General features: G+C 44.1%; 2 non-coding genes across 2 annotated transcripts; one reads left to right on the top strand and one right to left on the bottom strand.

The window, feature by feature from the left end:
* Positions 1–44034: 44034 nt before the first annotated feature.
* Trnas-cga lies at positions 44035–44109 on the bottom strand. Its single transcript has one exon. It is a non-coding gene; the product is annotated as a tRNA-Ser (tRNA).
* A 206-nt stretch (positions 44110–44315) lies between these two features.
* Trnas-cga lies at positions 44316–44390 on the top strand. The gene has a single exon. It is a non-coding gene; the product is annotated as a tRNA-Ser (tRNA).
* Positions 44391–72089: the final 27699 nt, after the last annotated feature.

Below are 72089 nucleotides of genomic sequence, written 5' to 3'. Positions count from 1 at the left end.
CCGTTCCACAGGACTACATCCAGCATCTCTACGATCGTCTCCATGGGAGAATAGCAGCCTGCATTGCTGCGAAAGGTGGATATACACTGTACTAGTGCCGACATTGTGCATGCTCTGTTGCCTGTGTCTATGTGCCTGTGGTTCTGTCAGTGTGATCATGTGATGTATCTGACCCCAGGAATGTGTCAATAAAGTTTCCCCTTCCTGGGACAATGAATTCACGGTGTTCTTATTTCAATTTCCAGGAGTGTATTTTTGTCATCATAAATTTTGCAATATATTAACATTTCGTTCGATATTGTATTTATGTGAACCGTTATTTTGTGTATTCCGTTAAGTATTTACGATGATTTTTCATACATCTGCGTATAGAGTTTCATACGTATGTGAATGAAATGTGTGTACCTATTAAAAAAATTATAAACAATAAAAAATGAAACAAAATTAAATAAATTAAGAATATAAAACAAAATAACAAGATAATAAAATGAAAAAATTGGAAATGAAAAAATAAAAAATCCTCACATGGGAGTTACATCTCGACGCGATCGTCAGGCTTGTATGTACTGAGCACACGGTAGACTAGACTCGACAGATTCGACCACGTCAGGCAGGTAATTGTAGAGGAGTCAGAGAAACGATGCTCCACTTACGCAACATAGTTCGAAAAGAAAAAAAAAAAGCTTATTTGGCACCAGATCAGTAGGCGCTCGAGTCAACAATGCCGAGCTGTGCCAGTCTATTGTAAAAATTATGGTACAGTGAAAATTGGGAACAATGGAACTAGAATGAAAAATGCTTCTATCATAGCACAAGAAGAAGGTGAATATTTCCTTGCCGGGGTTAGGGATGTAAGAGAAGGTAACTAGCGTCTCGACTTATTTAGCAGCTACAAAATCATTTAAATCAAAACATCATGACATACAGCTTTCTCACGGGTTAACCCTACTTTCCCAGCACAATGAGCTGTCTTATCTGCAAGGTGTTGACACACATGCAATGTACAATTTATATATTTAAGTCCCTGATCCTGTACCCAAAATCCAGAAGATTTATCAGGTATTGTAAACGATATATAGTACCATATGGCTAACGAGCATACATGAAATAACTAAAATTTTTTTCTGAGAGTGACAATATTTTTTTTTGGGGGGGGGGGGGGGGGAGGAGGGCGTTTGTTCCAGGAGGGCGTTTGTTCCAGGAGGGAACGCTAAATAAATTTTTTCCTTTCTGGTTGGAGGTGTTGACTTGTCCCCCAAACCCACCTATGATAAATGTACAGCGACCAGTGTAACAAGAAATAGACATGAATTTATGTGCTCCTAGATAGTAGGCTCTATCTATAATAGGAAGTGTACGAGACTGGAGGTGTATCTGCAACAAGGAAGTATCCCAGAACGAGGATGCGTGCGTCGTAAACTTTAATGACACGTTGTGTCATATTGCACAACATGAAAAATGCCGTTTTGGATGACATGCCATCTGATATCATGTTATATGACATTTTACTTTACTTAGTACAGTGTGTTATATTACATGACATGGGTACTAGTATTAAGAAGGAAAAAGTGCGAATATATCAAGATATTTTGATTTAAATGTCTTTGAAGCTGCCATGCATGTTGAAGAAGTAGTTCCTTTCTTTAACATACCTAACTCTGTGGAGGCATTTGGTCTCTTACTTGTCCTACGATGACAGGGGTAATATATATATATATATATATATATATATATATATATATATATATATATACAACTGGCCATTAAAATTGCTACACCACGAAGATAACGTGCTAAAGACGCTAAATTTAACCGACAGGAAGAAGATGCTGTGATATGCAAATGATTAGCTTTTCAGAGCATTCACACAAGGTTGGCACCGGTGGCGACACCTACAACGTGCTGACATGAGGAAAGTTTCCAACCGATTTCTCATACACAGACAGCAGTTGACCGGCGTTGCCTGGTGAAATGTTGTTGTGATGTCTCGTGTAAGGAGGAGAAATGCGTACCATCACGTTTCCGACTTTGATAAAGGTGGGATTGTAGCCTATCGCGATTTCGGTTTACCGTATCGCGACATTGCTGCTCGCGTTGGTCGAGATCTAATGACTGTTAGGAGAATATGGAATGGTGGGTTCAGGATGGTAACGCGGAACGCCGTGCTGGATCCCAACAGCCTAGTGTCACTAGCAGTCGAGATGACAGGCATCATCCGCATGGCTGTAACGGGTCGTGCAGCCACGTCTCGATCCCTGAGTGAACAGTTGGGGACGTTTGCAAGCCAACAATCATCTGCACCAACAGTTCGACGACGTTTCCAGCAGCATGGACTATCAGCTCGGAGACCACAGCTGCGGTTACCCATTACGCTGCATCATAGACAGGAGCGCCTGCGATGGTATACTCAACGACGAACCTGGGGGCACGAATGGCAAAACGTCATTTTTTCGGATTAATCCAGGTTCTGTTTACAGCATCATGATGGTCGCATCCGTGTCTGGCGATATCGCGGTGAACGCACATTGGAAGCGTGTCATCGTCATACTGGCGTATCACCCGGCGTGATGGCATGGGGTGCCATTGGTTACACGTCTCGGTCACCTCTTGCTCGCATTGACGGCACTTTGAACTGTGGACGTTACATTTCAGATGTGTTACGACCCGTGGCTCTACCCTTCATTCGATCCCTGCGAAACCCTACATTTCAGCAGGATAATGCACGACCGCATGTTGCAGGTCCTGTACGGGCCTTTCTGGATACAGAAAGTGTTCGACTGCTGCCCTGGCCAGCACATTCTCCAGATATCTCATCAACTGGAAACGTCTGGTCAATGGTGGCCGAGCAACTGGCTCGTCACAATAGGCCAGTCACTACTCTTGATGAACTATGGTATCGTGTTGAAGCTGCATGGGCAACTGTACCTGTACACGATATCCAAGCTCTGTTTGAGTCAATGCCCAGGCGTATCAAGGCCGTTATTACGGCCAGAGGAGGTTGTTCTGGGTGCTGATTTCTCATGATCTATGCACCCAAATGGCGTGAAAATATAATCACTTGTCAGTTCTAGTATAATATATTTGTCCAATGAATACCCGTTTATCATCTGCATTATTTTAATGGCCTATATATATATATATATACTGGCCATTAAAATAATGCATATATATATATATATATATATATATATATATATATATATATATATATATGTGTGTGTGTGTGTGTGTGTGTGTGTGTGTGTGTGTGTGTGTGTGTCTGTGTGTGTTTGTGTGTGTATGGATTCCGTGACAGTGTCGATCCAATGTTCGACGCCTGGGGAGATACAATAATAAAATCCGATGTTATGTACGATAAACGTATTTAAAACTATTAAAATATGCCGTGTAAACATAAGCTCGAGATATAAAAGTTACTCAAATGCAACGAACCTCTTAACAGTCCCGGCTCCGCCGGAACTTGGATGCAGAAAGTCAGGCGGCGGCCTTGAGGGCTGCAGAGGCAGTAGAACAGTCATAATAGGATCATCGCCTGTAAGACGCTGGGCGTCACGTATCTGTTACAACTTCTGAGACGCCTGAAGACTCAAAACTACAGTGTCCTTTAAATTCTGTAAGACAAACACAGAATCACTGTACCTTTATACATGGAATGTGGCAGGCTTCTTAGGAGGATGCAAGTGATTACGATTTATAAATTGCCTATGTTAATCATACTGTATATAAGTCATCTTTTGGTGATGGGAAAAAATACAAGCACTGTAACGAGTTGAAATGGAAGGAGGAAACGGTTAGTGTGTGTCACTCCTGTGGCAAAATCTTATTCTAGTACTAGGTGAGCCAAAGGAACCCCTAAAAGCTATGCTCCTCTGCGAATATAATGAATTGAGGCATTTTTAAATATAATGAATTACTTCGTATTCGACACAGCAAATAAAAAAAAACACATGCATTATATACCTCAGATGGAAACCCAGTTCTAAGCAAAGAAGGGAAAGCAGAAAGGTGGAAGGAGTATATAGAGGGTCTATACAAGGGTGATGTACTTGAGGACAATATTATGGAAATGAAAGAGGATGTAGATGAAGATAAAATGGGAGATACGATACTGCGTGAAGAGTTTGACAGAGCACTGAAAGACCTGAGTCGAAACAATGCCCCTGGAGTAGACAACATTCCACTAGAACTACTGACAGCCTTGGGAGATCCAGTCCTGACAAAACTCTACCATCTGGTGAGCAAGATGTATGAGACAGGCGAAATACCCTCAGACTTCAAGAAGAATATAATAATTCCAATCCCAAAGAAAGCAGGTGTTGACAGATGTGAAAATTAGCGAACTATCAGTTTAATAAGTCACAGCTGCAAAGTACTAACGCGAATTCTTTACAGACGCATGGAAAAACTAGAAGAAGCCGACCTCGGGGAAGATCAGTTTGGATTCCGTAGCGATATTGGAGCACGTGAGGTAATACTGACCTTACGACGTATCTTAGAAGAAAGATTAAGGAAAGGCAAACCTACGTTTCTAGCATTTGTAGACTTAGAGAAAGCTTTTGACAATGTTGACTGGAATACTCTGTTTCAAATTCTGAAGGTGGTATAGATAAAATACAGGGAGCGAAAGGCTATTTACAATTTGTACAGAAACCAAATTGCAGTTATAAGAGTCGAGGGGCATGAAAGGGAAACAGTGGTTGGGAAGGGAGTGAGACAGGGTTGTAGCCTATCGCCGATGTTATTCAATCTGTATATTGAGCAAGCAATAAAGGAAGCAAAAGAAAAATCCGGAGTAGGAATTAAAATCCATGGAGAAGAAATAAAATTTTGGAGGTTTGCCGATGACATTGTAATTCTGTCAGAGACAGCAAAAGACCTGGAAGAGCAGCTGAACGGAATGGACAGTGTCTTGAAAGGAGGATATAAGATGAACATCAACAAAAGCAAAACGAGGATAATGGAATGTAGTCGAATTAAGTCGGGTGATGCTGAAGGAATTAGATTAGGAAATGAGACACTTAAAGTAGTAAAGGAGTTTTGCTATTTGGGGAGCAAAATAACTGACTATGGTCGAAGTAGAGAGGATATAAAATGTATACTGGCAATGGCGAGGAAAGCATTTCTGAAGCAGAGAAATTTGTTAACATCAAGTATAGATTTAAGTGTCAGGAAGTCGTTTCTGAAAGTATTTGAATGGAGTGTAGCCATGTATGGAAGTGAAACATGGACGACATATAGTTTGGACAAGAAGAGAATAGAAGCTTTCGAAATGTGTTACTACAGAAGAATGCTGAAGATTAGATGGGTATATCACATAACTAATGAGGAGGTATTGAATAGAATTGGGGAGAAGAGGAGTTTATGGCGCAGCTTGACAAGAAGAAGGGACCGGTTGGTAGGACATGTTCTGAGGCATCAAGGGATGACATTTTTAGCATCGGAGGGCAGCGTGGAGGGTAAAAATCGTAGAGGGAGACCAAGTGATGAATACACGAAGCAGATTCAGAAGGATGTAGGCTGCAGTAAGTAATGGGAGATGAAGGAGCTTGCACAGGATAGAGTAGCATGGAGAGCTGCATCAAGCCAGTCTCAGGACTGAAACTACAACAACAACAACAACAACAACATATACCTACATACGTGAACAGCACACATTTGTATACATACGTCTTTACCCCACTTACAGGACGATTTGAACTGTCATTAGCGATCCGTTTTATGCAACCCACACTACATCTGTATTGAGAGATGCATTCAGACAGGCGATAGCCACGTAATCAGTGTATGTTCCCTCTCTCACCTTTGGACGACTTCATCAAATGGAATGATAGTGTCGAAAATACAATATGGAAATAATTAGATTGATTTTTCGGCGCGTCGGACAAGCGCAATAAACTGAGCTATGCCTGTAACGGGTAAACAATCTTTTCGTATTAGTTCCGCATTAACGAAATAGCCTTTCTCTTATTGTAGATTGATGCTTACTAATTAATAATACTACGTCCGATCGCCACCTGTATTCACCTACAAAATCTTGACCATGTCCATCATTCATTTTGTAATCTGATCTTCGTAATAGCTCCGAAGTAGACAGGTGGGTTTCTTGGATTTTTATATATTACAGGACTACTTGGAATAATAAGTCAATTTTTGATTTGTGAAGTACCACTGTACTATTTCTTCTACACACATCACAAATACAGACTTTTTACTTGTTCTCACAACCAAAATGGCGGCCGCCGAATTCGCTCTAAAATAACGTGCGTCTACCTTCGTTGCTTAACAAGGAACAGGAAAAACATACGTTTTTTAACATTTGAAAATCGAAAATACATTACGGAAGGCGCAGTCTCTACGCTCGGCCACCGCTTCCCCTTTTCTCTTTGTCTTTGAAGAAAACGAAAATATAAAGGCAGGAAATGCAAAAGGTACATCACACTATTCAGCTTTGAGTGTATCTGCAAGCGTATGATCTTTCCTACTTGGTTCAGAAACGTTGGCTTATAAAATGTGTTATCCCATTGAAGACAAAAAACAAACAGGACTTACCAAAATGGGAAGTGAGGACGTAACAACTTGCCGGTTTATCACCCAAAGGAGAAACTGAAACAAAGGGTGATTTAGCTCGCCCTACCGATGTAGTTTTATGCTACCCCACAAGACAGAACAAAGTAGTGGGACAGTTTGACCAAGATATACTTTCCTTCTGCCACGCGAAGCACACTGTCAAAATGTCACAGAATAACTGATAAAGTATACGAAGACATCTTAGACCTATTGTACAAAATTTTTTATGAGACTTCTTTACCACATTAACGCAGCGAGTTATATATTAATATTTTCATTTGGTTATGTAACAGAAAATTATGATTTTCATGCATCCTATTTTAATATCTTCTGTTAATTTCGTTCTTTCCGATGGTTAAAGAACATTATAAAGCAACATTCCTGAACAATTTGCGAAAGATTAAGTTCTCTAAACGGAATAAACTTACAGAGAATCCAGAACCTTTATGAATACACAGATAATTACACAAAGAAAGACTGGAGACACTTGGATAAACTTGACAGAAATAAGATGTATCTTGGCCCAAAAATACCATTTAACCCATGGCCAGTCATTTGTATTTTTTACAGTACGATTCCGTTTGCGGACAGTCGCCCATAGCTCTGCGAGAGAACTTACATCGATTACGTGGGTATCCCCTATCTGGATCCGGTTCCTCAAACCGGATGTAGTGCTGCTTGCATAAAAAGGATTGTTAGGGACAGTGAAATCCCCCTGTACACACAGACATTTATAAATTACTAGAAACTTACCCACCATCCCTCATCATAACAAAACTACTGATATGTAAGTGCAGCCATGAGTGACAGGTAGCTACATTATAAAATACGTTGCATGATGGTGTTGGAACAAATTTTCATGTAACAATGCAATGCGAGATGTCGCTCGTCATATGACAAACAGCAGGACAGCACGAATCACGTTTCTGTTTCAGTTCCAGATATGAGCTCTTCTGAAGATGTTATTGTGAGTTACGGTTATTAAAGCTCATATGATGAAAAAAAAAGGAACTGCTGTGTGCACCCGTGAATTGCTGTAGATATAAAACTGTTCAGATGTGGTGTACTCTCTTTACTGTAATGACTAGTTACTCGTCAGGAGCAGTAGCAGGTCGAAAATTACTGCCCTGATTAGTCAAAGTAGCTGATGGTATTTGCTCCAAAAAGTAGAAACTGTCGGGACTCGTTCTGTAGAATTCGTGGAATTTGAGTTAGTATCGGGAGAGCTTACGAACGATTGGTGTAACTGACAGCAAGAAGTGATAGGATGATATGGAATCTGTTAAGACATTAGGGTGTAACTACCCTGGTACTAGAGGAAGCTGTAGAGGGTAAAAACTGTAGAGGAAGGCAGAAATTTGAATACATCTAGCAAATAATCGAGGACAATGGTCGCAAGTGCTACTCTGAGGTGAAGAGGTTGGCACAGAAGAGGAATTCGTGGCGGTCTGCATCGAACCAGTCAGAAGACTGATGACATGACGTCAAAAACGACACCGTGAAAAACAACACCGTGCAAAACGACACCGTGAAAAGTTTATTTTTTAGTAAGGCCAACTAATTCGGTACTTCAACCAATGTGTTACATATACAGAGTGTCATAATTTTTAACATTTTTATGCAGCGACAGCAACTGATATTGTTATTATTATTCACGTTTGGGCCCTACTGAACCACGCGAAGTACAATCACGGGGCATTCAGTTATTTTCTTTTAGACTTTCTCTCTGCCCAAATTGTTTTCATTCTCTCGGAATGAGCTCTTTTCCTTTCATCAGACCATGTGGTTCCAGTTTTCTTTGGTTTTTCAGCTTGACCAACTACCCAGTCATGAATTTTTTGCCTAAATAATTTTCTGTCTTGAATTTCATCTTGTTTTATATCTGACTGTTTCATGTCCTCTTTTATAGCAGCAATCCATTTTATTGTCTCAAATTTAGCTTTACTTCGATTTTCGTAGAATTCCACTACTTGTTTAGTTAGTCTGGTAGCATCCATTCTTTTAATATGCCCATAAAATTTTAATCTGCGTTTTTTCATATCCGAATATATGCTGGTGTATTGTTGAATTTCACTATTTGCTCTTAGCCTGTATGTTCCTTCTTCAGTATATTTTGGACCTAGAATTTTTCTGATTACTTTTCTTTCTCTCTTTTGGATTTCTTGAATGTCCTTTTTTCTGTTTAAAATTAGCGTTTCAGCCCCATAAAGGCACTCTGGTTTTATGACCGTGTTGTAATGTCTCAATTTAGAGTACCTCGAGAGACATTTTTTGTTGTAGATGTCTTTTGTAAGTCTAAAAGCTGTCTCCATCTTTTGACAACGATATTGTTTATATAAGAATACACAGCCTACAGTTGCAGGTTAACTTTATCGTTTACCTAGGTTTCAACGTTAGTAATAACGTCTTCTTCAGAACATAAAACATTATTTAAATGTTTTCCTAAAGCTAGCCATGTACTAAGTCACTTTATAAAACTTGATGCGAGTCTGTAGTCACACGACGAGGCCCATACAACGGGCTTAAAGTGAATTTGCTACAGCGTGTTTTAATAGAAGTGACATAACCATATGGTTATGCATCAAGTTTTATAAAGTGACTTAGGACATGACTAGCTTTAGGCAAATATTTGAATAATGTTTTATGTACTGAAGAAGACGTTATTACTAACGTTGAAACCTAGGTAAACGATAAAGTTAACCTGCAACTGTAGGCTGTATATTATATGTATATATACAGAAACAGTATGAGAAGCTTGTAAGGGTGTTGCAGTAGAGGTAGTGCTGAGAAATAATTGTTAAGATAAAAATTCGATACGTTCTCAATTTCCGAGTTAATTGGCATTGAAGTTAGTAAATCAGGCCGTCGCGAGTGCTATTTCAAGCGGCTCGCCACAGATGGTTTTGTTTCCTGAGATCAAAATAGAGTGCAATACAAAAATTGGACATGGGGCAGTAGTAAGAACCCAACCCGTGCCAAAGGTTGAGCAGTCTCGTGCGCTGTCATCTGCACTATGATTACAGCTGACAGTAATGGTATCTGGCAGGCTGCACGCGGAGAGATCTGATTGACTAACTGCAATTCTAAATAACTCGAAAACGGCACAAAGTATCTTGTTTTTTTCTTAACAATTATGACACACACAGTGGTTACGGTTACTACAAGCCACACCACAAGTTAGGAAACGGGGCCAAATTTCTAGTAGTTTACTGTCGAGTTGAGATTTTCACAAATGTTTTATTCGTATCTTACAAAAACTAGCAGTACGGCAATAAACAGCCTTTTAAAACACGCCGCTAACGGCAATCAAGTAATTTATAGGAATACAAAAGTTTTTAAAAAAATTTAAGAACATCAGTAAACAGGCTACTAAAGTAAATACAGAACTTTGTTAATAAAGTACGGTGAGGTAGTGAAGCTACCAACACCGCCATTAAAAAAAAATTAAACAGGACTTAGCAAACACACGATTAATGGCAATAAAAGGAATTTACAAACTTGGAGGAATTTAAAATTTTTTTAAACAAAAGTGTCCTGGAATATCATTAGAACATAACAAATATGACGGACCCGTGTAAGGTGGCCACAAATCACCCACTCAGGGATGCTCAGGCTAGACAGAACACTGACCAATTTAAATATGCCCGTAAACACAATTGGCACTTCAGGTTGGTCACTGCACCGACTTTTAGCCAGTGAAAACTTGTAATAAGATGGCTTAACTTGTTGACAGAATTAGAGCTAACCTCGTGCAAGGAAACATTACACCACACAGTCCTGAATGAGCGACCACATTATCAACCAACAAGAAGCACGAATTTACTCATAACCCACGACAGAATAGCGAAACATTTAAACTGTCCAAACTACACCTTCCATCGGACAGTGACGAGAAGAGGAGGAAAGATCACTGTCTTCAATTACACCGGTGCCAGGGACAGGAAACCCGGTCGCCGGAGGCCACAAGGCAGAAGAGACGCTGGTTACACAAAATTATTACTTAATGATTAAACCTTCCACGAACTTAACTTGCAATTATGCTCGAACAGGCAGTACACGACCTCCGATGGCAAGGATCCACACATCCGACCGCGCACGCGTCGCCAGCGTACCCGACACGCCACGGTCACGCGACAACACGCTCTGTCACCGGAGTTCACGTCTTCTGTGCAACGTTGATGGGTAGTGACCGCTCCTACATGTTAGGTGTCTCCTTTTTAAACTCCAGTGTTGAAACGGAGGACTGAAAGAAGCTTGTTAACGTCCCACCAAGGCGAAATGAACAGCAACTACTCGTGGGGCGATTCTGTATACAACCAACACGCGGGGAGCTCTTCCGTCAACTCGACCCGCTCGTTACACACAACCGACATACATCACGTGGCGACTCGGTACAACAGACCACACCTGGTCCGCGCTGGAGAGCCACACTGCCCTCCCGTGTCCACCACACTCTCTGCGCGCAACGCCCCTACTTCCGCGCCACCACACAAGGTTACAACCTGTCGAAGACTTCACTTCGTCCGTAGCAGTTTTCCGGAAGCAAAAGCGCAGATATCGATAGCAGAGGGAAAAGACAACCAAGCAACCACTTAATGACAGACAACATATCAAACAAACATGTCAGGGGAAGAAAAGGAAAACCAATGCAATCTAAACACAAGGTGTAACACGAGTCGATACACGGCTCAAATTATTCTCAACGTCATCTACATTATCTTCGTAAGCTTCTCAGACTGTATCTTGTCACCCTGTATACACAGTTTATAACTGTGGTAGTTGACATATTGTGTTAAACTTATAAAGTAATAGTATGCCTCTTAATGAATAAATAATTACAGCATCTAAAATTTTTAAATTCGGTCAGTAGCTATATGAAACTTTGAATATCATACCTTTACTTTGCCCCTGGAATACAGTAGATATGCAGTCTGCTGCAGGGTCCGTGCACGATTTTAGCCATTTAGTAATATGCACACATCAACAAAAGTTTTGCATCAGCCCCATTCGCAGAACTCCTGAAGATATACGTTGACTGTGGATATTGTATCACAGAGACAGTTTCTTTGACTGTTCAGAGATGTCACTAAGCCCGCCCAACGATGTAAACAACCATGCATGAGCAACGCCTATTAAACGGAGGGGGTCCGACAGCCGATCAGTTCCAGTCATTCCACCACGAAGGAGGTACACGGCTCGTGTTGTCGCGGTTCGATCGCGTCCGCATTGTTACTTTGTGACAGAAACTGCTCTCAACAAGGGAAGTGTCCAGGCGTCTCGGAGTGAAGCAAAGCGATGTTGTGCGGATGTGGGGGAGATACAGAGAGACGTGAACTGTCTATGACATTCCTCGCTCAGGCCGCCCAAGGGCTACTACTGCAGTGGATGACCGCTACCTACGGATTATTGCTCGGAGGAACCCTGACAGTAACGCCACCATGTTCAATAACGTTCCGTGCAGCCACAGGACGCCGTGTTACGACTCAAACTGTGCAATAGGCTGCATGCTTCGCAACTTCACTCCCGACGTCCATGGCGAGGTCCATCTTTGCAACCAGGACACCACCATGCAGCGCGGTACAGATGGGCCCAACAACATGCCGAATCGACCGCTCAGGACTGGCATCACGTCCTCTTCACCGATGAGTGTCACATATGCCTTCAATCAGACAATCGCCGGAGGCGTGTTTGGAGGGAACCGCCTTAGACACACTGTCAAGCAAGTGCAGCAACGTGGAGGTTCCCCGCTGTTTTGGGGTGGCATTTTGTGGGGTCGACGTACGTCACTGGTGGTCATGGAAGGCGCCGTAACGGTTGTACGATACTTGAATGCCATCCTCCGACCGATAGTGCAACCATATCGGAAGCATATTGGCGAGGGATTCGTGTTCATGGACGGCAGTTCACGCCCCCATCGTGCACATCTTGTGAGTGACTTCCTTCAGGATTACAACATCGCTCGACTAGAGAGGCCAGCATCTTCTGACATGAATCTTATCGAACATGCCTGGGATCGATTGAAAAGGGCTGTTTATGGACGACGTGACCCACCAGTCACTCTGAAGGATCTACGCGGAATCGTCGTGGAGGATTGGGACAATCTGGACCAACAGCGCCTTGATGAACTTGTGGATAGTATATCACGACAAATACGGACATTCATCAATGTAAGAGGACGAGCTACTGGGTTTTAGAGGTACCCGTGTGTACAGCAATCTGAACCACCACCTCAGAGGGTTTCGTTCTATGGTGGTACAACATGTAATGTGTCATTTTCATGAGCAATAAAAAGGGCGGATGTGATGTTTATGATGATCTCTATTCCAATTTTCTGTACAGGTTTCGGAACTCTCGGAACCGAGGTGATGCAAAACTTTGATGTGTGTAGATTCCAGATGGACGTAATCATTAAGTGTCTCATTTTATTTGTCAGTGTCTTGCGTAGTCAAAAGAAAATAAACACGGTCCATTCTCGCCTTTCTTTCGCATCAGAAAGTAATTATAAGCGTTGTAGGTTAAAAACCTAAGAATTTTTTTGTGTCGTTAGTGCTTTGCACAGTTATTACACACGTACCATATAGCGTCAACAACGCCACTGTAATCAATGAATGGTGACTTCATTCCATCGGTTCTTTATTTTATTGTTGGAATGCTTATTACAACAAGACGCACGGAACACATTACAAACAGATGTGTAACAAACTAGCGGCAGCTGGAAATTATTACCCCCTATTCCGCCCGCTTTGCAAAACAAAGTCAGTCAGACTATTTTTACTGCACATTCTGGCCTCATAGGTGACATGCGCAACAAGTTCTGAGATTTAGGAGTGTGTTTTCGACGCGAGAAATTGCTTCATGCAGCGTCAGTATCTCGGCGCCCGAAGTAAATTGGATTTACGAAGCACACAGGCGCTAAGCCCTGTCTGGCACGCCTACTTCTGTCCGCAAAGAGAGCCGCCTTCACCCGTACATCAAACTAGTTTACTTTCACTTTGCACTCTTCTGTCCTACACTTATTTTACAATTCACACCATGGCGTCCACATGCATTACAGCCGTCAGCACACAGGACGAGTTGGTTAATGCTGACGTGTCGCTCTACAAGTTTTGTGACGCCGCTTCCTCCAATTTCACGTTGAGGGGACATTTCACTGCGCGAAACCGAGAAAGACAGTCCGTGGCGCGTTGCAGGTTTACAAAGTAGCCGTCTCTTAGGAAGGAGGGGTTGCGACCAACTGTATCAGACGAGTTTAATAGTTTTTGAGTGCGTGTTTGAACGCATGCAAGCTCTCAGTAGCACAGGACAAAGTTAAGACCTTTGTAAGTATTGTATTGTATGTTAACCGGGGACCTAGAAACGACGGAGAGGCTGCGTCCCCGCCGCAGCCGCAGTGGTCCAAAACCCCACGACGACTACCGCAGTCCACTTTTTTTCACCTCTCCGCCGCCTCACACCGAATCACTCTTTCAGGGTTATTGTGCGGTTCGGCCCCCGATGTTTCAAACAAGCGTTCACTTCATAGTGCTGTGGAATGTGGGAAAAAACCGCAAATTTGGCATTCATAAAAAGAATAACAACACCGAAAATGCAACAGGAGCTTATTATGTAAGAAATTGTCCACGCAACCTGCCACTGATGATGCCTTGCAGAAAATAAAGGCGAAACGCGTATGGCACTAAAATTCTGTTTTATTCAGTTGCTGTCAGACGGTCCATAAGTAAAAATTATCAGTATACCGTAAAATAAGTAACTGTCTATCGTTGTCATAGCCCTTGGCTATGTAAAAGGACTGACTGAGTGTCATTTATTGTTGTGGAATAAGGCTTACGAAGTCATTTATTGTTGTGGGATAAAATCACTAACTGTTTACTGTCGACATGACCTTTCGCTATTTAAAACGGCTGACGGTCTGAATACCTTTGATATGGTGCGCGCCGCTATCCTGTGATCTTGTTCAGAGCGCGCACTGTAATCGATTATAGTTCGCTGTCCTGGTGCGGTTGGCGCTCCGGGTTGCGTTTTGCTATGACGTCGCTGGCGTGTGTTTGCGGTGGCCGGCGGAAGGCGAGAGCGTAGTCGGTTTTTCCGGGAACTGCACGGAACATGAAGTTCGCTCTGCCTGACCTGCTGGTGACTAGCGCTAAGGTTGTTGTGCCTCGCAATGTGAGCAGAGTGGTCTGGGGCGGAGGCGACTCGCCGCTGTGCTGGCCATGCGGTGGTGATTAACTGGAGTCGGCGTACTTGTTCTGCCAGCCTGTCTGATGTGGAGGTCCGGTGGGGTCCTGTGATACTCTGGCCCGGAGACAACTAGTTGCTGAATTTTGCGGTCGTCTGCCAGGTTAGGGTGTGGGTTTGGTTGGCTCTTCACATTTTCCCCTGGAAGCTCCAGCAGCGGTTTCTGAACTTTCCGATGTGGGACGGTGTTGTTGGAACTTTTTGCTGTGTGTGTGGCTCGTTACGATATCTGTTGGTACTAATTTATTTACTCAACTGGAGTCCTGCCCGGAGTTGCGTTCATGTAGGGTACATTTGGCAGTCGATGTGTTAGGTAAAGTCTGCCTAAGAAGGGCGGTTTTGTACAGTATATACATAGTGGATCACTGCTGCTTGGTATATGTGGTCTTCTGGGACCTGAACAACACGATCTAGTCAATTTGGTTGTGTAACAGCATTTAGTGGTATGTTCTGTAATTTTTTTACTGAGTTATTATTAACTTGGTGGAATAGTCGCGTTTGGTGTCGTTAAGGCACTTATAAGACTGTGGTTTGACTATTCATGTGCGCTTGGCTTTTATTGTTTCGTTTTAGGAAGCGAGAATTGTTTGAGATTTGTGTGTGTTGGCTTCCGGCACTTATTAAGAGCGCCCGAGTTACGGCGTCGTGGTTATTATGTGCTGTCGGGATGTTATACTGTATTTTTGAATTTTATCTTGTGTTGATATTATCTGTCTTGTGTCACAGAACATAACCAAGGTGCGTAAGTGATGGGCAGTTGTGGGAGGCATGTCGGGGAGCTCTCAGCGGTTTATTTCGGGGGCCGTTTCTAGTGGGAAGGCTCCCAAGTGTTGAGGGCTCGCTCGTCTGTGATGGCGTTGGGAGTTGCCCTCGCCCTTTGGTTGTATCAAATTATTATCCTGTTATTATATTTATTGGTAGTGTGTTGCGCTTCTTTCATTTTATGGTGCCAAGCGCCATTATCTTTCTCAAAGTTTTTTATATAAATCATTTTAAATAGTAATGCCAAGTTAAGTTGTTATTGGATTTTGTCTTTTGGATAAACTCTAAAAGCACTATTGTAAAAGGTTCTTTGATTTTATGGTGGCAAGCCACCGTAATTGTTTTTTTAAAGCTCACTCTTTAACCCTTTGTTAAGCTTTGTAAGTTATATGAATTTGTTGTTATTTAAAAGAGTTTAGTATCGGCAATTTAATAAACTGTGTACAGAGTCTGCTGTTTGAATATTATTGGGTGGAACTCCTTGGATAGTTGTCCTGTAAGAAAACACATTTCAATCTTATTATTACGAGTAATTGGTTTGACGTACGATACTTCTAGTGTCAATTTCATTGTCTCGAATGTAGGAGAAAAATTGCTTATTGTTTGACACTGCTTCTAACGAACTAGAAAGGGAATTTTTTAACTGTAATGTGTTTTAAAATAAAATCAGTGCATTAACTGTGAATGCTGCTGCCCTTGCATATTTTCCTGGTCCTGCCTTCCACCTTGAAGCCACCTGCGCTGCACCTTGGTACATTTTAACTCAAGAAGGGTCGTCGAGCAGATGCGCAAAACTATAGACCTATATCTCTGACGTCAATCTGTTGTAGAATTTTAGAACATGTTTTTTGCTCGCGTATCATGTCGTTTATGAAAACCAAGAATCTATTCTGTAGGAATCAACATGGATTCTGGAAACAGCGATCGTGTGAGACCCAACTCGCTTTATTTGTTCATGAGACCCAGAAAATATTAGATACAGGCTCCCAGGTAGATGCCATTTTCCTTGACTTCCGGAAGGCGTTCGATACAGTTCCGCACTGTCGCCTGATAAACAAAGTAAGAGCCTACGGAATATCAGACCAGCTGTGTAGCTGGATTGAAGAGTTTTTAGCAAACAGAACACAGCATGTTGTTCTCAATGGAGAGACGTCTGCACACGTTAAAGTAACATCTAGCGTGCCACAGGGGAGTGTTATGCTTTTCACAATATATATAAATGACCTAGTAGATAGAGTCGGAAGTTCCATGCGGCTTTTCGCGGATGATGTTGTAGTATACAGAGAAGTTGCAGCATTACAAAATTGTACCGAAATGCAGGAAGATCTGCAGCGGATAGGCACTTGGTGCAGGGAGTGGCAATTGACTCTTAACATAGAAAAATGTAATGTATTGCGAATACATAGAAAGAAGGATCCTTTATTGTATGATTATATGATAGCGGAACAAACACTGGTAGCAGTTACTTCTGTAAAATATCTGGGAGTATGCGTGCGGAACGATTTGAAGTGAAACGATCATATAAAATTAATTGTTGGTAAGGCGGGTGCCAGGTTGACATTCATTGGGAGAGTCCTTAGAAAATGTAGTCCATCAACAAACGAGGTGGCTTAGAAAACGCTCGTTCGGCCTAAACTTGAGTATTGCTCATCAGTGTGGGATCCGTACCAGGTCGGGTTGACAGAGGAGATAGAGAAGATCCAAAGAAGAGCGACGCGTTTCGTCACAGGGTTATTTGGTAAGCGTGATAGCGTTACGGATGTTTAGCAAACTCAAGTGGCAGATTCCGCAAGAGAGGCGCTCCGCATCGCGGTGTAGCTTGGTCGCCAGGTTTCGAGAGGGTGCGTTTCTGGATGAGGTGTCGAATATATTGCTTCCCCCTACTTATACCTGCCGAGGAGATCACGAATGTAAAATTAGAGAGATTCTAGCGCGCACGGATGCTTTCCGGCAGTCGTTCTTCCCGCGGGCCATACGCGACTGGAACAGAAAAGGGAGGTAATGACAGTGGCACGTAAAGTGCCCTCCGCCACACACCGTTGGGTGGCTTGCGGAGTATAAATGTAGATGTAGAAAGAGACGCATCAGCCATCAGTGCGTGTGATTATGTAGCAGTATAAGCTTTAATAGATTAACATCAACGTCGTAATAAATCTAAGTATAGGACCCATTGGGGCACCTTTTAGAATGATTAACTGCTGGCTCTCGCTTGCACGCTGCCAACACGTTCCGTAGGGCACGGTTTCAGTAGCTGCAGTTTACAACACCCCCCTCCCCCCCCCCCCCCCCCTGTCGGCACAGCTGTGAGTGTCTGCTAATAAAGTGAAGGCGGGAGTGCAACATGTTTTCGCCTCAGTGACGTGTGAACAACGTGCTGAGACAGCTGTGGCGCCCTCTCATTGGCCGGCTGGTCCGCCACGAGCGCCGGGTCAATAGAAAAATGAAAGCTGGCCCCATGCGTGGACACGCCGGTCGCGCGTCGTGGTCGCTGCCAGAGCGCTATTTAAGACAGCAGACATTTATTTCGGCGCGCCGAAAGTGTGCCAGCAGCCCGGCTCCATGTGTTATCTCCAAGAGAAGGGGGGGGGGGGGGGCGGGGGGTGAGGGTGGAGGTGGTGGAAGCTGATCGAAAGCTGGTAGTCCCACATACTGTGTTTCCTGGCAAGTCATTTTTCTTTTCACTCGCAGCTATACGATCGAGTGGTTCTACACCTGCAAGACACTTAGTTACTTACTTACTCACTGGTCATACCGGACTCGAGAGTCCATTACCGCAGCAACGTATTTTCGCCACCTGTCCCTGTCTTGGGCTATTTCCTTCCATTCACCTTCAATACCTAGGCTCCTGAAATCAGCCTTCACTTTGTCCTCCCATCTACGCCTCGGTCTCCCCACAGGACGTTTTCCCTCTAGGTGCCCTACCAGTACTCTGCACGCTGCCCTGCCCTCATCCATTCGAGCTACGTGACCCGCCCATCGCAGCCTACGTGATTTAATGATATTGATTATGTCAGGGCTTGAATAGAGTTCGTGAACCTCTTCGTTATGCAGTTTTAGCCACTCTAATGTCATCCCTTTTTGCTCCAAAAATTTTCCTCCAAATTTTGTTTTCAAATACTCGAAACGGCTTTTCATTTTGCACAGTGAGAGACCAAGTCTCACACCCATACAGCATAACTGGTAGAATAATAGTTTTGTATATTCTAATCTTTAAATTCCTAGAAAATATCCGTGACGAAAGTAATCTATTCAGTGAGAAGTAGCACGCATTTCCCGCCCGTAATCTCTTCTTCAGTTCGGATTCAATCTCATTTCTCGAAGTGATGTCCACGCCTACATAAATGTGTTCACTTTTTCAAACTGCATGTCTCCAACTCTTAAAATTTCCTGATCTACTGCTGTTGGCATTCTAGTCGTAACCAGGTATTTAGTTTTGTCTTCACTTATCCTTAGACCTACATCTTCACTAGCCTCAATTAACGCATTCGCATTTGCTGTTACAGATTCTTTCGTATCGCTAATGATATTTAGATCATCTGCATACCCTAGTATCTTAATATTTCCATTTAACTCCACACCCTCTGAATTATCTGCTGCCATTCGCACAATATATTCTAGGACTAAATTAAAAAGTAGCGGAGACAGGGCATCTCCCTGCTTAAGTCCGTTCTTTATTACAAATTCTTCTGACTCCAATTTCCCCACGCGTACTCTACCTTTTGTGTTTTTCAAACTCGCTTCTGTAATCTAACATACTTCTTGGTATTCCAAGTTCCAAAAGAATTCTGTACAATTTTGATTGCAATACTGAATCATATGCTTTGGTAAAATCTATGAAAATATTATGAACTGGTTTATTGTATTCCCATTTCTTTTCCAAAATTCGACGCAGGGTGAATATTTGGTCTATAGTTGATCTGTTCCTCCGAAAGCCGGCTTGGTAATCCCCCACAATTTCATCTGCATTTGGTGTAAGCCTGCTTAGCAGAGTATTCGAGAAAATTTTGGAACATACTGGTAATAGCGATATCCCTCTATAATTACTAATTGTCGCCCTTCTTAAAAATTGGGATCAGAATCGACTCCTGCCACTCTTCAGGTATCATCTCTGAGCTCCATACTTTAGTTATCACTTGGTGAACTACTTCCACCAATTTCTGTCCCCCATTTTTAACTAATTCTGCAGTTATGCAATCTGATCCCGGTGCTTTATGGCTTTTCAATTTGTTGATTGCATCTCTTACTTCCTTTAACGTTGGCTCAGGTATCTGGGGTTCTGCTGTATGTATTTCGTACGCCTGCTCATTTCCTGCTTCCTGGTGTACATTTAATAGATGCTCAAAATGCGCCCTCCATTTACTTAATATAGCACTGGGGTCTGTCAGTGTTCCCCCAGCAACCCCTCGAAGTGCATTTGTCCTAGCGCTGAAGCCCTTCCTATACCCATTTATGTCTAGCTACACCTACAGGATAGGAGAGCAAATGTTGTTATGCACGTTGGTAGCTATTCTAACTCTTATCAGCTGTTGGAATCAACTGTTGGGATTCACGTTTAGATGTTTTCGCAGTCTCAGTCATAGTCAAGTTTTACTTTGTAGCCACGGCAGATCTGAGCCGTCGCAGTTACGCTACTGACAAGGGAACCTCCCCATCGCACCCCCCTCACATTTAGTTATAAGTTGGCACAGTGGATAGGCCTTGAAAAACTGAACACATATCAATCGAGACAACAGGAAGAAGTTGTGTGGAACTATGAGAAAATAAGCAAAATATACAAACTGAATAGCCCATATGCAAGATAGGCAACATCAAGGATAGTGTGAACTGAGGAGCGCCGTGGTCCCGTGGTTTGCGTGAGCAGCTGCGGAACGCAAGGGTCCTGGGTTCAAGTCTTCTCTCGAGTGAAAATTTTACTTTCTTTATTTTCGCAAAGTTATGATCTGTCCGTTCGTTCATTGACGTCTCTGTTCACTGTAATAAGTTTAGTGTCTGTGTTTTGCGACCGCACCGCAGTACTGTGCGATTAGTAGACGAAAGGACGTGCCTCTCCAATGGGAACCGAAAACATTTGATCGCAAGGTCATAGGTCAACCGATTCCTCCACAGGAAAACACGTCTGATATATTCTATTCGACACTGGTGACGGCATGTGCGTCACACGACTGGAATATGTTGTCGACCCACCTAACTTACACGCTTCGCGAATGGGTAAAAAGATTCTTCTACCTTACCCGATTTAGGTTTTCTTGGGGATGTGATAGTCACTCTCAAAAAAGTGATGAAAACATAAGAGTTTGCATATAAACCCAAAATAAAAAATTAAAATTTTCACTCAAGGGAAGGCTTGAACCAAGGACTTTTCGTTCCGCAGCTGCTCACGCAAACCACGGGACCAGGGGGCTTCTCTTCACATTTGCCTAGATATTGCCTATCTTGCGCATGGACTACTCGGTTTCTATATTTTGCTTATTTTTTCATAGTTCCACACAACTTCTTCCTGTTTTCTCGATCGATCTGTGTTCAGTTTTTCAAGGCCTATCCACTGTGCCAACTTATAACTAAATCTGAGGGGGGTGCGATGGGGAGTTTCCCTTGTGAGGAGCGCCTAGTGACAAGTGTGTGGGTGCACGAACGAAAACACACAGGCCAGACAATGAGACGGATTATGGGAGCAGTCCGGGAAAGATTTAACAAGGTTTCCATCGCGAAAGGCAACACTACTGGCTTGGGAGAGACGTGATTTGGCTTTTCACAGTGTCAAGAAGTGGTCATAGAGTGGAAAGAAAAAGACGCACGTTGCAGTATCTCTGCTGCTTCGATTGAACAGTCTCCTATGAAGTCGAGAAGTAAACGTGCTTCAGACCTCGAGGTACCTGGGAAAATGATGCGAGATCTCCAACTGTAAAATTATAAAAATTTTACAAACTGTCTATAAGACTTTTTTAAATTTTCGAAATTTTCTGCTTGTTACCTCAATCGCATTTAACATTTTTTTTAAATATAAAGTGATGACCAGTTTCAGTAACTTAACTAAATCTTCAGATCTTAGAAAAGAAAAAACAAAAAGAAAAAATGCCGTAAGCAACAAAGCTATGTAAAAATTGCTATTAGCTTACATTTTAAAAAAATTACAGGGAATTAAGGTAGCACATGCAGTATTCCAAATGCACTCGCAGTGCACGAAACCATTGCATCGTTCATAACTTTCTTATTTTAAACATTTACGTAAAATGTGCTAAGTAAAGCCTAAAATGAACGTAAGGGAAAACATACTATGCACTGGCAGACAACTAGGAATAAGAAATAATCATTTAGAGGTGAACCGCAGATGTCATAGACAGCGTGGTACGTTCAACAAATCAGTCTTTTCTCTCAATAATTATTTCTTATTCTTGTTTGTTTGGCAGTACATAAGGTATTTTCCCTTACGTTCGTTTTACGCTGTACATAGCACATTTTACCTGACGATTTACATGGACGATGCAACGGTCTTGTACACCGCTAGTGCATTTATAATAATGCGTGCGCTATGTTAATTTCCTCTAATTTTTTACAAATAAGCCAATAGCAATCTTTACGTATCTTTCTTACTTTACGCAGTTGTTTGTCTGTTTTCAGATATGAAGATGCTAGTTAAGCTATCGGAACAAATCAACACCTTGTAAAGAAAAATTCAATGTTAAATGGGATTGAGACAATGTTGTTGTTGTGGTCTTCAGCCCTGAGACTGGTTTGATGCAGCTCTCATGCTACTCTATCCTGCGCAAGCTTCTTCATCTCCCAGTACCTACTGCAACCTACTTCCTTCGTGTATTAATCTCTTGGTCTCCCTCTACGATTTTTACCCTCCACGCTGCCCTCCAATACTAAATTGGTGATCCCTCGATGCCTCAGAACATGTCCTACCAACCGATCCCTTCTTCTAGTCAAGTTGTGCCACAAACTTCTCTTCTCCCCAATCCTATTCAACACCTCCTCATTAGTTATGTGATCTACCCATCTAATCTTCAGCATTCTTCTGTAACACCACATTTCAAAAGCTTCTATTCTCTTCTTGTCTAAACTATTTATCGTCCATGTTTCACTTCCATACATGGCTACACTCCATACAAATACTTTCAGAAACGACTTCCTGACACTTAAATCTATACTCGATGTTAACAAATTTCTCTTCTTCAGAAACACTTTCCTTCCCATTGCCAGTCTACACTTTATATCCTCTCTACTTCGACCATCATCAGTTATTTTGCTCCCCAAATAGCAAAACTCCTTTACTACTTTCAGTGTCTCATTTCCTAATCTAATACCCTCAACATCACCCGACTTAATTCGACTACATTCATTTATCCTCGTTTTTCTTTTGTTGATGTCCATCTTATATCCTCCTTTCAAGACACTGTCCATTCCATTCAACTGCTCTTCCAAGTCCCTTGCTGTCTCTGACAGAATTACAATGTCATCGGCGAACCTCAATGCTTTTATTTCTTCTCCATGGATTTTAATACCTACTCCGAATTTTTCTTTTGTTTCCTTCACTGCTTGCTCAATATACAGACTGAATAACATCTGGGAGAGACGATATATAGGACATTTTGAAAGTTTTAAAGCTTTTCATAGAAAGTTCTTACGATTTTTTAATAATTTTACATTTGACTATCTGCTTGTGATCGCTTTCTCCTAATCTGTCAGTGGCAAATATATTCTACGCGAGATTGCGTGAGGAAAGACCTGAAGGTCAGATCTTTTGGACCGACGTTGGTAAACGAGTTATCGGATAAAGACCGGAATCAGCGCGATTTACAATGCGTGCTTTGTTAACTAAATTTCCAAATGCCGTGAACCGTTCCAAAGTCATTTTGTCAGAAGAACGTGCCGTTTATCGTATCTGATATGGTACAAATATTGAAGCTTGGGCCAAAGAGAATCCTCTTTGCACACTCGAATTAGAGAGGAACCTACCTGACGTAATGATATGAGCAGCGATGGCATCACGATATGTGCTTGGATCGTACTGTTTTGAAGATACCGTGAACGGTGCGGATTACTTACACATGTTACAAACACGGTTAATATCTCAGCTTCAGGAAAAGGGCCTCACAGAACGCACACGGCTGAAGCTAGACGTAGCGCCTCCTTACTACGCTCTTGCGGTGTGCGGGTTGCTAGACGCACGCTCTCCAAGGCGGTGGACAGGTCGTGGTCCATCAGCAACCCCAACTCCACTGAAATGGCCACTAAAAAGTCCTGGCCTCACCACAGCTGCGTGATCAAGGCGCTTGCATCCGCACGTCGTTATGCTACAAACGAAGAACGGTGCAACACTGTACAGGATTCATCACCGAGCGAGGTGGCGCAGTGGTTAAACACTGGACCCGCACTCGGGGGGACGACGGTTCAATCCCGCGTCCGGCCATCCTGATTTAGGTTTTCCGTGATTTCCCTAAATCGCTCCAGGCAAATGCCTGGATGGTTCCTTCCAAAGGGCACGGCCGATTTCCTTCCCTAATCCGATGAGACCGATGACCTCGCTGTCTTGTCTCCTTCCCCAAAACAACCCAACCCAACAGGATTCATTTCTGAGTATGACACCGGACATGCTCAAAAATATGTCAAGAACAACGTGAAGGTTATGGAAATGTGTTAACAGTATGATGAGGAACACACTGATATGTTGGACACATAATATGTGAGTCAGTACTTGTGCTAAAACAAATCAAATCAATTAGCATTCGGTACTAGACGCTACTGGGAATTCTCGCCCACCCTGTATATCTGCTATACTTTGGAAACTACTCTGTATTAGATGGCGGAGAGTGCAAAGGCAAATCTTGTAATTTCTCCCTCTTGCTACTCCATATAAAGATTTATATCCTTTTACTTATTTGATATAAACAGAACAGGGCCTTCAGACCCCTTATGTTATTACACGCTTCTACATGTGCAGTACTTTCTACATCGAAATTTGGATTACAGTAGTTTTAATATTATAAAAAATAAAATGGTATTTCTCTGCCTGACAGAGTAAAGTAGCCAGCTGACGTGGCCGGATGTCAATGTAACTTTGTACAAGTACGCACCATAAGCAGATGTGTAAATGATTAAAGTTGCAATTTTGTGTGACAGGTAGGACAGTCACCACAGTGCAATAACGTTGTTCGTGGTTAGTGATGTTGCGAGGACTGGTAGGGTATATAAGTGGTGTGAACAGTGTCAGCTGATGAATGATTTCCGTGAAGGAAGCGGAGATGCGCGTACTCAACGCGAGACTGCGTTAAGCTTGGAAGGAGCCTCATTCTGGACCACCATTTGGCTCACTGGTCGAATGGTGTAATATCCAGATTTGTGGCTCATTCGGAAGCGACAGCGGTTCGATGCTGCACCGTGCAGGAACGTGAGGGGCAGGTGTCTCAGGACAGGTGCCCTTGTCGAGGTTCTGGTCGTCTCGTCTGACCCCAAAGGGGAGGATCGCCGTGTTTGGACCAAGCACGTCATAACTGCTTCATGTTTGTGTCTGCCATCTGTGAACAAGCAGTGGACTGCCGATGAACTGAGTCTCATTGTGTCCAGTGATGAATCACTGATCAGCACTAGTCCGGCTGACCACTGTCGGCGAGTATGGTTGTGACCTAGGGAGGGTTCCTGATGTGTACATAGTTCTGCGTAGTCAGCGCGTACACAACTTTCCCAATAGAGCGCGCCCCACCAAGCGCAACAGCGCAGGCGCAGCGCTCGCCCGTCTCCGCACTACGAGATGGCGCTGCCATAGAGACGCACCAAATTCTGCTTCCACCGCGTATTAATATGTCTCGCAGCCAATGAGATTGCTGCTAACGTAGAACCTTTTCTCCTCGCGGATCACACTCACGCAGTGATACATGAACGCGCGAGGTATTATAACGAGTGTACAGACCTCCGATTATTCAGTCTGCATCAGTCTGTACCAGTCTGCATTTGTCTGCACCAGTTTGTACCAGTCTATAGTGAAGTTTCGTCTGCTCCTAATAAGATTATCATATTCGTGTACATAGCCATGAAGATAAATGTATAGACACTTTTGTCAAGTATCAGAGATATGTGAGAACAAGATTAACGTACTAAGACCAAAGGAACTTCAGATTGTCAACTGTGGTGTCACCGCCAGACACCACACTTGCTAGGTGGTAGTTTTAAATCGGCCGCGGTCCATTAGTACATGTCGGACCCGCGTGTCGCCACTGTGTGATCGCAGACCGAGCGCCACCACAAGGCAGGTCTCGAGATACGGAATAGCACTCGCCCCAGTTGTACGGACGACTTTGCTAGCGACTACACTGACGAAGCCTCGCTCCTTTGCCGAGCAGATAGTTAGAATAGCCTTCAGCTAAGTCAATGGCTACGACCTAGCAAGGCGCCATTAGTAACATTGCATGTATCTAAAGAGTCTCACTTGTATCGCCACAATCTCCAGATGTACCACAAGGATGGATTAAAGTTGAGTATTACAGTAGCTACATACTTTTCTTTATAGCAATCATTACATATCCTGTTTCAGACCTCACGCACCCTCTTTGGCTTAGCGCGTGCCTGTCGGCTTCCTCTCATTGTGTCTAGGCTGTCTTGTCTAGACACAACATCAACTGTAAACAGCATCCAGAATCTAGTTAAGCAATTTCTATGCTTTTTATTATTTTAATAAATGTGTGTGAAAATTATTCAAGTTCTGTTTAAAGTTGATCACCGTCAATCTGACCGAGCGAGGTGGCGCAGTGGTTAGCACACTGGACTCGCATTCGGGAGGACGACGGTTCAATCCCGCGTCCGGCCATCCTGATTTAGGTTTTCCGTGATTTCCCTAAATCGCTCCAGGCAAATGCTGGGATGGTTCCTCTGAAAGGGCACGGCCGACTTCCTTCCCTGTCCTTCCCTAATCCGGTGAGACCGATGACCTCGCTGTTTGGTCTCTTCCCCCAAAAAACCAACCAACCAACCAACCGTCAATCTGCTACTCTAAGCGTGCAAGTGGCATTTCTATCGTCTGACCTAACGGCAGAAGATAAACACGCCACGATAAGACCACGAAACATATTGCTGACACTCGCCTACTTTGTTAGAGCGACAAGTCAAATAATCTGATGGTGTGTGTACCGAAGGTCTTACAGTACACACACCACAGTTCCATTCTTTCAGTGTCTTCGAGAGCCTCAGAGTTACTACTCCTGGGGTCATGGTGGGGGGAGCCATCGGGTATGACTTCAGGTCACAGTTACCTCTCATGTGATACTATTGTGATACCATTTTTTAACAGGACAATGCTCGTCCACACATGTAACGTGTCTCTACGAACTGTCTGTGTGATGCTAAGGTACGCCCATGTCAAGTATAATCCACAGATCTGATCCTAGAGAACCTACGTGGGACTAGCTTAGATGTCCAATCCATTCCAGTGCCAGTATAACAGGTGTGAAGGACAGTTCTAGGCCATATTGCCTCAGGAGAGGATACAACGGCTTTATGACGACCTTCCCAAATGAATCTCCACAAATATCACCCTCTCAACCCATGAAGTTTTATTTTATTTCCCCCTTCCTTTCAGAGTGCTTCACTTTTCTTTTGAGGCAATGTAAAATGATTTGAAAGAAGTACTCCCTAGCAACAAACACAAAATCACAACACCAAGGAGGAGTGCTGCAACATAAACAAACGTTTCTAGGCCTGTTCCTACAGTTGAAAGACGGTGTCTATTCGATTTTGCGCCAATGGCTTAACAGTAGCGCTTGTAGCGTGACTATGACAATAGAACTCAGATTTACTTTCAATATACACTGTAACTGTCGTGAGCCTTAGTTATCTTTCAGACTATACATGGTTCTTCGATGTTAGTCAAGGAATGCCTTTAAGGCGATAACGAAGCCATTATCAACTTCCCACTGAGTTTGAACGTGATCGTTTGTTAGTTAATTAGTTGGTTGCGTGTTCCATTGATCAATCGCATGGTAAGGTAGCCGATATGATGTGGAACGTGGTAAATGCACAAGCAATGCACGTACGAAACAAGATTTTTATATATATATATATATATATATATATATATATATATATATATATATATATATTGCCATACAGAGTTAAGGATTAATATTTCTATAATTTACCCCATTCCCTTAAATGGAACAAAATGAATATACTATATTCATAGATTTATTTATTCCTATTCAAGAATCCATCTATGGTATTGAAGGAGTTGTCAAGGGGATATTTATTTTTGAAGCTATTACTGCTGTCTGTCAGACATTTCATTTCATCTGGTAATTTGTCGAAAATTTTTATAGCAGCATATTTTACCCCTTTCTGTGCCAAAGATAGGTTGAGTAAAGGATAGTGTAAGTCTTTCTTTTTTCTAGTATTACAATCATGAATGTCACTGTTGTTTTTAAACTGTTGTTTTTAAACTGGTCCATGTTGTTGAGAACAAATTTCATTAGTGAGTAAATGTACTGTGGGGCTGTTGTAAGAATTCCCAATCTTTTAAAAAGATGTCTACAAGATGTGCGACTATGAACCCCACACATTATTCTAAGCACTTTATTTTGAGCAGTGACTACTTTTTGTATAAATGTTGAGTTACCCCAAAATATTATTCCGTATGACATCAGAGAGTGGAAGTATGCAAAGTATGTTAGCGAACTAATTTCTATATCCTCAAACTTGGCAATTACTCTGATTGAAAAAGCTGCTGAACCTAGTCGCTTTAGAAGATCCAAAATATGAATTTTCCAATTAAGATTTTCATCTATGTGTACACCCAAAAACTTAATATGCTCTACCCTGGCTACTGACTTCTGTTGATGTGTTATAATTATTGAAGGAACTGCACTTTTTGCAGCAGAAAATGGATGTACTGTGTTTTTTCAAAGTTTAGAGCAAGCCTATTTGCAGAAAACCAATTAATAACTCTTCACTTAAAACTTCCGGGCTGATAGGCCGTGGTCGAAGTATAAAACTCTCTCCTGACGTTTCGTCTCCAACTGCGGGAGACATCCTCGGAGGTAAAGCGGCGAACTGCGAAGAGAACTCGAGGAAGCGCTGATTATATAGGCAGTACAGAGGGCGCCACTGTCGATCACGTGGCGTCGGCTACGAGATTGTCTCTGGTAATGCCAACATTCTCGATTGAAAGTAATCGATCGTCACGCTTGCGATGCAACGCTGACATCCAAACTTTATCCATTTTAACACCTTCGTCTTTCCTGTTAAAATTATTACGATGTTTATCAATCTCGATAGCCTCTCTATACAAGCGTGCATAATAATGCGAGGTTTTTGATATGACGCTTGTCTCACTGAATGTTATTTCATGGTCACCTTCCTGGTAAACATGTTCCTCTACGGCCGATTTATCCGTGTGACTCAGGCGGCAATTCCTCTTATGTTCGACAAGACGGGTGTTCACACTTCTCTTTGTGGTACCGATGTAAACCTGTCCACAACTACAAGGAATTTTATATACCCCAGGTGTAGCCAAAGGGTGTCATGCATATTTTGCCGACCTTAAAAATTCTTTTATTTTCCTAGTGGGTCTGAAAATAGTTTCCACCCCATACTTGCCTAAAACTTTCCCAATGCGATCTGTGACCTTACTAATGAACGGAAGAAAAACTTTGCCCTTGGACGGCTGTTGTTCGTCGTTACTCCTGATTCTCTGCACAGAGCGAAGTGTAGCCAAAGGGTATCATGCATCTTTTGCCGACCTTAAAAACTCTTTTATTTTCCTAGTGGGTCTGAAAATAGTTTCCACCCCATACTTGCCTAAAACTTTCCCAATGCGATCTGTGACCTTACTAATGAACGGAAGAAAAACTTTGCCCTTGGACGGCTGTTGTTCGTCGTTACTCCTGATTCTCTGCACAGAGCGAAGTGTAGCCAAAGGGTATCATGCATCTTTTGCCGACCTTAAAAATTCTTTTATTTTCCTAGTGGGTCTGAAAATAGTTTCCACCCCATACTTGCCTAAAATTTTCCCAATGCGATCTGTGACCTTACTAATGAACGGAAGAAAAACTTTGCCCTTGGACGGCTGTTGTTCGTCGTTACTCCTGATTCTCTGCACAGAGCGAAGTGTAGCCAAAGGGTATCATGCATCTTTTGCCGACCTTAAAAATTCTTTTATTTTCCTAGTGGGTCTGAAAATAGTTTCCACCCCATACTTGCCTAAAACTTTCCCAATGCGATCTGTGACCTTACTAATGAACGGAAGAAAAACTTTGCCCTTGGACGGATGTTGTTCGTCGTTACTCCTGATTCTCTGCACAGAGCGAAGTGCTCGATCTATATCCTTGCTAGAATAGCCGTTCTTCACGAAAGTTGACCGTAGATGTTCAATCTCATCTTTTAAATAAACAGGTTCACAAAGTTTGTACGCCCTGTCTACCAAAGTTTTCATTACACCTCTTTTTTGTGTAGGGTGGTGGTTTGAATCTTTGTGTAGATAACGATCAGTATGTGTGGCCTTTCTATGCACCTTATGGCCCAACGTTCCGTCCCGTCGTTTAACCTTCCGTCGGGCGCGGCTGTTCAAATTGATACACCTCGAAGTTTACTGTGAATTATTTGTCACCGAGTGGGGGCACCGACGCCTAATCGCTAGTAGCTAGCCTTTTCCGAACGCTTGTCATTGTTGTGTGCTTCAGTGTCGATACGACTGCTCTGTTGTCGATATATGTGCTGACTGATCAGTTTGATACACTGCGCCCGTTCGTGTTGCATTACAACAATTCATTTCTTTGGTTATCAACATAACTTAATAAGTAGTACAATGTTAATATACAATGTGTAATGCACTTATTTTCTTTTTGGACCGTTTAATCGTCAGTTAAGAATGTTTGAGTATCAGGTATCAAATTGATACACAGCGCCTGACTGCGTTATTTTATAGGAATTTTATCATTTTAGATGTGAGACACTTGATCATGGCAGGCTACAGTAAGACGTACAACCTCCTTGACCCAAATAATGTTGCAGAAATACAAAAAATGTTGTTCGAAGAGGATAATGACGAAGTTCAAGAGAATTTTGAAGATGAAGTAGAGACAGATTGTGATGACGCAGTTGAAGTTCGGCAGGAAGATTCAGAAACAGAGGAAAACGATATTGAAAACGACGAGGAAGTACTTGAAGAAAGCCAGCAGTAGTATACTGGAAGGGACAAAGAGACAAAGTGGAATAAAGTTCCACAATCGCAGAGAGTACGTTTCAGGGCCCACAATATTATTCGCAAGCTACCTGGTCCTATAGGTGCGGCGAAAGCATTGAGAACGACTTTGGGATGTTGGAATTGCCTCATAGATGACGACATTTTGTCGATTATAGTTCTGTATATCAATCAGTATATTGAGAACATCAAAGCTTCTTTTCAGCGAGAGAGAGACGTAAAACCTATAGATATTATTGAATTAAAAGCTTTCATTGGTCTTCTGTTTTTGGCTGGTGTTAACAAAAGTAACAGACAAAACTTAGAAGATCTGTGGGGAGGTGATGGGGATGGAATTGAAAAATTTCGTCTCGTTATGAACATAAAGCGTTTCAAATTCATTATGCGGTGCCTTAGATTTGACAATCGTGTGACTCGCGATGAAAGGAGAAAATTAGAGAAGATAACAGGGATTCGGGAAATATTTTCTCTGTTTGTACAAAGTTGCCAGAAATCCTACACCCTCGGAGAAAACGTTACAGTAGATGAGAAACTTCAAGGATTCCGTGGAAGGTGCAGTTTTCCGCCAATACATACCTAGCAAACTAAACAAATATGGAATTAATATATATGCTCTCGTGGATTCCCAAGTATTTTATCCCTATAATCTGGAAATATACGGTGGGCTGCAGCCAGAAGGATTGTACCACGTTAGCAATAAACCTTGAGATATTGTTCTGCGACTGTGTGAACCAATTTATCAGTCAGGTCTAAATGTGACAGCAGACAATTGGTTTACTAGTATTGGTTTGATAGAAGAGCTAAGAAGAAAAAATGTTTCTTTTGTTGGAACGATGAAGAAAAACAAGTGTGAGATTCCTCTGGAATTTGCTACCAGTAAAAGCAGGCCTGTCCATAGTTCACTTTTTGGCTTCAAGAAAGGCTGCACTTTAGTTTCCTACGTTCCCAAAAAGGGAAAGTGTGTTATCTTGGCATCAAGTTTGCATGAAGATAATTCAGTAGATGCTGACACTGGAGATAAACAGAAGCCACCCATTGTAACATTTTACAATAGCACCATAGGTGGAGTCTACACTACAGATAGGTTGACCGCTTCATACAATTTAGCAAGAAATGTGTGCCGTTGGCCCATGGTCATATTTTTTGCAATGATCAATGTGAGTGGAATCAGTTCACAAGTAATTTACTATGGCAACAACGAGAATTTTACCCGAAGAAAAGGATTCCTGAAGCAACTCTCACATGAGTTAGTTCTACCTCACTTGGTTCGTAGATGCTAGGACACCTCAGGAATTCACAGAGATCTTCAACTGCGGCTAAGACAATACAGGCCATCGTGTGAAGAAGAAGCAGAAGACACAAGCAGAAACGAAGAACAAGGGACTGGGATCAAAAGGAAAAGGTTTAATACCTACACAGAAAAAAAAGACCGACAAAATATTGTTGCCAAATGTGTCAGAAGCCTATCTGTTTGTTATACATTGAACGTTTCTGCTCTGAATGCGAAAAAATTGCGCATTTGTTACCACAGTCAAAAAGTGTCGATGAAACAAATGAATGAGTTGTAATATCATTGTTGTTCTGCTCCAGTGTCATAATAGCCTAACTGTAAAGATAATTGTCATTTGTAATGTGTTTTATTAGTGAAATATAATAAAGAAGCAAATCAAAAAGCGACGTTTTTATCATTTGTTCCTAAAGCCCAACATTGACTATAAGAAATCTGAATGATGAATATTTCTACTGCAGTTGTGCTCGTATGTCATCTTTGTCTTCCTTGAAATATATTTGGCACTTATAATGTATTTTGTGAACATAATTTAATAAATGATCACGTGAATAAACGGTGTGATCAATTTGATTCACCGCGCCAGATCTCGCTGCGACAAACACCGCGCCCGACAGAAAGTTAATCACAGACACATCCAGGAAGTTCAATTGCCCATTCCTTTCCGTCTCCATAGTGAATTGGATTTTCGGATTAATGCTGTTTAAATGTGTCAGGAAGGCATCCAACTCCTCTGCTCCGTGTGTCCATACTACGAAAGTGTCATCGACGTAGCGATACCACCTGGCTGGTCTCTTACTGGCAGTCTGCAACGCCCGTTGTTCAAAACACTCCATGAATAAGTTAGCCACAGAAGGACTAAGAGGACTGTCCATAGCCACCCTGTCAATCTGTTCATAAAAGTTATTATTGTACTGAAAGTAGATTGTGGTGAGGCAGTGTCGGAATAATGCCACAATATCGGTAGGAAAAATATCCGCTATGCATAAGATAGCTTCGATTACGGGAATCATGGTAAATAACGACACAGCGTCAAAACTGACGAGGATATCATCCGGGCCCACGCTCGTTTCCTTTGACTTGTCAATGAAATGAGCTGAATTTTTAATGACAGTCGGTCCTACCGACATAAGGTTGCAGCAATGAGGCTAGCTAACTCGTGTGTTGGTCCGCCTATAGCACTGACAATTGGCCTCAACGGAAACCCAGGTTTATGAACTTTGGGTAAGCCATAAAGTCTAGGTGTGTACGCTTCTGTTTTACAAAGCAGCTTCTTATCGTCGGAGCCCAATGAAGACGCTTCCACCAGTCGATTTGTCATTCTTAAAATCTTCATAGCCGGATCTTTCTGGAGTTTTTTGTAATTAGAGGGAACCAAAATATCATTGATTTTTCCATGATAGTCCTCACTGTTCAGTATGACGGTGGCATTACCATTATCTGCATTGAGAACAATAATGTTTTTATCTCCATTTATATCCCTCAGCGCCTTCCTTTGAGCCTGCGAAAAATTACTTTTAGGTGGCTTAGACGTGCGTAAAATCCTAGCCATTTCCATCCTAATTACGTCAGCGGACTGCTGTGGAAGCTGACGGATACCGGCCTCAATATTTGCTACAATATCCTCTGTGGGTACGTTCTGGGGCGTCACAGTAAAATTGCCTCCTTTCGCTAGTACAGAAATTTCAACTTTTGACAAATCTTTATCAGACAGGTTAATAACAGTTTGAGAATTGTCCTCAACTGAACCTCAAGAAATGTCGTTCTTTAAGTTATTGAACTTCTTCTTCTGCCTATTTGCTGATATTTCTGCACTAACTTCCATAGTTTTGAATGTTAGACCGTCAACCTTATTCCAATCACCACACTGCATAGTATTACTAAGAAACAAGTGGAGATGAAAAAGTTTACTGCTGGTTACCGCCAGTGCTCGCCGCGTCTGATGAATCCTCTCACGTAGCATTGCAGACTCCATACGGTTGTAAATATGATGTGCCTGGGCCGAGCGAAACATCCTCTTCAACTTCAGAAATTTCGGAATAATAACTTTTATGAACAGATTGACGGGGCGGCTATGGACAGTCCTCTCAGTCCTGCTGTGGCTAACTTATTCATGGAGTCTTTTGAACAACGGGCGTTGCAGACTGCTAGTAAGAGACCAGCCAGATGGTATCGCAACGCCGATGACACTTTCGTAGTATGGACACACGGAGCAGAGGAGTTGGATGCCTTCCTGACACATTTAAACAGCATTAATCCGAAAATCCAATTCACTATGGAGACGGAAAGGAATGGGGAATTGACCTTCCTGGATGTGTCTTTGGTTAAATGACGGGATGGAACGTTGGGCCATAAGGCGCATAGAAAGCCCACACATGCTGATCGTTATCTACACAAAGATTCAAACCACCACCCTAGACAAAAAAGAGGTGTAATGAAAACTTTGGTAGACAGGGCGTACAAACTTTGTGAACCTGTTTATTTAAAAGATGAGATTGAACATCTACGGTCAACTTTCGTGAAGAACGGCTATTTAGCAAGGATATAGATCGAGCACTTCGCTCTGTGCAGAGAATCAGGAGTAACGACGAACAACAGCCGTCCAAGGGCAAAGTTTTTCTTCCGTTCATTAGTAAGGTCACAGATCGCATTGGGAAAGTTTTAGGCAAGTATGGGGTGGAAACTATTTTCAGACCCACTAGGAAAATAAAAGAATTTTTAAGGTCGGCAAAAGATGCATGACACCCTTTGGCTACACCGGTGGTATATAAAATTCCTTGTAGTTGTGGACAGGTTTACATCGGTACCACAAAGAGAAGTGTGAACACCCGTCTTGTCGAACATAAGAGGAATTGCCGCCTGAGTCACACGGATAAATCGGCCGTACAGGAACATGTTTACCAGGAAGGTGACCATAAAACAACATTCAGTGAGACAAGCGTCATATCAAAATCCTCGCATTATTATGCACGCTTGTATAGAGAGGCTATCGAGATTGATAAACATCGTAATAATTTTAACAGAAAAGACGAAGGTATTAAACTGGATAAAGTTTGGATGTCAGCGTTGCATCGCAAGCGTGACGATCGATTACTTTCAATCGAGAATGCTGGCATTACCAGAGACAATCTCATAGCCGACGCCACGTGATCGACTGTGGCGCCCTCTGTACTGCCTATATAATCAGCGCTTCCTCGAGTTCTCTTCGCAGTTCGCCGCTTTACCTCCGAGGATGTCTCCCGCAGTCGGAGACGAAACGTCAGGAGAGAGTTTTATACTTCGACCACGGCCTATCAGCCCGGAAGTTTTAAGTGAAGACAATACCGGTCGTGAAAGCTTACATTGTATGATCAATTAATGACTTTTCCAAAGACCTTATTTGTATCATTTTCTTTTACCGGATTAGTAATGATGCTTGTATCAGCAGCAAACAATGTCATCCTAGCTTTCTGTTTCAGATAGGACGGGAGGTCTTTCACATATACCAAGAACAGAAGGGGAACCATGATTGATCCCTGTGGAACACCTAATGTAATATCACCCCAGTTAGATGAAGTGGCAACCTTATTTAAATCACTTGACCCATATAAGGAAACTTTTTGCTTCCTGTTCTGTAGGTACGACTTAAACCACTCATATGCTATCCCATTTATACCATTGAGCTGTAATTTCTGTAACATAATGTCATGGTTCACACAGTCAAATGCTTTGAACAAGTCACAGAAAATTCCTATTGGTGACATTTTACTGTTTAAACACTATTATGTGGACAGTGAAATTGTATATTGCTGTCTCAGAGGAACAGCATTTTTGAAATCCGAACTGTGATTTATTAAGTATCCCATTACTGTTGAGATGGTTAACCACTCTTAGGCACATTACTCTCTCGAAGATTTTTTAAAATGCTGTAAGCTTGGATACTGGTCGATAATTATTGACGTCTGTGGTGTCCCCCTTTTTGAAGAGCGATATGACAACGGCATATTTTAACCTGTCAGGGAAAATACCTCGAGTTAATGCTGCATTACATATGTGACTCAAAACATCAGCTGTAATTGCTCCACATTGTTTGAATATCTTATTAGAGATGTCATCTACTCCAACAGAACATTTATTTTTTTAAAGGGCTATAGCGAGCTGGATATTCCTTCTGCGATATTGCAGAAAGAGTTGGCAGGTTTGTTGATTCTGTACATGATTACTGGCAGCGGCGGTCACTAGACTGTACGGTCGCAAGAAGACCCAGATCCAGAGGGCAAAGTTGTACCAGCATTTCACATTCGCAATGAATTGTCTCGCATTAACCTGTGATCTTGCAATGTTAACCATTTAGATATTTTACGTAGACAAATGTATGCCTGAAATTTCATCACTCTACATTAATTATCTTTTGGTGTTGCGATTGTTTCCGTCAGTGCAAATACTAGCTGTACTGCATTTACCGTTATTAACACTATTGCTAATAATAGCCAAGGTTGCGAATGTGTTGTGGTTTTTAGTCCGAGCACTGGTTTCATGCAGCTGTACATGGTAGTTCATCCTGTGCAAGCCCCTTCATCCCCCTATAAGTACTATAACCTACTTCCATTTTAACCTACTTACTGGAGTGAAGGCTCTGTGCAATTTTGAGCTCCCACGATTCCTTCCATTACCAAACTCACGATTCCTTGGTGCTGGAGGATTCCTTCATTTATTCAAGTTGTGTTTTCTACTTCGCCAGTCTGATTCAGTACCATCTGATTAGTGATTCGATCTACCCATGCACCTTCGGTATTCAAATCGTACCAAATAAAAATATATGTTTGTCTGTGCACAAAATATGTTTTCTGGCACATTGGGTTTGGAGGGAGAGAAATTTACATTGCACCAGCTACAAGTTCCGAGAAATGTTCTGAAAGGAACGATGAGTACTTAGTTGTAATGGGGTGAGGGCTGAATATGGTATTTGAAAGATAAGTCAGTCTATTGAAGCTGGATTCCAGAGCTGGGTTCCTGTTGCTAAAGGGGACTTCGGGAAAGTGGCTGAGTGACATAGTGGGACAGAAAGGATTTTGCTCTGATGGGAACGAATATGTTGTTCAGCCTAGATCGTTAAGGTCAGTGATAGAGACAAGGAACAGCTTATCTTGATAAGACGGCAGAGAAGACAGGGTTTGTGGAAATCACTGCAGTTGTCTGCATCTAACGAGGATGGCTGTGGGTAATACGTTTAAGTATGGTTAAAAAGTCACAGATGTATCGTACGCTGGCATTGATCACATTCCAGGCGCTGTCAGCTTACCTGAGAAAGACAATGCAGGGTAACATATCAGGAACTGAAAGTACAAGCTTTTGTAGAATTTTCTTCCTCAGGTCAATAGAGGACAACTTTCTTACATTATTGTAGGGTTTTGTGAGATTATAATGCCTTCTTGCATGTTGTAGCCAAGTGCACAACACAGTTTGATTTAATCTATCATTAGATGATCGTACACACTTTGCTGAGGAATAGAAGTTTCCATTTATCCCATTTGATTTTAAATACAGTAGGTCAATAGGGGACACCTTTCTTACATTATTGTAGGGTTTTGAGAGATTCTAATGCTTTCTTGCATGTTGTAGCCAAGTGCACAACCCAGTTTATGCTTTAATCTATCATTAGATACTCCTACACTCTTTGCTGGGGAAGAGAAGTTTCCATTTATCCCATTTGGTTTTAAATACACCAGGGGTTGCAAATATTTCGAGATAATGAATCAAGAATGAGCATCCAGGATCCATTGCATTTTGGATGGAACTAGGTTTAACCATATACTCTGTGCCAACTTCTATGACACACAGGCTCCCTTTGACATTCTTGATGGCTATTCACACTTTCATCGTTTTTTTACATACATACAGTTGGGAGTCGTCGGCATCATGAAGTACGAGGAGTGTACAATACCTAATGCAACACATTTTTATGTCGGCCTATTTCGATGGAAAAAATGACGAAATTGTTGTTGGACGTCCTGGGATATTGCCGCTTCAGTCCTTATGGTTTCATGAAGTTCCGATAAGTTGCACCGCTGCACGTAATTTTCAAAATGGCGTCTGTAATGGAGCTGCGTTCCAATCAGAGAGGTGTATATGAGTTTCTTTTGGAGGAAAACCAAAGCATCGCTGATATTCATAGGCGCTTTCACAATGCATACGGGAACTTTGTTCTGAACAAAAGCACAGTGAGTCGTTGGGCGAGGCGTCTGTCATCACCGCAACAAGGTCACACAGAGCAGTCCCTGTCCCCGCGTGTCAGCTGGCTGGAGACAGCTGTGACTCCTGTAACGTTGTAACGTGCAGGCGCTCTCATTCGAGGTGGTCGACGAATCACATTCAAACACTTCGCTACTCCACGAGAACGTAAGGTCTAACAAGTCTGCACACCCGAGAGGAGCTCACGAAAGTTCGTTAGACTATTGTTCCCCATCCACCCTACAGCCTGGATCTCACACCTTCCAGCTTTTCTGTGTTTTGTCCAACGAAGCATTTGTCCCATTTGGAATTAAAGGTGGAATGGATTCTAAAATTTCGAGATGTTGAATCAACAATGGGCAACCTGGACCCACTGGGTTTTGGGTGGAATAAGCTTTAACCGTATATTCTGTGACGACATGCAGGTCACCTATGACGTTGTTGGTGACCATCTAAAAATTGATCAGTTTTGTGCTTACATGTAACTGGAGGTCATACGCATACAAGAAGTATTTGCTGTGGGACAGAACTGAATACCAGGGCCATCCGCTGTGGCCGAGCGGTTCTAGGCGTTTCAGTCAGGAACTGCACTGCTGCTACGGTCGCAGGTTCGAATCCTGCCTCGGGCATGGATGTGTGTGATGTCCTTACGTTCAAGTAGTTCTAAGTCTAGGGGACTGATGACCTCAGATGTTGTGTCCCATACTGCTTAGAGCCATTTGAACCATTTTTTGATTACCAGCTCACTGACATAGCTGGGGCTATTGGTACACTAGTGACGCAAAAGAGTGTCGCCATTGCCAACCGCCACATTGAATGCCACCTGGTGACGCTGTGGGCATGTGAATGGTTCAAATGGCTCTGAGCACTATGGGACTTAACATCTGAGGTCATCAGTCCCCTAGAACGTAGAACTACTTAAACCTAACTAACCTAAGGACATGACAGAGACCCATGCCCGAGGCAGGATTCGAACCTGCGACCGTAGCTGAGCAGAGACGAATGGGGAATTATTTTAGAGATGATACTGACCGCTAATGGGGAAACGTACTGACATAAGCGACTTTTAAAGACTGTTATGGTTTGATGTCTGGGAACACACACCTGGAAAACGGCGAAGGTGGCACGCTCTTCGTTTCTTACTGTTGTGAGCGTAGATGGAAGGTGGTTGAAGGACCGTGAAACAACGAACAGGTGACAAGGTGTTGGACGTCCACGCCTAACTACAGGGTTTGGAGGACGGAGGGTTGTCTGCTCTGTAAAGGAGGGTAGGCTGCTGTGCATGGCTAATCTGACGACACATTACAGTGTTGGTTGAGGCACAAGGCTGTTCGGTGGCGCACCTTCAGACATGGGTTGCTGCAGCAGACGGCCCGTACTTGTTCCCATGTTGAGCCAGCGACAGTGTCATCTACAGTTGTAGTGTGCGAGATCAAGACTAGAACTTGGATCCGTAGGAACGTGTCTAAGAGGCTGAATCATGTTTCTTATTATACCAGCCTAATGGTCGTGTCTCGATTCAGGCGAACAACTTCGCGTACTACACCACGGTCGCAGGCTGATAGGGGCAGTACTGTGCTGTGGGGACATTAACTTGGGCTTAGATTGAGCCTGTGGTAGTAATGGAAGTCATTATGACAGCTATACGTCACGTGAACATTATTGCGGACCACTTCCTCCACTGCAATGGCATCTGCGATCCGCTCCTCTGTCTTTGGTTGTGTGTGAAGGCCAAAGTAGGTAGTGAGGCGGTGTCCTGTGAGGCGATAGCTCAGAAGTGATGGCGTAGACACTATCTGAAATGATGTGTTGGAGACACTCTGTGATGGCATGGCAGTTTGTCACGAGGGCTGTGATTTGTCCTTCGGTCTTCGGTTGTTGGAAGAGTCTGTCATCGGCTATGGCCCATGAGGCCGTAGCTCAGAGACGATGTTGGAGACGACGTTCCGAAAAGAGGTGCAGATGAGACACTTGGCGACACTTGGCTGCCATGGTTCAACACTCGGTTGGTGCAGTGGACTCTGACTGGAGGTAGTGTGAGGTCCGGCCAGCATTGATCTTTAGAGATTGCCAGTCGGTGTGGCCGTGCGGTTCTAGGCACTACAGTCTGGAACCGGGCGATCGCTACGGTCGAAGGTTTGAATCCTGCCTCGGGCATGGATGTGTGTGATGTCCTTAGGTTGTTGTTGTTGTGGTCTTCAGACCTGAGATTGGTTTGATGCAGCTCTCCATGCTACTCTATCCTGTGCAAGCTTCTTCATCTCCCAGTGCAACCTACATCCTTCTGAATCTGCTTAGTGTATTCATCTCTTGGTCTCCCTCTACGATTTTTACCCTCCACACTACCCTCCAATGCTAAATTTGTGATCCCCTGATGCCTCAGAATGTGTCCTACCAACCGGTCCCCTCTTCTCCCCAGGATAACTGTCCATGTCACGAAGCCAGAATCGAACTACAGAGATTTGAAGAGCTCGATACATAACTCACTTTGATGCCTTTGCAACCAAATGCACCTGTACCGAACACGATGGTACACATCTGGCACTCTACTGGGCTCCAGCTCTGCCCCACAAGCCACCGCCGCTAAATTTACAGGAACTGCATGAGCTATGCAGTAGTGCCACATATTACCAGAAACCTACCAAGGACTTGTAGTATTCATGCCACCCAGAATAGCTGCTGTATTGCGCTCCTGTAAGAGCAGAATCCTTTCCGTCCCACTCTTTCTTATCAGTATCCGGAAACCGACTCTGGAATGATCTCCCCCACTACCTCGGAGAACTGAATAACATGTCCGGCTTAAACAGGCTAGGTTTATCTTTCAAATCCCAAACTCACCCCTTACATCGTTAATCGCTGCAGTATTGTGCTATTAAGGTCGCACAACACGCTATTAAAATGTTTTGCCTTGAATGCGCGCGGATGGTTTTATATCTACACCTATACCACTCTGACGTACCGGTACGTGACGGAGGGCACATAACGTATTACATCTCATTTATATAGTTTTTTCTTTGAACTCATAACGGAAAAAGACCTCCCAGTGTTCTGTGAATGAGTCTCTCTGAGATGTAGTATGCGTTTCTTCTGAAACAGAGCTTGCTTTACTCGTCCCCCTCCGTGCTGTTACCTCCCTTTTGCGTTTTCGTGTTATGCGTCAATGGGAAGAGGAGTGGCTGGCAGTCGGTGAAAATAAGCTGCGTCTGGTCAAGGCTACCACGCGGCCATGGCGTACGTCCTACCAGTCATGCAGGCGGGATGAGGTTCTCCTCACTCGCCTCCGCATCGGGCACAGTCCCGTAACGCACGGTTTTTTACTCCGGCGGGAGTACCCCCCAATCTGCAGTGCTTGTGGCGTCCAGATTACTGTCCGCCACATTTTACTTGACTGTCCTTTATCAGAGGGCGGTGGTTTCCTTGCCACCGGATTTGCCCTCTATTTTGCAAGACCACGCAACGACTGTGGTTAAGGTCTTACGGTTTTGTGTCCTGTCCACTTTGTTGCCTCGGATTTTAGGGAGAGGATTTTAATGTGCTGCTGGGTGACTGGATCACCCAGGTTTCAGGTAAGAGGTCCGCCAGTCACGATTACCTACTTGTTTCACTTCGATTTCTGTTCTCTTTTCCTTGTGTTCCCTTTCCTTTTTTAGTGCGTTTCTTCTCTTCTTGTTTTGCCTCTGTATGTGAGGTTTTGGAACTGCGTCAGGTCTGTGTCTTTTAGCCGTTCTCCTTGTTCGCTGTCCGTCTTCGTCCCTTCACTGCATGTGTTTCTATGCGTTTGGGAGCTGATGACCATGCTGTTTAGCGCCCGAAAACCTCAAACCACACACACACACACACACGACATCATGCAATCAAAAGGTTGCAGCCAAGCAGGCAGAATCTCTCCTCCTAGATCTTTGATAGACGTGAAACAGTATACCACAAACCAAGACACGAGCATACGGAGAATTTTCGTAAGCCGTCATTGGCTGGACGCATATTTCACTAAACTGTGCTGTTGTGTACAAGAAACAATCGTCGGTGGACGATCTTGAGTACATGCTCAGGACTTAGAAACAGTCCTCACGCAAAAGTGAGGAATGTAATTTTCAGGAGTCAAGCTCCCGTCATATCTTCCTGCATTTCGCTACAATTTTCTAATGCTGCAACTTCTCTGTATACTACAGCATCATGGAACTTCCGACACTATCTACTAGGTCATTTATATATATATTGTGAAAAGCAATAGTCCCGTAACACTCTCCTGTGGCATGCCAGAGGTTACTTTAACGTCTGTAGACGTCTCTCCATTGAGAACAACATGCTGTGTTCTGTTTGCTAAAAACTCTTCAATCCAGCCACACAGCTGGTTTGATATTCCGTAGGCTCTTACTTTGTTTATCATTGGCATTGTTCAGGATACCTGAACTCGTATCTAGTAGCATGAAGTTCCTACTCGGTTACTAAAATAAAAGTAATAAAAACCTAATAGAAATGCACTGAAGAGCAAAAGAAACTGGTACACCTGCATAATATCGTGTAGGATCCCGTCGAGCACCCGGAAGTGCCGCAACACGATGTATCATGGGCTTGACTGATATCTGAAGCATGGATGGAGGGAACTGATCCCATGAATCCTGCAGGGCTGTTCATAAATGGGTAAGAGTACGACGTGGTGCCAGCCGGAGTGGCCGTGCGGTTCTAGGCGCTACAGTCTGGTGCCGAGCGACCGCTACGGTCGCAGGTTTGAATGCTGCCTCGGGCATGGATGTGTGTGATGTCCTTAGGTTAGTTAGGTTTAACTAGTTCTAAGTTCGAGGCGACTGATGACCTCAGAAGTTAAGCCGCATAGTGCTCAGAGCCATTTGAGCCATTTTTGCAACGCATCCTAGATATGCTAAATTATGGGGATGAGCTGTGACCGGCTCCGCTTGATGCCGTTTGTCTTTTGGCATTTTGTCTCAAACAAGTGGTATCTTATTGCTCCCTGAGTTACTACCATAACGAGGTGTTGACTTGCCTCCATCAGTGGCAGCAGCAGCGCTTATCGGTACTAGTACTGCTGTACCATCTTCGGTGTGACCGCTATATTTCCATGTGGTGGTGTGTGTGGCAGTCGGCCGCTTGGGACATGGCAGTGAGGAAGTCTTCGCGGCGCGAGGTCAGGCCGGAGCTGCTGGAGGCGTGCATGCACGGTCAGATTGTGAGGCGCTAGCTGCGAGAACTACAAAGTTCGTTGCCCACAGAACCTGGACACTGAAGTTGAGTGATCTGTTAACCTGTTATGAAACCTCAACTGCTGTGACATCTCTTCGTTCATTGCCGGTTGCTGCTTCCTGGGCCGTTCTGGCTAGCAGCAACGTATAGTGTGTTGGAGTCGACGAAATTTTGCAGCCGTCTTCGTGTATGGTCTTTAACTATTAAACTGGTTGTTACTGATCAGTGAAGTGCAGCAGCACTATTTTCTGCCTTGTGGCCGTTAACGCCCCAGTTACCCGCCCTGTTCGATAGCGTAGTTTCCCAGCAGTGTGTTTTTCCTCACGGTGTTGATGCTATCCAGCACGGCGTGTTGTTCCGACAGCCTTTTATTTGTTTGTACACATGTTTTTCTTAGGGTGCTTATTGTGTCTTGGCTGTTGCCAGACGCCAATTTTGAAGACAGTGCTGCTGGTATCTTCGTCCTCGGCTGATACTTTCTGTTGTCGTGCCGTTGGTCGGGCGGAAGGGAATTGATTAGGTTGTTGGTCAGTCCTTCCCCCGTCCGACTATGTAACCTTGAAACTTCCTGGCAGATTAAAACTGTGTGCCCGACCGAGACTCGAACTCGGGACCTTTGCCTTTCGCGGGCAAGTGCTCTACCAACTGAGCTACCGAAGCACGACTCACGCCCGGTACTCACAGCTTTACTTCTGCCAGTACCTCGTCTCCTACCTTCCAAGCTTTACAGAAGCTCTCCTGCGAACCTTGCAGAACTAACACTCCTGAAAGAAAAGATATTGCGTAGACATGGCTTAGCCACAGCCTGGGGGATGTTTCCAGAATGAGACTGGCAGAAGTAAAGCTGTGAGTACCGGGCGTGAGTCGTGCTTCGGTAGCTCAGTTGGTAGAGCACTTGCCCGCGAAAGGCAAAGGTCCCGAGTTCGAGTCTCGGTCGGGCACACAGTTTTAATCTGCCAGGAAGTTTCATATCAGCGCACACTCCGCTGCAGAGTGAAAATCTCATTCAATGTAACCTTACTCTTGGCTGCCTGTCTCACCTCACCTTACGTTAGAGCTGCCTCCTCAGGCCGACCCTCGGAACACTTCGGAGCACCACTGTTCTGATGGTTTTAGATTGTGATTTTCATTTTAGTCTGAAGTACTGTGTGAGGTCTTCAGCCGTCTATTAATTTAGTTTGTTTTAATTTTAAGATAAGGCCTTCAGCCAGCTTAAATTAAAATTTGTTGATTGATTTCTTTGAAAACTAAATTTATCCTGGCCTTAAGCCCTGAGTTTTTCAATGTCTTGTGTGTGGACTTCAGCCGAATATTTACGTCAAATATTTTTTTAAGTAAGGCCTTCAGCCACGCGTATCGTTTTATTTTGATCCTTTTAAGGCAATCTGTAATCAAGTGGTTCTTAGGAAAATAAAAGTTTGTGTGTTTTGTGCAACTGACAGTAACTGATTATGACCCCCTTTCCACACCCATAGCCGGCCGCGGTTGTCTAGCGGTTCTAGGCGCTACAGTCCTGAACCGCACGACTGCTACGGCCGCAGGTTCGAATCCTGCCTCGGGCATGGATGTGTGTGATGTCCTTAGGTTAGTTAGGTTTAGGTAGTTCTAAGTTCTAGGGGACCGATGACCACAGATGTTAAGTCCCATAGTGCTCAGAACCATTTGAACCATTTCCACACCCATAACCTGATCTGCTCTTTCCAGCGAAACCAGATTTCAGAGGAGTTTGTTTAAACTCGGAAGAGTGTTCTTGCAGCCACTCTGTAGCAGCTCTGAATGTGTGAGGTGTCGCATTGCCCTGCTGGAATTGCCCAACTCCGTTGGAATGGCAATGGGCATCAATGGAAGCAGGTGATGAGACAGGAGGCTTACGTACGTGTCCCCTGTCAGTGTCTTACCTAGACGTGTCAGGGGTGCCATATAACACCAGCTGCAGACGCCCAACACCGTTGCAGAGCCACGAGCTTGAAGAGTCCGCCGCTGACGTGTAGGGTCCATCATTCATGAGGTTGTCTCCATAACCGTACGCGTCCATCCACTCGATGCAATTTGAAACGAGACTCGTCCGATCAGTCAACATGTTTCCAGTCATCAACAGTCCATTGTTGGTGTTGACGGGCCCAGGCGAGGCGCAAAGATTTGTGTCGTGAGTAGGCCTTTGACTCCGAAAAGCCACATCAATGATGTTTCGTTGTATGGTTTGCACGCTTGCTTGTTGATGGCTCAGCATTGAAATCTGCAACAATTTGTGTAAGGGTTGCACTTCTGTCACTTTGAGCGATTCTCTTAAATTGTCGTTTGTCCCGTGCTTGCAGGATCTTTGTCCAACCGCAGCGATGTCGGAGATTTGACGTTTTATCGGATTGCTGATATTCACGGTACACTCGTGAAATGGTCATACTGGAAAATCCCCACTTCATCGCTACCTCGGAGATCCTGTGTCCCGTCGCTCGTGCACCGACTATACCACGTTCAAACTCCCTTAAATCTTGATAACATGCGACTGTAGCAGCAGCAACCGATCTAACAACTGCGCCAGTCACTTGTTATCTTGTATAGGCGTTGCCGACCGCAGCGCCGTATTATGCCTGTTTACATACCTCTGTGTTTGAATACGCATCCCTGTACCACTTTCTTTGGCACTTCAATGCATTTGGACTCACTTTAAATTCGGTTTCTCCATACTACCATTCATTCACCGGAGCGCCCCTTTCCTGTAGTGGTGACACCGGCCACATCTTAAAGTTACAAAAAAATGGTTCAAATGGCTCTGAGCACTATGGGACTTAACATCTCAGGTCATCAGTCCCCTAGAACTTAGAACTACTTAAACCTAACTAACCTAAGGACATCACACACACCCATGCCCGAGGCAGGATTTGAACCTGCGACGGTAGCAGTAACGCGGTTCCGGACTGAAGCGCCTAGAACCGCTCGACCACAGCGGCCGGCTTAAAGTTACACTAGATGGCTTTTCATGAACCGGCTAGTTCTGAGTCATGAGCCATTCTTGAGGGCGTTTGTAGGATGGGTTAAACGCAGACAACCAGGTGGTAGTAGCTTGACGTTCGAAACGCGTAGCCGTGGATTACACTCCTCTCATTTGTGTCTTGTATGCTGAATAATGATAAGATTATATTCACAACCGCTCCGCCAATCCTTAAGGTGGATAGTACTGAAAAACATGACTTTTTTACTTCAAAACTCTTAAATCATTTTACATAAAAGAAACTTTATTAACATTTTACATTTTTATTTTTAATGCCTACATATTTATTTCTCAGCATACTAACTCTAGCAACGAACACATTTTTCACAACGAGAGATCGATTTATTGGCACCGATACTGTAGAATGTTTGATTTCGTTGACGGAATCACAACCTCGTCTCTGCTTGCACCGCTTCATCACTATCAAAGTGAAGTCTTCCAAGGTGCTAGTTAAGTATTGAAAACAGATGAAAATCGGATGCGACAGTATGGTGAATGATCAGCGACGTTGAGCCAAAGGCGTCGCATGGTTGCAGATGTCGCAGCGTTCGTATGTGGGCTGGCATTCTCCGGCTGAAAGAGAGGGTGGGCCACGTGTGAACGAACTCTTCGAATTCGTGCTTTCAGTTCTCTGAGGGTCTCGTAGTACTTTGCAGAGTTTATGCTCGTGCCGATAGGCACGAATTCCAAATGATCCACACGTTGAACATCGCAGAACTCTTGTGAGCGTGACCTTTCCTGCTAATGTCACGGCACTGAACGTTTTTGGAGTCGGCGATACTTTGTGGCGGAACTCCAATGATGATATCTTATTTTCGGTGTCAAGATGGTGCATCCAGTTTCCATCACGTCATCATCAGGAGTGAGCATTGGAGCCACCCACCACGCACTCAGTTTTCTGCAGAGGTGTACAAATTCCCCTTGCAGCCTGCTTGCCCCTAGCACCTCTGCAACCATTCATGCAGGTCAGCCTGCCGCGATGTAAACACAAGAGTGCGCGTGTACTGAGGCATAGTGGGCAATGCGGGCGATACGGGCTCCCGCAAGCCCGGGCTACCTGGGTTCCCGGAAGCCTGCCAAGCTTCACGGGACCCGCTCAGCTTGCTGCGCCTGACAACAGGTTGCGCTGTCAAGCTACCGTGACTAGAGTAGCCAGGTAGTTAGCCTGCAGTTCATTTATCGCAACGGTGGAGGCAGCACAATGAATAGGTCGAACTTTAGTGAGATTGAAAAAAAATTGACAACTGGCGAATACATGCTGGTAACGAAACAGAGCACAAGTGCCGCATGGGAAACGTTTTCGTGTGTTTATGAGGCCGCTTCAAATAAATCGGTAGGTGTGTCTCAATGCAAACTATGTAAAAAGCTCTTAAGTACTTATTCGGGAACCTCGAGTATGTTACGACATGTGTGCAAATTTGACAAGCAGTTCCCTCACTCCGTAAATATCTTGAAAGAGGACAAAGATTTAGTGGCCGAAAAGTGCGTCGAAATGTGTGCTAAGGACCTGAGACCATTTAGCAGTATAGAGGGAGAAGGATTTCTTAATTTAGGGCAGACACTGATCGACATAGGTAAAAAATATGGCTCAGTTGATATTAAAAATGTTATGCCTTCCCGAGTGACAGTAGCTAGGAAAGTTCAAACCTTAGCTGATAAAGTGCGCAGCAAAATGCTCCCAGATATAGTGCATGCGATTCGTTCTGGTATATGTGCCAGTACAATTGATCTATGGACAGACAATTAAAAAGGGGTGCATTACATGTCTGTGACAATGCATTACATAAATTCAGACTGGCGTTTGAATAAATATGTACTAATGTGCTCTGCGTTTCCTGACTGCCCAAAAACTGGCTCGAATATTCGAAACGAGTTGGAAGATGGCTTAGAAACTATGGGTGTTTCTCGTGAAGACATTGCCAAAATTACGTTTGTCACAGACCAGGGCACTAACATTGTCAAAGCTCTCGAAGTATATCAGCGTCTTCCATGCATGGCTCATAGTATAAACACAGTCTGTTCTGAGCGAACAGTTTTTGAAAGAAAATGTTCCAAATATATTAGCCATTCTTAATACAGTGCGGGCTACGGTTTCGTACTTCAAGAGAAGAGGTCTCTGTGTGAGACTGAACTCATCTTTAAAGCAGTGGGTTTCAACTCGTTGGAATAGTTATTTTGACATGCTTGTATCAGTCCATTCTCAGATTGATTCAGTGAAGGCTGTTTTACATAACGAAGGTGCCTCTGATAAGATGCTGGGCTATGACCACCATATCACTGGCCAGCTTATAGAATTTCTTAAGCCGTTTAAAGAAGCCACAGTTGATCTAGAGAGTGACAAGGATCCAACCCTACATTTAGTTCTACCGTGGTTTTATGCCTTAAAAACTCACTGCACCGTACGGGATAACGATGAAGAGGTTTGTAATTTTATTCCATCTGAATATTATAGAACCACTTGTGAAATATGTATGTTGAGAAAATGTATTTTCAGGACATGAAACCTTTGAAACAAGCCGCTGATGCCTTCCTAGAACAGAAAATGTGCGTTAGTATGTTGCATAAAATTGCAACGTTTATGGTGGCTAACTACCGCACATTAAGAAAGTTAACCGAGGATGAAAAAATTGAAGTTTACCAAGCAGCACGACAGATGTGTGCTGAAGGTAAGCTCCTAAGATAATGCATATATTCTTCATCTACATGTACATGGTTACTCTGCAAGACACACGCGAGTGCTTAGTTGAGGGTTCATCGAACCACTTTCAACTTATTTGTCTCCTTATCTCGAATTTCGCGCGGGATAGAACACCTACAGCTCTCCGTCTGAGCGCTGCTTTTTGTATTTTATTCTGATGATCATTTCTTCCAATGTATATGGGACTCAACAATATCTCTTCGAATTCGGAGGTGTAAGTTGGTGATCGAAATTTCATATATAGATCGCGCCACGTCAAAAAACGCCATTGTTGAAATGATTACCACCCCAACTCTTGTGTAATTTCCGCGACACTCTTTCCCCTGTTTTACGATAATACCAAACCAGCTGCCCTTATTTAGACTCTTTCGACCTCTTCCGTCAATAGTAAGGCTCTCCAACTTCGTAGCAATGCTCCAAAAGAGTGTTTTGTCATTAAAACGCCTACAGCATTTCCTGCGTGTCCATTCCTATTCAAGTAGGTCGTAATTGTAATCAGAGGTATTAAGTAGAATCTACAGCCTTTAGATTTGACTGGTTGATCTTGTAAACGAAGTTTAACGGACTTAGTTTAGTACACACAGGGATAACCTCGCTCTTGTCATTATTTATTGCCAACTGCTAATTTTCACACCAAAAATATATACCTTATTTAAATCGTCCTGCAGTTAGTTTTGATCTTCTGGTGACTTTACAGGACGATAAATGATAGCATCATCTAAAACCTATTATAATTTCAACTATGTGTAGTACGATCTTCACATTATTCTGCAAATATTAATTGGAACCTGTACAGTTTCAGTACAAGTGCCCAATCACAGCAACCAAGAAACAAATCCAGGGCCGTACAAAATGGCGTAATTCGAGGACTGGGCAGAAGAGCCTCCTCTCCTACATGATGAAGTCAGCAGATACTTGCAAGAACACTGTGTGAACGAGGGAGATATTCTACAGTGGTGGAAAAATAACTCCCAAAGACTTCCTCGACTTGCGTGTGTGGCAAGAAAAATATTAAATATACCAGCCACTAGTGCGTCTAGTGAGAGAATTTTTAGTTGCGCTGGAAACCTAATTAGCGAAAAACGATCACGTCTTAATGCAGACAGACTTAACGATCTCGTCATAATTAATTCAAACACTAATCAGCTGACACATTGAAAATACAGTAGAACATTAAACGGGAAACTATGAGTTTGAGCGCAAATTTACTAATTAAGAGTGCAGATTTCTTTCTTGTGCTTTCTGGGCGTCAATTTCTGAGATAGAAATTTTGTAATGCATACAGTTCATTTTTATTTTAGACTAAAATTTTTGATTTCAATCCTTCCAAGTGACATTAATTATTGTTTGTAAACCATTTTCTGTTACTTGGGTTTGCAAAAGTAGCCAAATATTTTTAGGAGTATCTGGTTTGGCCTAAATAATACTTTCAGGGGAACTGAAGGAAAATTTGTAAAGATTTTATGTTGAAAAGTGTTCTGCAAAATAAAATATTCATTTGTGGAGTAAGGCAATACACATTATGAGTTTAAATTACAATTTATTTTGTTGAGTTTCACACACATTGCAAAATGTAATTTTATTCTTGTATTTCTATATTAAGGGGAATCCCACATGCAGAGTCAAGATGCTGAAAACCTAGACACTACAAATAGTCCTAAAATGAAGAGCGTCTTTTTCCATGAATGTATTGTAGTAGGAATATAATGGAAACTCTGAGCCACTCTCCACGGCGTCTATATCTGCGTCATGAGGATTCAGACTCGTCTTTTAGGTCTGTGTTATGAGGGTCTAGAGTCGTCGTTTAGATTTGCATCATGCAAGTAAACACTCGTCGTCTTAGTCTGCATCATGATGGTCCGAAATATGGTCCCTCATGATGCAGACCTAGACTACAAGTGTGGACTCTCATGACGCAAACGTAGGAGCCGCGAAAAATGGCTCAGGGTCGCCATTGTATTCCCAGTACTATAGTTTTTAGACGAACTGGATACGAAACAAGTCCTTCGATTTTGTTAAAATGCATTTTGGCAATTTAGAATGATTTTTCCAACTTTGAATGAATTCACAGAACCAGTAAAATACATCCTGGAAACGTAGTTAAATATTTATATAATTGGTGTCATACTTGGCTGAAACATACTAAAGTTAAAGAATCTAGACTTCCAAAATCTTAATTTGGTTCTCATTGCAGTACAGTGGTTAATAGGGGCGCAGATAATTTATTCTTCTGGGGAGGTGACCAATCTTCTTTTTGGGGGGTGGAGGTTCACTTCTTTAGTACAAATATCCATCCGTTTCGGTGTTGAAAAGTGCAGCACAGACTGCATTGCGTTGCCTGGGCATTTATTTATTCCATACTCTCGTAGTCCATCTTCCCTCCCGTATTTTCTCTCTATCCATTTAGTCCTCTCCCACTATCTCTTTGATCACCTCCACCCCCCCCCCCCCCCACTCCCCATCCCTTGGGCGGCCGAAGTCGCCAAGCAGTTCTAGGCGCTACAGTCTGGAACCGCGCGACCGCTACGGTTGCAGGTTCGAATCCTGCCTCGGGCATGGATGTGTGTGATGTCCTTAGGTTAGTTAGGTTTAAGTAGTTCTAAGTTCTAGGGGACCGATGACCTCAGAAGTTAAGTCCCATATTGCTCAGGGCCATTTGAACCATTTTTGAACCCATCCCTGGGCCCATCTGCCCCCCCCCCCCCCCACCCTCTATCCTTCTCCTCGTCCTCTCTCTGTTGGGCCGCTCTTCTGCGGCCGTCTCTCTGCGTGGTACTGATTCCTCAAGTGCTGCTTCTCTTGCCCCTTCGGCCTTCCCTTCCGTGGCTACCCCCTGGGAGGAGGGTCAGGCCCGTCGTCTAGGGGCAAAACCTTTCCCCCGTTATCTAGTTTGCACCAGGACTGATGGAGATACTTTCACCAGTGTCAAACCTTTATTCTTTGTGGAACACATTGAAGACAAGTTCGGCGAAGTGGACTCCCTGAGCAAGATGCGGTCGGGTTCATTACTGATAAAAACTGTTTCGGCTGCCCAATCTGCGGCCCTTCGTGCCTGTACCCATCTTGGCACAATTCCCGTGTCCATTACCCCTCACCAGTCTCTAAATATGGTACAAGGTGTGATTTTTCACAGAGACCTCATCCTTCAAACTGATGAGGAACTTCGGGACAATCTCGGACGGCGGGGTGTTCACTTTGTTCGGCGTGTTCAGAAGGGTCCTAAAGATAATCGTATTGATACTGGTGCCTTTATCCTGGCCTTTGAAGGGGATACCCTTCCTGAGAAAGTTAAGATTATGGTCTATCGCTGTGATGTGAAGCCGTACATCCCACCTCCTATGCGGTGTTTTAAGTGCTTGCGTTTTGGCCACATGTCTTCTCGCTGTACCCAGGACCCTCTCTGTGGTGACTGTGGACGTCCACTCCATGAGGGGAGTCCCTGTGTTCCCCCTCCTGTATGTGTAAATTGTCATGGTAGTCATTCTCCACGTTCAGCAGATTGCCCAGTCTATAAGAAAGAAAAAAAGATACAGGAGTATAAGTCTCTTGATCGTTTAAGCTACACAGAGGCCCGTAAGAAATATGCACGATTGCACCCTGTGTCCATGACATCTAGTTACGCCTTGGTTACATCTTCATCCCTTCCTTACCCCCGTCCCGGACCCCTCTCCTTCCCCCCTCCCCTGCGGCTCCCACACCTTCTCCTCTGGGCGCCGCTCCCCCTCCCCAGCCGGAGAAGTGTCCCACTCCTTCGGCGTCTGCCGGTCAAGGGCGCCTCTCCCGGGATGCCCCTTCCCGGCACCTTCCAGGTCAAAGGTCTGCTGCAGCGCGGCGACCGCGAGAGCCGCGGTCTATCGGCCCCCAGGTCGCCCGGTCTCTTTCTGTTCCTGATCTTGCTGCAGCTGGCTCCATTATGCCACACAGCCCTCCTCGATCTCAGCCTGAAAAGAAGAAGAAACATAAGTCCCGGGACAAAGAGCCTCTGGTCTCACCGGAGGTCCCTTCCCCGGCTTCACAACCGGATTCTGACCTGTCGTTTATGGATGTCGCCCCCTCCTTGTCGGTGACGGGTGGGGACCCGGCGGTATGACTGGATTTAGCGTGTTCAGCCCTCATTTAAACCATCGTTCTGTGGTTCTCCAATGGAATTGTAATGGCTACTATCGTCACCTTCCGGAATTGAAATCCCTTCTTTCGTCCTACTCAGCAGCTTGTGTGGTTCTCCAGGAATCTCATTTTACTGATGCTCACTCACCGACCCTCCGTGGGTTCCGTGTTTTCTGTCGAAATCGGGTCGGACCCTTGCGGGCTTCTGGTGGCGTTTGTACGTTGGTCCGTACAGACATTGCTAGTACGTGGATTCCTCTCCAAACTACATTGGAAGCAGTTGCTGTTAGGGTCCACTTAGACTCTGCAGTCACAGTATGCAATCTTTATCTCCCTCCTGACAGGACTCTTACACCTGCTGCCTTAACCACCATTCTTCAGCAACTTCCTCCTCCCTTCCTCCTCCTTGGGGATTTTAATGCTCATCATCCTTTGTGGGGCAGTGCCTTTCCATCTAGACGAGGTCTTCTTATCGACCAATTTATTGCAGACCACGACCTGTGCCTTCTTAATGATGGCTCCCCTACTCATTTCAGTGCTGGTCATGGTACCTTTTCTGCCATTGATCTTTCTCTTTCTTCTCCCTCTCTCCTCCCTTCATTACACTGGTCGCCACACGACGACCTTTGTGATAGTGACCATTTCCCGTTGATTTTCACGCTCCCTTCCCGCTCCCCGATGGAGAGGTTACCTCGTTGGTCTTTCCACCGCGCCGATTGGCCTCTATATACTGCACAGGTCGAGTTTTCTCCCTCTTTGTCGGGTTGTATTGATGACGTCCTACGTGACGTGTCTGACGCGATTGTTCGCGCTGCTAACCTTGCTGTCCCGCGCTCATCTGGACAATTTCGTCGTCGGCAAGTCCCGTGGTGGAGTACGGCCATTGCCATTGCCATCCGTGATCGCCGTCGAGCTTTGCAACACTTTAAGAGGCACCCATCTGTAGCCAGCCTTTCTACCTTTAAGCGCCTTCGCGCTAAAGCCCGTTATTTAATCAAACAGAGCAAGCGGATATGTTGGGAACGATTCGTTTCTTCCCTTGGTTCCACTGTCCCTCTGTCACGGGTATGGGCTACACTTCGCTCTCTCCAAGGTTGCCATCGGCAGTCCACCCTCCCAGGCCTTCACCTCCCAGATGGCATTTGTACGGACCCATTAGTTCTCGCAGGACATCTTGCGACCCATTTTGCAGTGGCATCAGCGTCGGCCTCGTATCCAGCTGCTTTCCTTCATCAAAAACAGCAGGCTGAAGCTGTCACCTTATGTTTCACCACTTGTGAGTCAGAATCTTACAACGAACCTTTCACTGAATGGGAATTTCTTTCTGCTCTATCTGCTTCTCATGATACGGCTCCTGGCCCAGATTCCATTCATAACCAGCTGCTTCAACATCTCAGTGCTCCACAACGGCACCATCTTCTTCGGGTGTTTAACCGTATCTGGCTCCAGGGTGACTTCCCTTCTCAGTGGAGGGATAGCATTGTGGTTCCTGTCCTTAAGCCTGGTCAGAACCCCCTATCTGTTGATAGCTATCGGCCAATTAGTTTGACCAATGTTGGTTGTAAGTTACTTGAACGGCTGGTAGCCCGTCGGCTCACTTGGGTCCTCGAATCTCGGGATCTATTGTCCCCTTACCAGTGTGGCTTTCGAGAGGGACGATCTCCAATCGATCATTTGCTTCGCTTGGAATCCGCAGTTCGGCAGGCTTTTTCCCAGCGCCGCCATTTGGTTGCAGTGTTTTTTGACCTTCGCAAGGCCTATGACACGGCCTGGCGCCATCACATCTTACTAACCCTTCATCAGTGGGGTCTTCGGGGCCCACTCCCGATTTTTATCCGCCAGTTCCTGATCCATCGGTCATTCAGAGTTCGAGTTGGTACTGCTTTTAGTTCTCCACGGACCCAGGAGACGGGCATCCCACAGGGTTCTGTCTTGAGTGTCCTTCTTTTCCTCATTGCTATCGATGGACTTGTGGCCTCTGTCGGTCCCTTGGTCGCCCCTGCCCTGTATGTGGATGATTTCTGCATTTGGGTTAGTTCCTCCTCGATGCCATCTGCAGAACGGCAGCTCCAGGTGGCTATACGGCATGCCTCTGCATGGACCCTCTCACACGGGTTTCAATTCTCTCCTTTAAAATCGCAGGTGGTCCACTTCTGTCGCCGTACTACGGTCCACCCTGATCCAGAGCTCTATCTCGCTGCACAAAGATTGCCTGTGGTTCCACAGTTTCGTTTCCTAGGTCTTCTTTTCGACAACAAGCTCACTTGGCTGCCCCATATCAGACTCCTGAAGGTAGGATGTTTCCGTAAACTCAATGTCCTTCGCTTCCTTGCCCACTCCTCCTGGGGTGCGGACCGTTCCCTCCTCCTCCGTCTTTATCGTGCTCTAGTTCTGTCACGTTTGGACTATGGTTGTCAAGTTAATGGTTCAGCTGCTCCTTCCACGCTGCACGTGCTGGATCCAGTCCACCATCGTGGTATCCGTTTGGCCACCGGTGCCTTCCCTACTAGCCCTGTTAATAGTCTCCTGGTTGAAGCTGGGATCCCCCCCCTTTCTGTTCGGCGGTCCCAGCTTCTGGTGTCTTATGCCCTTACTATCCGTTCTTCTCCCGCTCATCCTTCCTATTCTATCCTATTCCCAGACCATGGACGTCGCCCGCCTGACTCCCGCCCTCGGGCGGGTTTACCGGTTGGGCTGCGCCTTGTGTCTCTTACCCGTGATTTTCGGCTTCCTTCTTTGTCCTGTCTTCCTCGCTCCCTCCCCTCCACCCCTCCTTGGTTAGTTCCTCGGCCTCGAATTCCGATGGATCTCCGCCGCGGTCCGAAAGATTCCATCCCCCCGGTGGTGTTCCGTTCCTTTTTCCGCCAAATTTTATGGGAGTTTCGGGATGCTGTTGTTTTTTACACTGATGGCTCTAAATCTGCTGATCATGTTGGGTATGCCTTCACGTCCTTTGTTGGAACGGAAAATCATCTACTGCCACCCTCATGTGGGGTGTTTACTGCGGAATTGATGGCAATTTCCCGGGCCCTTACCTTTATTAAACAATCCCAACACAACCGCGTTTTGTTATGTACGGACTCGATGAGTGGCCTTCTTGCTATTGACCGGTGTTTTTCGCGCCATTCCTTGGTCTCTGCCATCCATGACCATCTCGCTGATCTTCACCGTGCTGCTTGTTCCATTGACTTCCTATGGGTCCCGGGCCATGTGGGTATCCCGGGTAATGAGCTCGCTGATCGTTTGGCTGGGGGAGCAGTTACTTACCCCCCGTTTTCTGTAACCCCTCCTGCAGCGGATTTACGGCTTCACATCAAATCCCACTTTGCACAGTCATGGGCCAATTCTTGGGAGGCTACTCCACTGTCTAATAAACTTCGTGCCATTAAGGTGAATACAGGCCCATGGCGTTCTTCCTTTAGCCTCTCCCGCAAGGACTCGACCACACTGTGTCGTCTCCGCATTGGCCATACCAGGCTGACCCATGGTTTCCTTTTGCGTGATGAACCACCCCCGCTATGTGGTTGTGGAGCCTTCCAGTCAGTGGCCCACATTTTGGTTGAATGCCCCCTTCTTTTGGCTCTGCGTGCTAAGTACAGACTCCCCCACACTTTACCTTTGATGTTGGCTGACGATTCCCGGATGGTCTCTCTGGTTCTAGGTTTCCTCCGGGAGAGTGGTTTTTATTCTCAGTTTTAAAGTTTTTAATCTCCCTCTGGTGTTGGGGCAGGGCGGTGAGTGTTTGGGTGTCTCCCACTGTAGGCAGTGGTCAGAGATTCCCGATTCACCTCCCTGACCGGAATCCTCTTTTCTTTCCCTTTTACTCTGTTTTCACCCCTTCTTTTTCAGGCTTGGTTAGTTTTTCTATTCCCATACGTACTTTCTGCATTATAGCAGTTGTACCTTTTAAGTCACAGGTGGTCTTCCCTATGCTGCTTCAGCATAGTGTTGGGTTCGTTCTCTTGCCAACTTCCCTCATTTGTTTTTACTAATGACAACGTGACTGCCCTTTTACGTTTCCCCTTTATCCGTTTTATTTTTCTGACTATACTGAGATGTCCCGTTAGCAGAATGGAGTCTATTTGAAACAAGGGACTGATGACCTTGCTGTTTGGTCCCTTTAAACCTCAAACAACCAACCAATCTCTCTGTTGGATTCCGCCACCTCAGTTCATCTCCTCTTCACCTATCTATGAAAACTCATATATATCTGTCAACTTTTGTGGTGATCAGTGAATCAGTGTCAAAGTTTATTGCTAGGTAGCATTTATTGTAATACTTTTTGATACGCAGCATTGATAGTTTTGTTTTCTGGTGCGTAAACAAATGAAGTTGAAGGTGTCCCGACAGGGCAATATGCGACATACAAATAGCCATGTGAAAAACATGATTTTCAAGATTGATGTCACAAACATATAACAACTGCCCCTGCGATTTATCTATCGACATGGCAAATGTAAGCTGCACTGGAAATTATAACCGTTTAAAGTCGAATGGCATGTCGGTCGGAATCTTAGTGATATTGGAATCAAACTGTCCTCACCTTTGTACTTTCCTTTTAAAATTGTGGCTTCGATTACGTTGTTCTTTAACTTCTTCCCCGCAAGCCGGGTCCCATTACAAAGACGTGGCTGGTTTACCTTTCGCAACATGATTGCCGATCCGACTTAATTACAGATTGGGAGGCGGTAATCCGGGGAAATCCAGCGAATTTAAAAATTCCGTAGGATAGTTGACTACATCATCGTGGTTAGTAACGGAATAAACCGACTTGTCTGTCAGCAATTCGCCAGGTGTCATATTTTGAATCTGAAAATTCATTTCGTTAACATCAAGGTTTTTTGCAGCCAATATAACACGTTCACTCAACCAAAAATGGTTTGCAACTGTTATACGACATTTGCTGTGCGCGAATTGTCCAACACGATGACTGTGAATGTGTCAGACCGCTCTCAAATTTCAAAAAGATCATAGACATTTCGTTTAAAAGAAATGTATATATATATATATATATATATATATATATATATATATATATATATATATATATATATATATATACATGTAAATATTCAAAAACCTTCTCCATGGAAACATGCGTACATAGTGAACTTTCATGGTAACCCGCAAACGATGTCAAAATCTTTTGTAAGGTACTCTCTTCAATGTACTGTCCGAAATATTATGTAGACAGTGATGTTCCTCTTGATGGTCAAGTGTGCAAAATTTCTTCAAGATCGGAATAGGTTGGTTGGTTGGTTTGGGGGATTAAAGGGACCAGACTGCTACGGTCATCGGTCCCTCAAGATCGGAATAAAATTGTAGGTTGGTGTAGAAGTGTGTACGTAAAGTACCCTCCGCCATGCACCATTCAGAATTTTAAGCAGGCAACGCCCTTCATCCTGCTTTGAATATCAAGTGTGCCAAATTTCATCAAGATCGGAATAAATACGTACAATTTGTCGAGTTCCGTTATGTAAAGGAACCTCTGCCATGCACCATATGAAATTTTATGCAGACTGTGTCCTTCCTCTTGGTTTCAAGGTATAGTGTGCAAAATTTCATCAAGATTGTATGCAATACAAACACACGGACACAATGAAAACGCACTTTCAGTTTTTGTCAAATTCTCCAATTTTTCGGGAGATTTTCGAAAAATTTTATTTCATAAAAACCTTGTCCTGAGAATTACGAACACAGCAAAAAAAATTTAGCCGAACTGGTCCAGGCGTTCTCGAGTTTTACGCTTATCAACACATTTGGCAATTAATTTTTATTTATATAGATAAGAAGCCCGAAATATACGCGTAAAGGAAGAATATACAAATAAAACCAATATTTTTTTTACCTGAAATTAATACATATATATATAATGTTGGGGTTTGTCTTTTGGTGCTCAGGTAAAATAAAAACTTTTGATTAACGTTCATAATACGACAATGACGCGCGCAGACTAAACGGCTGCGTAGCGCAGCTCAGCAGTAATATGGGCAGGCAAGCAAGTTTCCCGCAGCCTGCCCGGGTTGGGTTCTGCTTGGCTTGGCTGGGAGTGAAGCAGCCTGCCCGTTCTGTTGACAACGAGCGGCGGCCTGCCCGCCTGGCCACCGGGCAAGCATGGGCGGGTTAAAAGCGGGACATGTACACCTCTAGTTTTCTGTACCACACTTCTGCAATGATGTCCTGTACACGCTCTCATGAAATGCCACACTAACCTGAGAGCTGTGTCTGCATTATCTGACTGTTGTCTCTGATGAGCTCAATGACCAGATTCCGGTGAGTTTCATCAGCTGGTGTACACGGTCGTCCAGTCCAAGCACTGTGGCACATGTTCAGGATAGCACCACCGTTCCCTTCATAACGAGTTCCAACAACCCAACGTCGCATGTTACGGATTTCGATCCAATAATCGTGGAACACAGCTTTCATTCTCCGACGTAATTCAATTATAAGTACGTTTTCTGCGCTTATAAACCCGATTACAGCACGCTGACACACTCACTGACAGTTACATCACACACCGTCATGTTGAAGGCTAGAATTTGGAGCCCTGTAACGGCAGAGGGTTGCAACTTGCGTCAGCAAAACGTGAAAGACGACCAAGTAATGTGCGTAACGTGTAATACTTCAACCGATAGTGAAACCAGAACAGAAAATTCGGACTCGTTTCTTTTCAGCACGACCTCGTTTTTCCAAACATCACGGCAATAAGCATATTAGCCATGGAAATTCATCTACGAAAATAATTCACTGCCTGGAACTCCATGAACCAGATTCTGAATATTTACGTAGGAAAAGGAGCGTACCACAGATATGGGTGTACGTGGCGGCTCTGGTACGCCAACCGATATCGTACATGACCGCCCTGCTTATGGAGATCTGCAGACTCAAATGACAGGTTTTGGTACACTAGGCGATATTGTTAGAGAAAAAAAATGTCACCTGATGAATGAAGTAGGAAATAAGGTATCTGGAGAGAAATTGGAAAATATTTAGAAAATAAAAGTAGTGTAGGGGAAAACTCAGTTACAGGTGACAGCGAATGCTGTTAGCGCAGCGAATACGACCGAGAACTCGCCGAAACCAGAATTAATCCACACAGAGTGGACAACCGGAATCAGTGAATATGGGACCATCAAAAGGGATCAAAGGCCAAAACATTTCGACCACTGCCCACCGCGACGTTGGACGCCATCCGGTGCCGTTACGGCCCGTGACGCGCTATCAAAAGTAAATAAGCAGAGCACAGACGGAACGGCGCATCACCCCAGTGGAGATATGGGCCGGAATTGAGCTAAGTGACTTTGAGAAAGAGCAGATTATTATTACGCAGAGCCTGTACACGAGTATCTCGAAAACGGCAAAGGTGGTCGAATGTTCACGTGCTACTGTCGTCAGCATATACTGAAAGAGGGAGAACGACAGGGAAATTACCCGTAGGCGGTAATTGGTTGGAAGTCCACGACTCTTCTCAGATAGTGGGGTTCGGAGGCTTGTCTGCTCTGTGAAGTAGTGTCATGATCTGTGGCATCTCTTCCGAAAAACGCAATGCAGATGCACGCACTAGTGTTTCAGAGCACACCGTTCATCGTACAATGTTGAACGTGGAGCTCCGCAGCAGACCACTGCTACGTGTTCACATTTTCAACCAACGACATCGTCAGGTACGATTGCAGTTGGGGACGGGACTATCAGGATTCGAATGTCGATCAAGGGAAACGTATCGGCTCTTCGGGTGAATCACATTTTTGCAACACTAGGTCGATGGTCGTCTCCACAAGCTCAGTCATCGTGTTGATGGACGAGTCGAAACGTGCAACGCGACCCGGACGCAGGTTGGTGAGAGCAGTATTTCCGTGCCCTTGCATGGTACCTGTGGTAGTAATCGAGAACACGTTGACACCTGCGAAATAGCTATTATAAATAAGATTTGCAAAATGGGGAATCGAAATTTTATAAAACAACTCGGCATGGTATTGATAAAAGAAAATATCAAAGAGAGGAAAACGAGTTCCACAAACTTTTTAGGGACTTGCACGCTGCAGTGGGCAAGGTACTTTGCAAAAATTTTGAAAATGATAGCAGGGTCGACGAATCTGCAATGCGAGTGCAACTGGGATCGAGTCAGCCAAAAATGTCATAATTGACGTCATGCCACATATGTCCATGTCTTAAAGACACAAAAAATTACCGAAGCATACTTTAAATGTCAAAAATATGAGTGAAAAATGCATTCCATTAACAAAAAAAACTGTGTAATGATTGTGATAAACGAAATTAGGTGCTTAACTGATACGTTTACGTATCTGTCATTTTTTATTCAAAGTCATTGTTCATTTTTTCTTTATAGTACAGGGTTATTACAAATGATTGAAGCGATTTCACAGCTCTACAATAACTTTATTATTTGAGATATTTTCACAAAGCTTTGCACACACACATAAAAAATCAAAAAGTTTTTTTAGGCATTCACAAATGTTCGATATGTGCCCTTTAGTGATTCGGCAGACATCAAGCCGATAATCAAGTTCCTCCCACACTCGGCGCAGCATGTCCCCATCAATGAGTTCGAAAGCATCGTTGATGCGAGCTCGCAGTTCTGGCACGTTTCTTGGTAGAGGAGGTTTAAACACTGAATCTTTTACATAACCCCACAGAAAGAAATCGCATGGGGTTAAGTCGGGAGAGCGTGGAGTCCATGACATGAATTGCTGATCATGATCTCCACCGCGCCGAAAATTCAAAGCGTTTGACTTTGTCATCGGGTGTCAGGGCTTGTAGCAATTGTAAATGGTAAGGCTTCTGCTTTAGCTTTCCCGTAAGATTTTCCAAACCGTCGGCTGTGGTACGTTTAGCTCCCTGCTTGCTTTATTCGTCGACTTCCGCGGGCTACGCGTGAAACTTGCCCGCACGCGTTCAACCGTTTCTTCGCTCACTGCAGGCCGACCCGTTGATTTCCCCTTACAGAGGCATCCAGAAGCTTTAAACTGCGCATACCATCGCCGAATGGAGTTAGCAGTTGGTGGATCTTTGTTGAACTTCGTCCTGAAGTGTCGTTGCACTGTTATGACTGACTGGTGTGAGTGCATTTCAAGCACGACATACGCTTTCTCGGCTCCTGTTCCCATTTTGCCTCACTGCGCTCTCGAGCGCTCTGGCGGCAGAAACCTGAAGTGCGGCTTCAGCCGAACAAAACTTTATGAGTTTTTCTACGTATCTGTAGTGTGTCGTGACCATATGTCAATGAATGGAGCTACAGTGAATTTATGAAATCGTTTCAATCATTTGTAATAGCCCTGTATACTTAAGTGCTCATTATTTGATCTCAAAACATGCTACTGAACATTATTGATGTACATATTCTTTGTTTTTTGAGTTAACTCCGAAAACTCTGTTAAAAAGGCCGACAATAATGTAAGAGCCTTAATAGTTGGTAAGGTAACGGTTTGTTTTCCATAAAGATTGATTTTTCGTAAATAGAAGCCTTTCTTTTACTGACTCCTTAACAACTGTTTAGAAAAAACATATAAGAAAATGGGTTGAAAATGATTTTTGTTTTTGTGGTCGAAAACTACCTGATGTCAGTGTAGTTAAGGGCTAATTTGCGTCACTATTTAAAGTGCTTAAACATAATTACCAATCTTGAAGCAAATATTTAATTAAAGCTTTAAGCAGCTCTCTGTACCCATGTGGAAATACGATCCTCATTGTATTCCAGGTGGTGAGTGTCGAACTTGTAAGCACTAATAAATAAATTAATAGACAAAACCTCCACTTTGCGTAATGAATGGCAGATGTAGATAAATTTAAATTAATCCTTATTGCTCCCTCTAGTTTCTTATATATACTCATTGCCCTCCTTCTATCCCTATAGTTTATATATACTTCTCTGACGGTTGCAAACATTTTGTAGCATTCACATTGGCGAACGCCTGTTTATCGATCGAGAAATACCAGAAGAGTATACCACGTTTTCATTAAGTCGTTTATGAATCTTAAAGCGGCTGCCTCTATGTGAAAACGAAATGCGTTTGTAATTCACTCGATCAAATCATAAGCGTCAGTTTTTCAGTGGAATAGTCTCTACCCGGTACAAAAATTAATATAGCTCTCAACCAGTCCGTTGGTAATGGCGAACTGGGATACAGAGTTCTAATACTAATTCAGAACATTGTGGAGTAGATGTAGGGATGTGTGTGGGGCAGTAGAAGACAGCAACAGAAATGCTGAGGTTTATAATTCGCGTAAAAAAAAATTACACAGGAGCATCGTGCAGATATATCATAGTTTCGTAGTCACACAGACTCCCACATACAGGGTGAACATCAGTAAAACCGACAAACTGCAGGGACGAAATCCTGAATGGAAATGGAGAAACGGTCCTATGAATATGTGTCCGGAACTGCAACGTTGCCACGTTAGATGTCTCTGACGAGTGAAAGTTCCTCTGACTACCTGCCTTGTCTGTAGCCCACAGACAATGATTATACACACTGATGATGCCAGTTCTGATAAAGTTTGCCTCATCGCTAAAGAGGACTGATGACAGAAATTCCATAATTCTGACGGTCTGGTGCGAAAAGCATCTACAAAATTCTTCCTGTAGAGGGAAATCCGCTGCTGATTATCTTTGCACTCGTGGCAGGTGATACGGATGGCAGCGGTTGTCATGGAGGATACACACAGCCACACTTTAGCTTACACCGCGTTGGCGGGCTGCTTGCCTGGAGATTGTACCATGGTTCATCTCAATATCCCACGGAACCAGGTCCTCTAAATCTGGTGTATTTACAGTCAGTTGCCTCCCTGCACGTTAATCTGTCTCAAAGGACCGGTGATCACACAAACGCCGAAAACGGTTTGCAATATTGTGTGATGTGGTTGGTGTCTTTGAGGGTACTTGTTTTGGTTAAGCCGTGCTGCCTCTCGACCGTTTACATCTGCTTGGCTGTACACCGACACCATCTCCCGCTTGTTCCCGACATTAATACCAGACCACTCTGCTGCTAATAGTAGGCTGCGTCAATCACACGTGCCTGCAATACGCAAGGAATACTTTTTTCTTTTTGTTGGTGGTGCTGAAGTCTGATCAACTTCTATAGGGAATACACGGTTGTAGCCTCTCCACGATGTTATTCAATCTGTATGTTGATCAAGCAGTGAAGGAAACGAAAGAAAAATTCGGAGTAGGTATTAAAATACATGGAGAAGAAATAAAAACTTTGAGGTTCGCCGATGACATTGTAATTCTGTCAGACAGCAAAGGACTTGGAAGAGCAGTTGAACGGAATGGATAGTGTCTTGAAAGGAGGATATAAGATGAACATCAACAAAAGCAAAACGAGGATAATGGAATGTAGTCGAATTCAGTCCGGTGATGCTGAGGGAATTAGATTAGGAAATGAGACACTTAAAGTAGTAAAGGAGTTTTGCTATTTGGGGAGCAAAATAACTTATGATAGTGAAGTAGAGAGGATATAAAATATAGACTGGCAATGGCAAGGAAAGCGTTTCTGAAGAAGAGAAATTTGTTAACATCGAGTATTGATTTAAGTGTCAGGAAGTCGTTTCTGAAAGTATTTGTATGGAGCGTAGCCATGTATGGAAGTGAAACATGGACGATAAATAGTTTGGACAAGAAGAGAATAGAAGCTTTCGAAATGTGATGCTACAGAAGAATGCTGAAGGTTAGATGGGTAGATCATATAACTAATCAGGAGGTATTGAATAGAATTGGGGAGAAGAGGAATTTGTGGCACATGTTGACTAGAAGAAGGGATCGGTTGATAGGACATGTTCTGAGGCATCAAGGGATTCCCAATTTAGTAATGGAGGGAAGCGTGGAGGGTAAAAATCGTAGAGGAAGACCAAGAGATGAATACACTAAACAGATTCAGAAGGATGTAGGTTGTAGTAGGTACTGGGAGATGAAGAAGCTTGCACAGGATAGAGTAGCATCGAGAGCTGCATCAAACCAGTCTCAGGACTGAAGACCACAACAACAACAACAACAACAACAGGGAATGGAAAGGATAAAAATTTCACTTTATTTATTTATTCTTCTTTCAGCTTTAGTTTGGGCACACAGAGGGGTCCTTTAACTTGCTGCTTTTGGTGTGTGTTTAAAAAGAGTGTGTAGAAGTAAGGAGACTTACGGAAGGATAAAATTTACGGAGGCTCAAATACTATCGCCTTCGGTACTTTATATTTGTGGTTGCTTGAGGGTTCTACCGTACCTACTGTGGTGAGTTGTGGTGTACTGTCGCGTATCGTGTCCAACTTCCGGAATAAGGTTCGTGCCTTCTCCTTGACCTTGTCTGAGAGGTAAGATTCGCTTAAGGCTTGATGAATATCATGATTCCGGGTGAACCATTGGGCTCCAGTGATCCATCGTAGGCATCTGCTTTGTACAACCTGTAGCTTCTTGTAGTTAGTGGCACACGTAGTACCCCAAGAGGTCGATCCGTACAAAATAGATGGTTCGACTGTGGCGTGGTACAACTGGAGTTTCGTGCGTTGGCTGAGGTACGAGCTCTTCAGAAATGGGAGGAGAGCTCCCAGCATTTTGAGGGCAGACGTCTTCTGCTCCATAATGTGATGACTATACAGCAGTTTGGCGTCCAGATGCACTCCAAGGTATTTTACAGTTGTTGCCCAGGGGAGTGGCTGGTCTGATATCCGTAGGCGTTCATTGACGATGGTTCTCCGACGTGTGAATACAATAACTTTGGTTTTCTCTGTATTGACCGTTATTTTGTTCCTGTGGGTCCAGTGGTCCACTAAATCTTGTTGGCACTGCATCCGTGTAACGAGGTGGTCCCTTCTGGTGCCTGCAGTCAGGAGCGCTGTGTCGTCGGCGTAGAAACTGGCAGTAACATGTGGCACTGTCGGGAGGTCGTTAATGTATAAATTAAACAGCAGTGGAGATATGACCGATCCTTGTGGAAGTCCTTCAAGGACAGGCCGTGTTGTTGAATTCTTGTCGTCAATGCGAACATATAATCTGCGATCCTGAAGAAAATTGTCGAGAAGTTTTAAATAGCAGTCTGGTAGGGGAGTGGTACGTCGGAGCCTGACACTTAAGTTGCGTCGCCATACTTTATCGTACGCCTTCTCTATATCGAGAAAGACTCCAGTGGTATGTTTTTCCCTGTTGAAATTGTCTTGGATACATTCCGCGATGCATAGTAGTTGTAACTCAGCCGATAGCTTCGCCTGGAAGCCAAACTGCTCCGGTCGGATGATGTTGTGTGCCACAAGGATGTCCAGCGTCCGTTTCTGGACGACACCTTCCAGTACCTTTCCCAGCGTCGGCAGTAAGCTTATGGGTCTGTAGCTGTCAGGGTGTGAGATATCCTTGCGCAGTTTTGGTATTGGCACTATTCTGGCAATCTTCCATGCCTCTGGGAAGTATCCAGTCCTGAGGCAGCTGTTCACTATCCGGGTGAGAAGTACGATTGATAATCCGAATTTCCTCCGGCGTTGTCAGCCGGGGCATAGTGTTAGTCGGGGCATCCCGAATAGCTTCCCATTCCGCCGCTGTGTCCTCCTCTGCACGGTGGAGTGCATCATCTCCATCCCCTGTGGGGGGCGCACTCATCTGTTGTTGATGTGTATCCGCATACAGCTACGCCTGCGCCAGTGAGTCGTACAAGAGGCCATGGGGTCCTCGAATTGCCCTTTTGGGAGGCTGTTGCTGTCTGATACTTTTAACTAGTCGCCATTCATCTTTGGTGCGTAATAGAGTGTTGTCCATTCGGAGTTCCCACGTGTGTTTCTTCCAGTCCTGAACCTTCCGCCAGAGTTCTCGGGTTAGTCTGTGAGTCTCCCGTCTATCATCCTGATGGCGGTAACGGACCCATCGTTTCCGAAATCGATTGCGCCTTGTCTTAAGTTCCTGCGGTGGTGGTGGAAACTCGTCATAATTGACTTCTGGTTGCAGGCGCTTCGTGAGTGCTCGTTGTTTCGCACTGTTAATCTTCTTCGTGAGTACTGCGACTGCCACATCAATCGCTTCTCTGGTAGTAACAACCTGGGTTGGTCGCACATCATTGTTGAGGTACGTTTGGAACTGCTGGCAGTCGTAAGTTCTTGTCGTCGGCAGTGGGAGTTGCAAAATGGCCCTCTCTATGAGTCCTAACACCGGTCTGTGGTCCGACGAAAGATCATCCAGCGTCCGCAGATGGAGATTCGGCAATGTCTAGAACATCAGAGTCTTGTGTCTGGACGTAAGGTATCCTCGTCGGTTCCCGTGGGCCGTGGACGGAAACATGTAAATCCTCAACCAGTGCAAACAACATGTGTCCTTTTGGGTTAGTCTTACGGGAATTCTAGGCAACATGTTTACTTTTAAGATCCCCTCCAAGATGGATCTTGTCGCAACCCTCTGTAACGGCGTAAAGATCTTCTGGGTGGAGAGGCTTCTTTGGGCTAAGGTAAGCTGCAATACAGGTAATGTTTCCAAGCGTCGTGTGGATTGTTCATGTGGTGTCACCGCCAGACACCACACTTGCTAGGTGGTAGCCTTTAAATCGGCCGCGGTCCGGCAGTATACGTCGGACCCGCGTGTCGCCACTATCAGTGATTGCAGACCGAGCGCCGCCACACGGCAGGTCTAGAGAGACTCCCTAGCACTCGCCCCAGTTGTACAGCCGACTTTGCTAGCGATGGTTCACTGACAAAATACGCTCTCATTTGCCGAGACGATAGTTTAGCATAGCGTTCAGCTACGTCATTTGCTACGACCTAGCAAGGCGCCATATTGAGTGTCTATTGATATTGTGAATCATGTACCGTCAAGAACGACGTTCATCATTAATGGATTAAAGTGAAGTATTCCACCAGCTACGTCCGTTTTTCTAAATTCTAATTTCCTTGTCATGTTCCAGACCTCACGCCAGCCTGCGTGAGCCAAAACGCGTGCATTTCGGCCTCCTTTAGTAAAACGGTGTTGACTCTCTTGCCAACCACAACAGTTACTGCCGTGGCCTCTAAAGTCTGGAGTTGGGGTAAATGTTGTTGTTGGTGACGAATGCATTTTTTGATCAGAACTGCGGTCCCTCCACCACGATGGTCCCGTCTGTGTGCATGTTGCTCAAGCGGAGGCCGGTTTACTCGCGGAGATGTGTTTCGGAGACAAATGCTACGTCTGTCCTGTGGCGATGTAAGAAGTCCGTCAATTCTGTTTTCTTCAGTTTCAGGCCGTTGGAATTCCAGGTGCAGTAGTTGAGATTCCTCGTGTGATGCCGTCTATCCACTTAGGGTGTTTGAAAAGTTGTCAGTACGCTTTCTACAAGCGAGGGGATAGACGTCAGCTTCTGCTGGAGGGCGGTGAGTAGTTGAAAAGGAATACACGGCGTGTAGTCAGAAGAACTTTCACTCGTCAGCGTCATCTACCATGGTAATGGTGCATTCCTTGGCACCTGTTAGTAGGACCTTTTTCCGTCTATTTCTAGTCAGGAATCCGTTCCTGCAGTTTGTCGATTTTATTAATGTTCGCCCCGTAGAAGACATAAAAGTAGGCATTCTTGTCGCTGAGAAGCAACTGAGGGAGTTGAAAAAATTTGTTTGCCAAGTGCATATGGAACCCCAGCTCGGATTTACAGAGAGTACGCTTTAGTGTTGGCCCATAACTTACCTTGCATTTATCGCGAATCTCTCGTCCAGCGCAAAGTCCTGAGAGATTGAAGAAGACGGGTTAAAGAACGAACCCACAAAATTAGAAACCAAAATCATTAAACCCGTTCTTCTTCAGAATTCTTCATCATATTCTAAGTTCGAATGTAATAAATTTCCTTGAGACAGAAAAGCTTCTACCCACAAATCAGCACGACTTAGGAAGCACCGCCTGTGCGAAACTAAGCTTGCCCTTTCCTCACTTGATATCTGGAGAACCGTGGCTGAAGGTCAACACGCAGATTCCACGTTCCTAGATCGCCGGAAAGTGACAGGGTTGCTGAAGGTCCGAGCATACGGTATAGGTTCTCATGTGTGTTAGTGACTCGAAGTCATCTAGAGTAATAGGATACTGTAGGGTGTCCTCGACGGCGAGTGTTCATCAGAGACAAAGGTTTCGTCAGGAGTGTGGAAGGGAAGTGAGAAGTTATTACATAAATGATCTGACGGACAGGGTGAGCAGCAACCTACAGCTGTTGCCTGGTGACGCCGTGGTGTACGGGAAAGTGCCATCTTTGTGTGACTGGAGGATGATACAGGATGGCTTACACAGAATTCGTGTCATGGTGTGATGAACTGTAGCTTGGTCTAAATGTAGAAAAATATACGATAATGCAGATGATCGGGATGACAATACGCCAGTGTCCGAATGCAATATTAGCGGTGCCCTTCTTGACACAGGCACGTCGATTAAATATCTAGCCATACAGTTGCAAAGCGATATGAAATGGGTATATGGAAGCTGAATGGATGACTTCGGTTTATTCGGAGTAGGAAAGTGTAGCTCATCTATAAAAGGGATAGCATAAAAAGATTGGTTCGATCTTTTCTTGAGTATTGCTCGAGTATTTGGGATCCGCACCAGGTCGGATTAAAGGAATACATCGAATCAGTACTGCTAGATTTGTTACCGGTAGGTTAGATCAACCCCTGAGCGTTACAGAGATGGTTTGCGAAGTTCAGTGGGAATCAAATGAGACTATACGTTTCCAGAGACCTTTGCAGGTCTCAGATATTTATGATGTCTATATGCAGATCGAAGTGACAAATGAAAATTTGTACCAAGGCTGGGATTCGAAGCTGGGTCTCCCACTCACAGAGCAGATGTGCTAAACACTATGCCACCTGGATGCAATGGCTTTGCACAACTGCACAAACTACCCTAGCACAGCTCTGTCCTCAATCCAAATACCCATTCACGCCTCAGATCACTTGGTATTCCCCCGAAACAGCATTTCGGAGGCTCTCCAGCTGTATTGGAAAAGCAGCCTGGCATGTATGCCTGGATTTCGGGCAGGATATCCTGTTTCATTCAATGTTGAAGTAATACTGCAATACTGTTCGAGAGCCTCTGCAATGCTGCTCGAGTTTAGGGGGTCTGAGGCATGGTTCAAATGGCTCTGAGCACTGTGGGACTTAACATCTCAGGTCATCAGTCCCCTAGAACTTAAAACTACTTAAACCTAACTAACCTAAGGACATCACACACATCCATGCCCGAGGAATGGCCGGCGGTCTGATGCATGGTTGGTAATTTGGATGGCGGAGGGAATAGAGCTATGGTTGTCTGAGCAGTTATACAAATCGACTCTGCCAGGGTGGAATAGTGGTGAGTGCAACTGCCTATCAATACGGGCTGTATGTATCTGCCCTGCTACCCCCTGGAGTTCGCTTTCGTCGTCTCTTTCAGCACCTCGATTTTTCACTCCCTGCAACCTTTCGAGTGGGCGAGAGCCAAACGCCACCTTGGCTCCAGGCTCAGGTTCGCGTTCACCGTGACCTCAGCTCGCTCCCGAAGGAGGTTACCCCAGCTTCGGTACACCGCTCGCGGTTTGTCGAACTTCGAAGTTCATTAATACGATCTTCGTTTATACAGATGGCTCTAAGGCCAATGACGGTGTCGGGTGTTATTTTATTGTCGGGGCACACAGTTTCAAATACCGGCTCCACGACCATTGTTCGGTCTTCAGAGCTGAGCTATTTGCCCTCTATCAGGCTGTTCTTTACATCCGCTGCCGCCGACATTCTGCTTATGTCAAATGCTCCGATTCCCTGAGCGTCAACCAGAGCCCCAGTGATCCGTATCCGGTTCACCCTTCCGTGCACCGGATCCAACGCTCTCTTCAGCAGCTGGCGGACGACGGTTCTCCGGTTAGCTTTCTGTGGGTTCCTGGCCATATCGGTATCCCTGGGAACGAAGCTGCAGATGGCGCGGCCAAGGCTGCGGTCCTCCAACCTCGGGCAGCTTCTTGTTGTGTGCCTTCATCTGATTTTTTTTTTTTTTTTGTCATCAGTCTACTGACTGGTTTGATGCGGCCCGCCACGAATTCCTTTCCTGTGCTAACCTCTTCATCTCAGAGTAGGACTTGCAACCTACGTCCTCAATTATTTGCTTGACGTATTCCAATCTGTGTCTTCCTCTACAGTTTTTGCCCTCTACAGCCCCCTCTAGTACCGTGGAAGTCATTCCCTCATGTCTTAGCAGATGTCCTATCATCCTGTCCCTTCTCCTTATCAGTGTTTTCCACATATTCCTTTCCTCTCCAATTCTGCGTAGAACCTCCTCATTCCTTACCTTATCAGTCCACCTAATTTTCAACATTCGTCTCTAGCACCACATCTCAAATGCTTCGATTCTCTTCTGTTCCGGTTTTCCCACAGTCCATGTTTCACTACCGTACAATGCTGTACTCCAGACGTACATCCTCAGAAATTTCTTCCTCAAATTAAGGCCGGTATTTGATATTAGTAGACTTCTCTTGGCCAGAAATGCCTTTTTTGCCATAGCGAGTCTGCTTTTGATGTCCTCCTTGCTCCGTCCATCATTGGTTATTTTACTGCCTAGGTAGCAGAATTCCTTAACTTCATTGACTTCGTGACCATCAAACCTGATGTTAAGTTTCTCGCTGTTTTCATTTCTACTACTTCTCATTACCTTCGTCTTTCTCCGATTTACTCTCAAACCATACTGTGTACTCATTAGACTGTTCATTCCGTTCAGCAGATCATTTAATTCTTCTTCACTTTCACTCAGAATAGCAATGTCATCAGCGAATCGTATCACTAATATCCTTTCACCGTGTATTTTAATTCCACTCCTGAACCTTTCTTTTATTTCCATCATCGCTTCCTCGATGTACAGATTGAAGAGTAGGGGCGAAAGGCTACAGCCTTG

This window comes from Schistocerca piceifrons, chromosome 9 (genome assembly GCF_021461385.2).
Source record: "Schistocerca piceifrons isolate TAMUIC-IGC-003096 chromosome 9, iqSchPice1.1, whole genome shotgun sequence".
NCBI classification, from domain to species: Eukaryota; Metazoa; Arthropoda; class Insecta; order Orthoptera; family Acrididae; genus Schistocerca; species Schistocerca piceifrons.
Note: the sequence above shows the minus strand (reverse complement) of the source record. Positions and strands in the feature narration are given on the sequence as shown.